Genomic DNA, 71,789 nt, shown 5'->3' with positions numbered 1-71,789 from the left:
CAAAGACCACCCGGAAACTAATCCCATCACCATAAAACCCGAGACTGCGAGCCACGCGGCAGAGCAGTTCTCCTGGGTTCCCTTACCCTACTGCTTTCCACCCAGGTGCCCTTTCCCAATAAAATCTCTTGCTTTGTCAGCACATGTGTCTCCTCCGACAATTCATTTCCAATTGTTAGACAAGAGCCCAGTTTCGGGCCCTGGAAGGGCTCCCTCTTCCTGCAACACTAACATTAAAAGAAAAGAGAAATAGAAAGAGCAGAGAATACATCACCAAATTGGGTTTTGACCAACATCCAGACTCAAATAGCACTGGGAAGTCCTGTGTCACAGCACATCTGAAGTCCCATTTGGGAAAGAGTCCCAGGCAGCATGTCCGCTCTGCGGGTGAGACTTCCAAGATTGCAGTTCAGGGTTCCTGCTTCTAATCCCAGGACAGAGGCAAACTGATGGCATCATCAATCTGTCACCAAAATGCATGCCTGGTTTCATGTTAATGCTGTTTGTTTTGTTGTGTAAAACTTGGAATGTAGTTAAGCCTGGGGCTTGGTTGGCCAAGGCCCCGCCAGGGTCTCAACAATCTCAAGATTCCTCACCCATCTTAAGTCTGGTGCTGCAAGTCTTGCACTCACAGCAGGCAGTCACTCCCAGTCAGGGCAGTGTCCAGGCAGGTTAGAAGCAAGGTCAGAGGCCTGCCCTGCTTTGTCTCTGAAGCCTAAACAAGACTATTCATTTAATTTCCCTACACTCAGCTGAAGCTAGCCTCATCTCTCCCTCCATCAGCATTTTCATGAGGATCAGAGGTGACATAACTGAAGCTGCAAATCCTGCACGTTGCATGTAATAGGTGCCGTGATGGTTGTTCCCCACCTTCTGCCTTCTGGTATCCCTCATCTAGAGAACTTGATTGTGTTGTCAGGACTTCTCTACAGCATTACTCAATAAACTGGAATCCGCAGCCCTGCTGATTGGGACACTGGTTTGCTGGGAATGGAACGGTAGTGTTGACATTTGCAGAAAGCTTTCTTGCTAAACTTTAAACACTGCTGGTCTAATTCAGCTAGCCTTGCCTGCTAGTGATATTCCTATAGCTATGATGGACACGCTGAGTTCTATCAGACACCCGGGGAGAGGGCAGGATAATTGGCTCCTTTTAGAGTTCCAGTAAAGTTAGATAGACACCAAGTCCATTTTACCAGGAGGGGAATTAACATATATTGAGTGTTATCTGTCTGGCACATAGGAGGAATTCGATAAATATCGACAAGCTGAATAATGTGAAGGAATAAATTAATTAATTGCACAGGCCAGGATGAAGTATGCATTTTTACTTCATACTGTTTGTCTTGCCAGGTATGAATGGCAAACTTCAAATGTTGATGTATTTATTTGGGTGCAGTGGTATGTCAGGCCGTTTGCTAGGTTCTAGGGACATAACTATATATAAAACCAAGCCTCTCTGCTTTCTGAGATATCTCAATGCAGAGAGGGTGACAAAGAAGAAATGGGAGTATTACCTGTATTACTCAGTCTCCTGAGGCTGCCATAACAAAATACTATAGACTGGACAACTTAAACAGCAGACATTTATTTCCCCACAGCTATGGAAGCTGGAAAGGGTGAATTTAACTCAGATGACCATTATATTTACTACTGTGGGCAGGAATCCCTTAGAAGAAATGGAGTAGCCATCATGGTCAACAAGAGAGTCTGAAATGCAGTACTTGGATGCAATCTCAAAAACAACAGAATGATCTCTGTTCGTTTCCAAGGCAAACCATTCAATATCACAATAATCCAAGTCTATGCCCCAACCAGTAATGCTGAAGAAGCTGAAATTGAACAGTTCTATGAAGACCTACAACACCTTTTAGAACTAACACCCAAAAAAGATGTCCTTTTCATTATAGGGAACTGCAATGCAAAAGTAGGAAGTCAAGAAACACCTGGAGTAACAGGCAAATTTGGCCTTGGAGTACAGAATGAAGCAGGGCAAAGGCTAATAGAGTTTTACCAAGAGAACGCACTGGTCATAGCAAACACCCTCTTCCAACAACACAAGAGACAACTCTACACATGGACATCACCAAATGGTCAACACCAAAATCAGATTGATTATATTCTTTGCAGCCAAAGATGGAGAAGCTCTATACAGTCAGCAAAAACAAGACCGGGAGCTGACTGTGCCTCAGATCATGAACTCCTTATTGCCAAATTCAGACTGAAATTGAAGAAAGTAAGGAAAACCACTAGACCATTCAGGTATGACTTAAATCAAATCCTTTATGATTATACAGTGGAAATGAGAAATAGACTTAAGGGACTAGATCTGATAGATAGAGTGCCTGATGAACTATGGACAGAGGTTCCTGACATTGTACAGGAGACAGGGATCAAGACCATCCCCATGGAAAAGAAATGCAAAAAAAGCAAAATGGCTCTCTGAGGAGGCCTTACAAATAGCTGTGAAAAGAAGAGAAGCAAAAAGCAAAGGAGAAAAGGAAAGATATTCCCATTTGAATGCAGAGTTCCAAAGAATAGCAAGGAGAGATAAGAAAGCCTTCCTCGGAGATCAATGCAAAGAAATAGAGGAAAACGACAGAATGGGAAAGACTAGAGATCTCTTCAACAAAATTAGAGATACCAAGGGAACATTTCATGTAAAGATGGGCTCGATAAAGGACAGAAATGGTATGGACCTAACAGAAGCAGAAGATATTAAGAAGTTGCAAGAATACACAGAAAAACTGTACAAAAAAGAGCTTCATGAGCCAGATAATCATGATGGTGTGATCACTCTCCTAGAGCCAGACATCCTGGAATGTGAAGTCAAGTGGGCCTTAAAAAGCATCACTATGAACAAAGTTAGTGGAGGTGATGGAATTCAGTTGAGCTATTTCAAATCCTGAAAGATGATGCTTTGAAAGTGCTGCCCCAAATATGCCAGCAAATTTGGAAAATTCAGCTTTGGAATCAGGACTGGAAACAGTCAGTTTTCATTCCAATCTCAAAGAAAGGCAATGCCAAAGAATGTTCAAACTACCGCACAATTGCACTCATCTCACATGCTAGTAAAGTAATGCTCAAGATTCTCCAAGCCAGGCTTCAGCAATACGTGAACCGTGAACTTCCTGATGTTCAAGGTGGTTTTAGAAAAGGCAGAGGATACCAGAGATCAAATTGCCACCATCCGCTGGATCATGGAAAAAGCAAGAAATTTCCAGAAAAAACATCTATTTCTGCTTTATTGACTATGCCAAAGCCTTTGACTGTGTGGATCACAAGAAACTGTGGAAAATTCTGAAAGAGATGGGAATACCAGACCACATGACCTGCCTCTTGAGAAATCTGTATGCAGGTTAGGAAGCAACAGTTAGAACTGGACATGGAACAACAGACTGGTTCCAAATTGGAAAAGGAGTACGTCAAGGCTGTATATTGTCACCCTGCTTATTTAACTGATATGCAGAGTACATCATGAGAAACGCTGGACTGGAAGAAGCACAAGCTGGAACCAAGATTGCTGGGAGAAATATCAATAACTCAGATATGCAGATGACACCACCCTTATGGCAGAAAGTGAAGAGGAACTCAAAAGCCTCTTGATGAAAGTGAAAGTGGAGAGTGAAAAAGTTGGCTTAAAGCTCAACATTCAGAAAATGAAGATCATGGCATCCAGTCCCATCACTTCATGGCAAATAGATGGGGAAACAGTGGAAACAGTGTCAGACTTTATTTTTTTGGGCTCCAAAATCACTGCAGATGGTGACTCCACCCATGAAATTAAAAGACGCTTACCCCTTGGAAGGAAAGTTATGACCAACCTAGATAGCATATTAAAAAGCAGAGATGTTACTTTGCCAACAAATGTCCGTCTAGTCAAGGCTATGGGTTTTCCAGTGGTCATGTATGGGTGTGAGAGTTGGACTGTGAAGAAAGCTGAGTGCCGAAGAATTGATGCTTTTGAACTGTGGTGTTGGAGAAGACTCTTGAGAGTCCCTTGGACTGCAAGGAGATCCAACCAGTCCATCCTAAAGGAGATCAGTCCTGGGTGTTCATTGGAAGGACTGATGCTGAGGCTGAAACTCCAATACTTTGGCCACCTTATGTGAAGAGTTGACTCATTGGAAAAGACCCTGATCCTGGGAGACATTGAGGGCAGGAGGAGAAGGGGGCGACAGAGGATGAGATAGCTGGATGGCATCACCGACTCGATCCACATGAGTTTGGGTGAACTCCGGGAGTTGGTGATGGACAGGGAGGCCTGGTGTGCTGCAATTCATGGGGTTGCAAAGAGTCGGACACGACTGAGAGACTAAACGGAACTGATGGAAGCTGGAAGTCCAAGATCAAAGTTAAGCCATTTTGGTTTCTAGTGAATACTCTCTTCCTATCCTGCAGATGGCTGCCTTGTTACTATGTCCTAATATGGCCTTTACTCAGCATGTGCAAGAGAGAGATTTTTCTGATTTCTCATCATCAGTCCTTCTCAAACTCTTACAAAATTTTGAGAAGGGAATACTTCCACAGTCATTCTATGAGGCCAAGATTACCTTGAAACCAAAGCCAGATAAGGACCCCACAAGAAATGAAAACTATAGATCAATATCCTTGATGAATACAGGAACAGAAAGTTTCAACATAGTGTCAGCAAACTGAATTAAAAAACACTTAAGGATTATACACCACAACCAAGTGAGATTTATGCCTGTATGCAAGGATGGTTCAACATACGCAAATCGATAAATGCAACACATAGTAATGAAACAAAATATTTTATCACATGATCATCTCAACAGATGCAGAAAAACCATTTGACAAAATACAACATCCTTTCATGATAAAAACCCTTAGCAGATTGGGTACTGAGGGAATATAACTAAACATAATAAAGGTCATATATAGCAAATGCATAGCTAGCATTATACTCAATGGAGAAAGATTGAAAAAGTTTTCCTTCTAAGATCAGGAATAAGACAAAGATGTCCATTTTCACCATTCTTACTCAATATAGTATTGGAAGCCCTGCTAGAGTAATTAAGACAAAGAAATGACAGGCATCTAAATTGGGAAGATTAAGTAACACTTACCCTTTCAGTAAGTATTACTTGTACAGAAAGGCAGGTGATATGATCTTGTATATAGATAATCCCAAAGACTCTAGCAAAACAACTGTTAAAACTAATCGATGATGTCAGTAAAGTTGCACCATACAACATCAATAAGCAGGAATCAATAAGCAGAAGTCAGTTTTATGTCTATTCACTAAGGATAAAGTATATGAAAGGAAATAAAAATATCTCTTTCACAATAGCATCAAAACAATAAAATACTTAGGAAAAAATTTAACCAAAGAAGTGAAAGATCTGCACAACAAAAACTGTAAGACTACTGAAAAGAAATAAAAGACACAACAAATAGAAAAATATCTGTACTCATGGATCAGAAGAATTAATATTACTAAAATGGCTACAGATTCAATGCAGTCTCCATCAAAATATCAATAGTATTCTCCACAGAAATAGAAAAAAATCCTAACATTTATAGTGAAGCACAAATGACCCCAAATAGCCAAACTAATCCTGAGAAAAAAGAACAAAGCTGGCAGTATCACACACTTCCAGGCTTCCCTCAGCTGGTAAAGAATCTGCCTGCAATGTGGGAGACCTGGGCTCAATCCCTGGGTTGGGAAGATTCCCTGGAGAAGGGAACAGCTACCCACTCCAGTATTCTGGCCTGGAGAATTCCATGGACCGTATAGCCCATGGGGTCGCAAAGAGTCAGACACGACTGAGCAACTGTCACTCACTCACACACTTCCTGATTTCCAACTATACTACAAAGCTACAGTAATAAAAACAGTACAGTACTGGCATAAAAACAGACACATATACTAAGAACAGAGCTCAAAACTAACCCCAGCTTACATGGTCAGCTAGTATTTGACAAGGGAGCCAAAGGCCTCCAATGTAGATAAGACAGTTTCTTCAATAAATGGTATTGAGAAAAACTGGATAAACACATACAGGGCAATGAAATTGGACTGTTATCTTACACCACTCACAAAAAGTGAAGTGAAGTTGCTCAGTCATGTCCACCTCTTTGCGACCCCATGGACTGTAGCTTACAAGGCTCCTCTGTCCATGGAATTTTCCAGGCAAGAGTATTGGAGTGGGTTGCCATTTCCTTCTCCAGGGGATCTTCCCGACCCAGGGATCAAACCCAGGTCTCCTGCACTTCAGGCAGATGCTTTACCATCTGAGCCACCAGGGAAGCCCCTCCACTCACAAAAAAAAACTCAAAATGGATTAAAGACCTAAATGTAAGATATGACACTATAAAACTCTTAGGGGAAAACACAGACAGAGCACTCTGACATAAATAGCAGCAACATTTTTACTGTCCTCAGTTCAGTTCAGTTTAGACGCTCAGTCGTGTCCAACTCTTTGCAACCCCATGAATGGCAGCACGCCAAGCCTCCCTGTCCATCACCAACTCCTGGAATTCACTCAAGCTCATCTCCATCGAGTCGGTAATGCCATCCAGCCATCTCATCCTCTGTCGTCCCCTTCTCCTCCTGCCCCCAATCCCTCCCAGCATCACAGTCTTTCCCAATGAGTCAACACTTCTCATGAGGTGGCCAAAGTACTGGAGCTTCAGCTTTAGCATCATTCCTTCCAAAGAAATCCCAGGGCTGATCTCCTTCAGAATGGACTGGTTGGATCTCCTTGCAGTCCAAGGGACTCTCAAGGGTCTTCTCCAACACCACAGTTCAAAAGCATCAATTCTTTGGCGCTCAGCCTTCTTCACAGTCCAACTTTCACATCCATACATGACTACTGGAAAAACCATAGCCTTGACTAGATGGACCTTTGTTGGCAAAGTAATATCTCTGCTTTTGAATATGCTATCTAGGTTGGTCATCCTTCCAAGGGGTAAGCGTCTTTTAATTTCATGGGTGGAGTCACCATCTGCAGTGATTTTGGAGCCCAAAAAAATAGTCAGGCATTGTTTCCACTGTTTCCCCATCTATTTGCCATGAAGTGATGGGACCAGATGCCATGATCTTCGTTTTCTGAATGTTGAGCTTTAAGCCAACTCTTTCACTCTCCTCTTTCACTTTCATCAAGAAGCTTTTTACTCTCCTAGAGTAATGGAAATAACAACAAAAAAACAATTGGGACCTAATTAAACTGAAAAGCTTTTGCACATCAAAGGAAATCTAGAACAAAACAAAAAGACAACCCACAGAATGGGAGAAAATACTTGCAAATGATTTGACCAACAAGGAATTAATCTCCAAAATTTACTAACAGCTCATGCAGTTCAATATCAAAAAAAAACAAACAACCTAATCAAAAATGGGGAGAATATCTAAATAGACATATGTCCAAAGAAATATACAGATGGCCAAGAAGCACATGAAAAGATGTTCAACATCACTAATTATTAGAGAAATGGAAATCAAAACTACAAAGGGATATCACCTCACATCTGTCAGAATGGCCATTGTCAAATAGTCTACAAACAGTAAATGCCGGCGAGGGCGTGGAGAAAAGAGAACCTTCCTACACTGTTGGTGGAATGTAAATTGGTACAGCCACTATGGAAAACAGTACAGAGGTTCCTTAATAAACTAAAAGTAGAGCTACCATAGGATGCAACAATCCCACTCCTGGGCATATATCCAGAAAAAAACATGATTCAAAGGATACAGGCACCCCAAAGTTCATTGCAGCACTGTTCACAATATCCAAGACATGGAAACAACCTAAATGTCCATTAACAGATGAATGGATAAAGAAGATGTGGCACAATATAAAATGGACTATTATCAGCCATTACAAAGATGAGCCTGGAAATTAGCATACTAAGTGAAGTAAGTTAGAGAAAGACATATATCGTATAATATCACTTATATGGGAAATCAGTTCAGTTCAGTTCAGTTGCTCAGTCGTGTCCGACTCTTTGCGACCCCATGAATTGCAGCACACCAGGCCTCCCTGTCCATCACCAACTCCCGGAGTTCTATACGGGGAATCAAAAAATTGAGAGAGTAAATTGTTAGGTAGATTGATAAGAAGTCCGGGGTCCCCTAGGAGGAAAAAGAGGTCTGGGGCTTTCAAGGAGGAGATAAGCATCTGGAGTTTTCAAGGAGGAGAAAAAGGATAAACTTTTTTTGTTTTACATTCCTCTGTCTTAGTCACATAAAATGTTTTTTTCTTTGAGTCCAGAGCTGATGTTTACACAACAAAACATCTCAGCTTAAACTCTGTACTAAGGATTATATAAAAACAATGTATCCTGCTTGAGGACATGTTTCTCCTTCTTGAGAACCTTCTCAGTTCAGTTCAGTAGCTCAGTCTGACTCTTTGTGACTCCATGAATCGCAGCATGCCAAGCCTCCCTGTCCATCACCAACTCCCGGAGTTCACCCAAACTCATGTGCATCAAGTCAGTGATGCCATCCAGCCATCTCATCCTCTGTCGTCCCCTTCTCCTCCTGCCCCCAATCCCTCCCAGCATCAGAGTCTTTTCCAATGAGTCAACTCTTCACATGAGGTGGCCAAAGTACTGGAGTTTCAGCCTCAGCATCAGTCCTTCCAATGAACACCCAGGACTAATCTCCTTTAAAATGGACTGGTTGGATCTCCTTGCAGTCCAAGGGACTCTCAAGAGTCTTCTCCAACACCACAGTTCAAAAACATCAATTCTTAGGCGCTCAGCTTTCTTCACAGTCCAACTCTCACATCCATACATGACCACTGGAAAACCCATAGCCTTGACTAGACGGACCTTTGTTGGCAAAGTAATGTCTCTGCTTTTTAATATGCTATCTAGGTTGGTCATAACTTTCCTTCCAAGGGGTAAGCGTCTTTTAATTTCATGGCTGCAGTCACCATCTGCAGTGATTTTGGAGCCCAGAAAAATAAAGTCTGACACTGTTTCCACTGTTTCCCCATCTATTTCCCATGAAGTGATGGGACCAGATGCCATGATCTTAGTTTTCTGAATGTTGAATTTTAAGCCAACTTTTTCACTCTCTTCTTTCACCTTCATCAAGAGGCTTTTTAGTTCTTCTTCACTTTCTGCCATAAGGGTGATGTCATCTGCATATCTGAAGTTATTGATATTTCTCCCGGCAATCTTGATTCCAGTTTGTGCTTCCTCCAGCCCAGCGTTTCTCATAATGTACTCTGCGTATAAGTTAAATAAGCAGGGTGACGATATACAGCCATGACGTACTCCTTTCCGTATTTGGAACCAGTCTGTTGTTCCAAATAGGGTCTGGTAAGATCTTTCTATTGTTGATCCTAATCTTGTTAATTTAAGATGCATATTGTGGGAGTCGGTCTGGTAAAAGTATATGAGGCCTTGCTAAGAAGAGCGAGGGGTGCACTCTGTGCCGCCTTCTGATGTCTGTCAGAAGCATTCTCTGTCCTTTTTCACTGTAATAAAACTTCTGCCATACCGGAGCCCTGAGTGGTCAAGCCTGGTCTCTGATCCTCAAGCTAAATTTTCTTCTTTGGACATCAGGAATCTGACCCCATTCACTGTAAGCTATCAAAATTATACAAGTGAATCTAATTTATAAAACAGACTCAGAGACTTAGAAAGCAAACCTATGGTTACCAAAGGTTAACCAAAGGGGAAAGATAAATTGGGAGACTGGGATTGACATACACATACCACAATATTAAAAATAGATAACCAAAACAAGCACTAAAACAAAATAGATAACCTCCAAGGACCTACCCTATAGCACAGGAACTCTGCTCAGTATTCTGTAAAAACCTAAATGGGAAAAAATTTGAAAAAGAATAGATACATGTATAAGTATTACTGAATCACTTTGCAAACACCTGAAACTAATGTGATATTATTCATCAACTATACTCTACCCCGGAGAAGGCAATGGCACCCCACTCCAGTACTCTTGCCTGGAAAATCCCGTGGATGGAGGACCCTGGTAGGCTTCAGTCCATGGGGTCGCTAGAGTCGGACACGACTGAGCGACTTCACTTTTACTTTTCACTTTCATGCATTGGAGAAGGAAATGGCAACCCACTCCAGTGTTCTTTCGTGGAGAATCCCAGGGATGGGAAGCCTGGTTGGCTGCCGTCTATGGGGTCACACAGAGTCAGACACGACTGAAGTGACGCAGCTGCAGCAGCAGCAGCAGCATACTCTACCCAAGCACCCCTGAAGAAGGACAGCCCCCTTCCCAGGCTGATTTAAGGGGATTGATCGAATCAAAGGCAGTCATATGATTTAATTAAGGTTTGTCAGGAGACTAAGAACACCTGTGGCCACAGATTTTGCACGAATTCACAGTCGAGCACTCAACAGTGCAGTGATGAACAGGCCCACGCCACCCGGCAGACCACAGCCGTTTCTGAGCTCAAGACTCTTAAAATGTCAGAGCAACTTTCCCCAGGAAAGAGGACAGACAAGTTGTGAAAAAGATCTTTCTTTTCAAAAAAGCCTGGGCAAAAAGTGGCTGCAGGCTGCAGGAAGTGCCCCATCTGCAACCAAGAGTCCAGAGACAACAGCTGCAGTGACGAAGAGAACACTGTGGTTCGCCTGGAAAAGAAGCAAGCTCCCCACAGTCCCATGATACAGAAGGCCCGTGGCAGTGGTAGACAGAGGTGGCATACGGTGACCAGAGTAGCGAGGAGGAGGAGAACAAGCCCAAGTGTCTGGGCATGGTCTACAAGTCCACTCGCCCAGCGAAACCCATAGGGCCAGAGGATATGGGGGCCACTGCTGTCCATGCTAGACACAGAGAAGGAGCATGATGCACAAACCATCTTTGAGCACAGCCAGAAGATCCAGGAGGAGCTGAGGGGCAAGGAAGATGATCTTCTGGGTGGTTTAATCTAATAATCATTAGATCTAATAAGATCTAATAGTTAATAATTGCCAGAAATACATGAAGCCCAAGGATACATCTATGGGCACTGCTTCCTCCTGAATGGTGAGGAAGGGCCCCATCCGAGCTCCCCAGCATCTCCATGTGCTGGGATTACCAGCTCGACATTTGTTAAGGACTACGAGGAGATTGGTTTTTGCAGCTTCGCAGACTGCTGTAAATTCCCCCATGACCGTTCAGATCATAAGCATGGGTGGCAGATTGAACACGAACTTGATGAGCATCTCTGTGGTGTCTAAGAGGGCAAAAACTACGAAGTGGGAAGCGACCAGGAGGAAATACCATTCAAGTGTTTCCTCTGTCACCAGACCTTCCAAAACCCAGTTATCACCAATTGCAGGCATTATTCTGTGAGCTCTGCATGCTGCAGCTTTCTCACACCACCCCTCGCTGCTATATCTGTGACCAGCAGACCAGTGGCGTCCAGAGAAAGAATGGATTATTAAACTGGAGAAACATTGAGCTGCAGAAGGGGATGGTGCTTCTGATTTCCCAGAAGACCCTGATGAGAGTCCAATTCCCATTACTTAAAATTTCCCATTAGTCTCAAATCTCAAATGTTTTGTTATTTAGGAAATCTTAAGAAAAAGAAGAAGACCCATTGACTTAATGGGGTACAGGAGAATTAAGAAAGCAGAATGACTTAATGGGTGTCTGGAGAGTTAAGAAGGCAGACGGATTTAATGGAGGTCAGGAAACCTAAGGGGTTTGATTGGTAAAATGGATGCCAGGAGATTTAAGAAGGATGATTGATTTAGTGGGGGTCAGGATATTTAATGGAGCTGATTTAATCAATGGGAGTCACATGTTTTAGGGGCTGGTGTAATATGTAGGTGTCACATGACACAAGCATGTTGATCAAATCAGTGAGGGTTACCTGTTTATGGGGACTGATTTAACAATAGGAGCCGTGTGACCTAGCAGCTGATTGAATCAGCCCAAGGGGACAGCACCTACATAAAAACTGTGTATATGTGTCCACAAAGGCACTTTGTGTAACAATAAATATACACAGCTGTGTACGTACTGTGTGTCCAGAAAGGCACTTTGGGTACACAATGCCTATGCACAAGTGTACCAGAAGAGGTGCACGTGGGGAGCCCAAACCCACCCCCACAGGCGACAGCACCCTCCCTAACCTCTCATCATTATTTCTGGTATTTCTGGTTTTTGCTACTACAAACAAGGAAGCAATATTATTGCTGCCTAACACATCACCCCAAAATTTTGCAACTAAAAAAAAAATTTTGTGACTTAAAAATAAATATTTAACACGGCTCACAGTTTTTGCAGACAGGAATTTGGGAGCTGCGTGGCTGGATGGCTTCTGGCTTCGTGTTTTTCATTGGGTTGCAGTCAGAATGTTGGCTGGGGCTACAATCACTGAGGTTTGACTGTGCTGGAGGGTTCACTGCCTCCAGGGCTGGCAAGTGGGCGATGTCTGATGGTGCGATGCCATGCTAAGGTGCTTAGCATATTGCGTCTGACTCTCTATGACACTATGGACTGCAGCCTGCCAGGCTCCTCTGCCCATGGGATTCTTCAGACAAGAATACTGGAGGGGGTTGCTGGCTGGCTGATGGTGGAGAGCCCTAATTCCTAGCTCCCTAAGTGGCCCTCTCCATGAGGTTGATTGAGGGTCCTCACAACATGGGGGCAGGTTTCCCCCAGAGTGAGTTATTCAAGAGAGAACAGAAGCAGCAATGCATTTTAAGACCTAGCCTCATAAGTCACACATTGTCATCTCTGCCTCATTCTGTTCATTAGAAGTCAGTCACTGAGTCCAGCCATTTGAAGGGAGGAGCGTCAAAGAGTTTGCAAACTTGTTTGAAAGCCATCAGTACTACCCTTTTATATAATCTTTATGTACTTGTGTGAACACATCCTTGTAATAGATTTTCTGAACTAGAATTGCTGGATCAAGTGACATGTTCACTTTTAATTTTGATAATTCCTCTACGTGTCTAAAGCTGCCCAACAAATCTTTGCTCTGTTATTTGTTTTAGCAATGAATCTCCCGGGTGCTATCTAGGCACAGCTTGAGAAGGTATTTCCCACGCTCCCTTGCTACAGACAAGGGAGACAGGTAACTAACTTCTGGCCGGTGGGACGTATTGTGTGAGATTTCTGAGTCATGCTTTTAAAAGAAGCCGTTGGCCTATTTCCTCTTTCCCTGTAGAGGATGCTGCTTGGAGAGCAGATATGGTGGTGGTGGGAACCAGCTTGCACCAGGTGATGAAGACGGTACCTTTGGGGATGATGGAATTATGTATAGAAAGAATCTGGACCTCTAGATAATCTCAAGGAGCCAAGCTACCCTTCTTCTCAGGGCATCTTGCCAGCTTAGACTTTTGTATGAAAGAAAAATAAAATTTCTATTTTAAGCCACTGTTGTTTACTGGTGATTTGCCTTCTGAAGAGGCTTTACCCACAGCATATGCATATCCATTCCCCCATCCTTGCCCACACACAATATTCTCAATCTTTAAAAATTTACCACTCTGATGGACTCCCCCTTCACTTACAACTTCATCATCCCCCTCCTTTGCAGCTGAACCAAATGCTAGGAATAAAGGGAGGGACGCTGACCAGAAAGCCTACCACAGTCAGGTTAATAGAAAACACAAAGGCAAAATGTTGCTGTCGAGCAAAGGAAACTATAAGCAAGGTGAGAATACAACCCTCAGAATGGGAGAAAATAATAGCAAATGAAACAACTGACAAAGGATTGATTTCCAAAATATACAAGCAGCTCATACAACTCAATACCAGAAAAACAAACAACCCAATCAAAAAGTGGGAAAAAGACCTAAAGAGACATTTCTCCAAAGAAGACATACAGATGGCTAACAAACACATGAAAAGATGCTCAACATCGCTCATTATTAGAGAAATGCAAATCAAAACTACAATGAGATATCACCTCACATCAGTCAGAATGGCCATCATCAAAAAGTCTACAAACAATAAATGCTGGAGAGGGTGTGGAGAAAAGGACATGCTCTTGCATTCTTGGTAGGAATGTAAATTGATACAGCCACTTTGGAAGACGGTATGGAAATTCCTTAAAAAACTAGGAATAAAACCACCATACGACCCAGCAATCCCACTCCTAGGCATACACCCTGAGGAAACCAAAATTGAAAAAAAAACACATGTATCCCGTCATTCATTGCAGCACTATTTACAATAGCTAGAACAAGGAAGCAACCTAGGTGCTCATCAACAGATGAATGGATAAAGAAGCTGTGGTACATATACACACTGGAGTATTACTCAGCCATAAAAAGGAACACCTTTGAGTCAGTTCTAATGAGGTGGATGAACCTAGAAACTATTATACAGAGTAAAGTAAGTCAGAAAGAGAAAGATAAATATCATAATGCATATATACAGAATCTATAAAAATGATACTGAAGAATTTACTTACAAGGCAGCAACAGAGAAACAGACATAGAGAATAGACCTATGGACATGGGGAGAGGGGAGGAGAGGGTGAGATGTATGGAATGAGTAACAAGGAAACTTATATTACCATATGTAAAACGGATAACCAACGGGAATTTGCTGTATGGCTCAGGAAACTCAAACAGGGGCTCTGTATCAACCTGGAGGGGTGGGATGGGGAGGGAAATGGGTGGGAGGCTCCAGAGGGAGGGGATATATGTATATCTATGGCTGATTCATGTTGAGGTTTGACAGAAAACAACAAAATTCTGTAAAGCAATTATCCTTCAATTAAAAAAAAAAAAAAATGTTGCTGTCAAGAAAGGTCCTCTTACAACTCTAAAGTACATGTCCATCACCGAAAGAGCCTCTGCAGAGATGCTGTGCCTGCCCTCAAAGGCATGACAGCTGAACTGGGGACAGCAAATATCTGAAAAGAGACAACCAGCAGGGCAAAGTGGAAGGGTCTGGCTGTCCAGTTATGGGGGCTACCCAGGGACCTGGAGCAAAGACGGAGGACATTAGCCTCCCCAAGGCATGGTTCACGAGTTTCTCGTGCTACTCTGGCCAGAAGTGGGGCGGAGGGAGTGGCTTACCTGGGAGAAAGCTACAGCAAATGGCGAACGGCACGGGTGCCGGTGTTAGAGAGCCCACGCCGCATTCCACCTCCACCACACTTCACTGTGTGGACAGAGGACGCACCGAGCGCCTCCTGGAGCCGGACACTGCGGGCAGTGCTGGGAGTCCCGTGGGAAACTGCAGTACCCGGAGCTTCCCTTCAGGGCGCTAAGACGGACAAGTCAAGGCTGGGCCACCGTGTCTTCACCTGCAGAGAGGGGCATCTGCTGGGAAGACGGAATGGAATAACACGTGCATGGGATGGTGCCCACGGCCCTAGGTAGCGAAAGCTCAGTGCAGGCAGCTGCAATGATTAAGAAAAGCCATGAAATATCATGATATCACTTATATGTGGAATCTAAAAAAAGGATACAAGTGAACTCATTTACAAAACAGAAATAGATTCACAAACAAAAAACGAATTTATGCTTACCAAAGGGGAAAGCAGGGGGAGGGATAAATTAGGAGTTTGGGATTAATATATACACACTTTTATATATAAAATAGTTAACCAACAAGGACCTATTACATAGTGCAGAGAACTATACTCAATGTTTTGTAATAACCTATAGGGAAAATAATATGTGTGTGTGTATCTCAATCACCTTGTGTACACCTGAAGATAACACAACGTTGTAAAACAACTAGAACCCCCAAATTTCTTCTATGTGCCCTTTTGTTTCCTCACTGGTGACTCCTTCAAACATTGGGTTAATGCCCATCCCTGCCTAGGGGGAAAAAAACGCAGATTCCTGCTTTTGTAAAAGAGCGTTCTCCTTGAGAAACAGCTGATGTAGTTTTACGCCCTGATTCTGTTTCGTTAACACTTTAGTGGGGGACATACTGTGTTTGATTCAACCAGAGGAATGAAAGTCTAATTGCGAAATTTTAGGCATCAGTCAAGCTAACTGCGGACACCTGGCCCAGTTGGAGGTGCTTCACTGATGCTGTTGAAACCATAACTTTTAGGAACTGGCCCCAGCCTCTTCTCCTCCCCTCCCCTCCTCTCTCTTCTGTTCTCCTTCTCTCCTCCGTCTCCTGTCTTTTTCTTGCCTAAACAGCCATCCAAATCCCTGATGACTCAGTGTGATCGAGTTTTCACAGGCAGGTGCGCATCTTGTTTAGTCACATCACAAATAAATCACTTGGCCACACATAGTCAGTGCACCAATCTGTTACTTTTCTCTGCTCTTCAGGAACAGACTTCTGAAAAAGCACAAGATGGTTGGGTGAAATGCAAGCAAGGAAAAGAGCAAGGTGGAGTGGGCAGAGCCCTTCTGAGCTGGCCATCTAACTTCACGTCTAATCAGAGAGTGAATCAGTTACATCTGCAATTATGTCAACAGCTCAGCATCGTGACTGCTGCCTGGAACCCACGATGGCGAGCTGTGGAAGAAATAGGTTTGGAGTGGAGAGGTGGTGCTTGTGTTTACTGAAAACCTATCGTGTGCTAGGTCCTGTGTTTACTGGATACCTACTATGTGCCAGGCCCTATGCTTGCTTTTGCATCTGTTCTCTTCCAAGGCAGGGATCAGGATCCTGACTGGGGGGCCCTGGTCAGTTTCACCTTTCAGGGTCTTGTTCCTGCAGACTAGAAACATTACACCATTCTCTAATGATTCTGTTTGATATGATGGAAGGGTCTTGGGGTTGGAGAGACCTAGCTCCACCACTGTGGGCAGGTGACCTAACACCTCTGAATCTCAGTTTGTCTCTAAATGGGTATGAAGATTGGATCAGATGAAATAACATATTTAAGACATCTCATAAATGGCAGCTAAAAATGATGGTGTTTAATCTCTCCTTCATAACATACAACTTCACCCTCTTAGAGATTTTTATAATGTTTACAGGTTAGGGTGGCAATGCTCCCAGAGCTCCGTGTGCGTACATGTGTTTCTTATAGTTGATTAAAAAAAAAAAAAGCAGTCTGAAGGGGAGACAGCTGAGTCTTTTATAGAAATCTTGGTGCTTTAGAAAATCAGACAAACCTCAATGAAATGCCATTGGGCACTCTGTCAGTGAACCAGGCCTCCCCGTGGCCACACCCTGCATGGTGTCCCTCCACATTGGATCTGGGCTGTGATTTGTTTTGAATAATAAGGCGGAAGTGACACTGGCCTAAGCCTCAGGAATTTCTAGAAGTGTCTGCCTTTGTGTTTCAGGGAGGCCATGAGCCAATATCTAAGAAATTTGGTCTCTGTGATGTAGAGATGTTAGCACAGGTTCACATGCTCCATGGCCAAACAAATGGAAACATTGGAGTTTGGAGCAGACAAATGTTTATTTCAGGGCCATGCTATGAAATGGGTGGTTCATGCTGTGGGTGGCTCACACCCAAAAAACCCCAAGCCCCCTGAAGGGGCTCCTTGAGGGGTTCCAGCAAAGTATTTTTAAAGGGCCAAGTGAGGGAGGGGGGTCACAAGGTGTGCGATCAGTTCATGCACAATTCTCTGATTGGCTGATGGTGCGGTAACAGGGCTGTGTCTCGGGGGTTAGCATTATCAGGCCTTAGGTTCTAGGAGGCCTGGGGCCATGTGCTCATGGTCATCAATTAGTTAACATCTTCCATTTGGGGGGCAGGTTCACACTTGTAAAACAACTCAGGAAATGTGCATCAAATACCGATATCTAGGTATTTCAGAGAGGAGCTAAAGCAGAGGATATGGAGAAAGGCCTGTATGCTTGCTTACAGAGACAGTATAGAGAGAGTTCATGGAAAAAGAGAGGCCCTGAGAATCTATGGGAGGAGAGAGTCTCAACCTAGGCCAGCCCTCCAGCCACCCCTCTGTCAACTTAAAAAATATGCACGACTAAAGTCGAGAGTTATGTTTTACCGGAGGAAGTTTTTAGGATGTCAAGCAGCGAGGCAGCATCTCAGTTAACCCCGAGAGAACTTCTCCGAGGAGGTGAGGGGGGAGCCAGGATATATAGGAGTTTGGCAACAAAGAGCAGGTAGTCAGACCGTCAAAAGATTATCGTTAATTAAAGAAAACCAGATATCTCAAGGAATTTAATGCTTTTCTATATATGGGAAGATGCTAGAGTCTGGGCTCACTGAAATCATTCCTTTGATACACACCTCAGCTATCTGGGGTCAGTATCCTGTGTTTTCATGGGGCTTCCAAGGTGGCACTAGTTAAGGAACCTGCCGGCCAGTGCAGGAGATGTAAGGGACATGGGTTTGATCCCTAGGTCGGGAAGATCCCCTGGAGGAGGGCATGGCAACCCACTCTGGTATTCTTGCCTAGAGAATCGCATGGACAGAGGAGCCTGGTGGGCTAGAGTCCATGGGGTCACAAAGAGTTGGAACAAGCTGAGTGACTAGCATACACATACTCCACAGACTGTGGGCCATCTCAGAAGTCAACAGGCCCTGAAATATGGGGTTGTTAGTTTTTATGGACTGAGTAATTTCTTAGGCTAATGACTGAGAGGATTATTCCAACTATTTCAGGGAAGAAGCAGGGATTTCTAGGAATTGGACCACTGCCCACTCTCTGACCTTTTATGGTCAATGTCAGAACTGTCACAGCACTGGAGGGTTCGTCACTTAGATGCTAATGTATTACAACGAGTGTATAATGAGGCTCAAGGTCTACTGAAAGTCATATTCCGCCATCTTGAACCTAGCTAGTCCTAACCAGTTTTTGGCGTGTTCTATGGCGATGTCATTCTTTTAAAGGTTGTGCCCTGCCCTCTTCCTTCCTGTTTCAGCTGGATGTAAAAATAATGGGGCTATTACAAGGTCAGGTTTTAGGTCTGCAGTGGGGACCTCAGAAAAGCTGGTCGTTTCATGATCTTTACTTTCTCAATCCCATTTGGTAGAAATAATACAACTCACTTCCCTGCTGACTTACAAGCCCTCGTGACTGTGGAGCCTTCTGGGGAGGTTCCCTTCAGCACCCACTGGAGGGGGTGCCAGAATATGTGTAGGACCTGTTTGCAAAGGGACTTTTTAGGTCCCCGCCAAAGATAGCTTGGGGGGTGGGGGTGGGGAATTGAGGTTGTCAGGCCCTTTGTGTACCGAGGAGAACGGTTTAAAAGACTAGAAGTGTAGCTTCAGCAGAGGTAACTGGCTGGTAATTAGCAGGTTAATGACTCACGTTAGGGATAATGCAAGGCTGGAGCCAGGGGGCAGGAAATGACTTGAAAGTCTCCCTCTCTCTGCTCCCCACTCCCTAGTGTTTGCTAAGTCACTTCAGTCGTGTCCGACTGTGCGACGCCATAAACGGCAGCCCACCAGGCTCCCCCGTCCCTGGGATTCTCCAGGCAAGAACACTGGAGTGGGTTGCCATTTCCTTCTCCAATGCATGCAAGTGAAAAGTGAAAGTGAAGTTGCTCGGTCGTGTCCAACTCTTAGCGACCCCATGGACTGCAGCCTACCAGGCTCCTCCGCCCATGGGATTTTCCAGGCAAGAGTACTGACTGGAGTGGGGTGCCACTGCCTTCTGCTTTAACGTCTCCTACCTAGGAAGGGCTGGATCCTATTTGTCTCCTTAGCTCTGGGAGTCAGGGCCAGGCCAGAAGCTGCCGGGTGGTGCCAAAAAAATACTGACTTGTAAAAAATAATGAGCAACTTTGCCCTTCTCTTGAGGATCAAGAAGGGGTGTAAGTGCAAATTGAAGGGGATAGAAGGGCAAGTGATCCCACTCCATGCAGAGGAAGGCTGAGGGCCAGGGGCATCTTTTTTCAAACTTTTAGGATGCTACCTGAGCTTGTGGGTCCACCCAGCCTACTCCACTTAGAATCTTAGCATACACAGATTTTTACAGATACTGAATCAGTTAGGAATATGTTTAGTTGTAAGTAACACAACTCCCCTGATAGCTCAGTTGGTAAAGAATCTGCCTGCAATGCAGGAGACCCTGGTTTGATTCCTGGGTTGGGAAGATCTGCTGGAGAAGGGATAGGCTACCCACTCCAGTATTCTTGGGCTTCCATTGTGGCTCAGCTGGTAAAGAATCCACCTGCAATACGGGAGACCTGGGTTCCATCCTTGGGTTGGGAAGATCCCCTGGAGAAGGAAAACAGCTACTCACTCCAGAATTCCATGGACTGTATAGTCTATGGGGTCTCAAAGAGTCGGACACGACTGAGCAACTTTTACTTTCAACACAGCTCCTAAAGGTGGTCTAAACAATAAAGACATTCCCTCAATCCACAGAGAACTACTGAGAGGTGACTTCGTGTCTGGCACTGTTCTGGGAGTGGGGGACAGAGCAGAGCAAAGAAACTTCCTGTCCTAGAACAAGAAGGCAAGCCCTGGTGCAGGCAGAGGCTTCCCACAGCCTGGAGTGCCCGGGCCTTCCTACCTTTGTCCTCCACTCACCTTTGGCTTCTGCCTCCTGGTCCTAGGATCACCTGGGATGTCCGGGAATCTCAAGACAGGAAGCACGGGAGAGAGGTGGCACCAGCCTCTCCTGCTCCTTTTATCAGGAAAAAGAAAACTTTCCCAGAATCTCCAGCGGATTCTTGCCATCACTGGAGAGAAGAGGCACGTGGCTGCATCAGCGTTCTCAGGACTAATTAATCTGGTCATTAGTTATCACCTGGGGTTGCCCAGCACAAAGTCAGGGGTCAGTTTGCAGAGGAGAAGAGGGAAGGATTTTGGGGTCAGGTTATCTTGCTCCTTACTGTTCACAGGGTGAGGCCCTGACAAAGAGACAACTATCCTATTGCAAATCTTAAGTAAATAGTAAAGCAATTAAAAATAACACTGGAGGGAATTCCCTGGTGGTCCAGTGGTTAAGACTGCCTTCCAGTGCAGGGGGTGTGGGTTCCATCCCTGGTCGGAGAACTAAGGTCCCACATGCTGTGGGGTGCAGCCAAAAAAAAATTTTTTTTTTAATGTTAAAAAAAAAAATGACATTTTTTCTTTAGTACAACCCAAGATGGGGCAAAAAATCTTATGGACTGCTCTTACTAAGCTCTTTTCCAAGGGCTCTGTAGGAAATGTGAGGGTGGTGGAGAAAGGATCCAGTCTCAGGGCGCTCTCAGGCTAGCTGGAAATAACACACACACACACACACACACACACACAGCTGAAACCACCTGGGACCATAAGAGAGTGAAAAGGCTTTGGTAGGATCTGAACGCACGGTATCGAATAGAGGCACAAGTAAAGGCCGTCATGGTCCAAGGCTCGCTCACTGCCTGCCCTGCCCGCACCCCCTGGGGAACACGTCACAGCTCCTAACAGCCAGGCCCCTCCCCAACCCCAGCCATGGCTGATGGGATCAGACCTGGACCCTGAGCCCAAGGCAGCCATCCATACCCAGCAGGAAGGACGTGAGCTGGGCCACTCAGGTGCTCTGTCTTGAGAATCTGAAGAGACATAGAGACTACTGCTCAGGGTGAGAGGTCCTGATACCTCGTGGTAAGAGAGATGTGTCAAGAGACCACACAGATCCTCAAGAAGGAAAGGACAAGGATTTCCCTGGTAGTCCAGCGGTTAGGACTCTCTGCTTCCACTGCAGGTTTGATCCCTAGTCAGGGAACTAAGATTTTGCATGCCTTGCTGCACAACCAAAAAAAACCCCACCTTTTTTAAAGAAGAAGGAAAGGGCAGCCTCACTCCTAACTTGACCCATCCTGAACTGGGGCTGGGGTTGCCATTCCATCCTGACCACCAATGTTCCTTTTATGAGGGCCAGTTTGAACAGGTTTTGTGCCTCAGCTTGAATGGTATGGCGTGGGAAGACTTCAAGCTCACCCCTCAGCCCTGTATCCACCTCTCTCCCATTCCGCAGTCCATCCCCCGCCTCTGCCTTAGGCCAAGTCCTCTTCCACCAGCTGCTCCCTGTCATTTCATTCACTGGTCTTTCTAACTTGACCCTGCCAGGCTCTTGCTTTACATCTTTGAGTAGCTCCTCATAGCTCAGCCTCTAGTCCTATCTGACTCCCTCACTACCTATGCTCCTGACCTGCCATCCAGTCACCCTAAGATTAAACAGTCACACCTCTATGCCTTTGCACATGCCCGGACTTCCGTGTACAAATACACCCTCCACCCGTTTCCCATGCCTCCTGCAAGATCAAGGTGGGGACATCGGTCTCCAGTCCTAACTTTGATTCCCCTCTGCTTTGGCCACCGCAGCAGCTCATGAGGCCCTGTGCTGGCATTTACTTCACTGCATTGGCACCATGCTTGTTTGTCCTTGTCACCTGGCGCTGTGCCTGTGGAGTGAATGAACGAATACGCCTCAGCTGACTTGATCGGGTTCTGTTGGGAGAGTGGAGTGTGAGGAGGGGACTTTTCTTTCTGGGAGATTAGCCTCAGTCCAGCCTAGACTGGGGCGTCAGGTGCTTTCTGAGGCCCTCCTGCCTCATGCCCTGAAAGCCCACCTGTCTGCTTGCTCCTCTGGTGACATGGGGACAGCCTCATTGAAACTGGCCTTCTTGTCCTCAACATTGGACGGAAATCCCCCAGGAGCACGTCTCTGTTTGCCTCTTCTAGAGAAGAGGCACACAGACAGAACTAAAGAGCCAAGTGCAGCGAAGCACTCAGATTTGATAAACAGGCAGGAGATTTCAGGAGCAATCAGGGGAGAAAAGAAGATACATTATCCCCGGAATTCACAATGCAGAGCTGACGAGCTGGAGGGGCTGTGATTCCATCTTCCCATCTTCCCAGGCCTCCTGCAGCCCAGGAAGATTTGCTGCTTTGGGAAATGATGCAGTGATGTCCACATGGCCGTTCAAGGCTTCCCTGGTGACATGGAGGGTGGCGGGCAGTGTTTGTGGACTCCTGGGAGCCTGGTAGTCCTCCCTAGGAAAGAAGGTTGTTTATTAGGCTCCCAAATGTATCTAATGATAATGGACCTGAACACAAAGGGCTGCAGACCCCTCCTGATGGCAGAGGGCCAACTTGGAAGAGGGTCCTCACCAGAACCAGACCATGCTGGGACCCTGATCTCCGACTCCAGCCTCCTGAACTGTGAGAAATAAATTCTGTAGTTTATAAGACCTCCAGGTTATGGTATTGTGCTATAGCAGTCCAAACAGACTAAGAAATAACCAGCATTTATTAAACTTACTACCTGCCAAGCACTGTCTTAAGCACCTTATACACATTAATTTATTTAATCATTTTACCATTTCCCTATCTGACAGGTACCATTATTATTGTTGTCTCCATTTTACAGATGAGGAAACTGAGATCAGATCTTGAAATCTTTTGTCTACTTTGTTCAACTCCAGCGCCTAGAACCTAGGAATGCAACAAACTCATCCAGTAAGCAGCAGCAAAATGTCCTCTAACGCAGAGCCTGGGGCCAACAATGACCCAGATGATGGCACAGTGGGACCATGGGGATGCACGGAGGCTTAGATGCCATCCAGAAGTTCTGCCTCTCCCTCCTGTCCTCTTTCCTTCCGTACATATTTTTCAGGGGTTTCCTATTTGTAGAACGCGTTCACAGAGAGGAATCAGATTTCCCTTCTGCCCCAAGTGGGTTATAATTACAACATAATAAGTAGTGATAACCTATGCAGAAAAATTACGGTAAAGTAATTTTTTAAAAACCCAAAGAGAAGCAAACAACGTGCTGGAACAAATTTGCCATCCTTCATCCGTTCACTCATCCAAGGAGCGTGCATCGAGCTAAGCCTTGGGATGCAGGAATGAGTGTGAACTAGGCCCCCTTCTGGTGGGACAGGCTGCCTCCCTCAGAGTAGCAAAGGCTTGGGGAGAGCAGCTGAGCAGAAGAGGCTCCAGACTTGAGGCCTGCTTCCCGCATCCCTCTTCCCGCTGCTCCAAAGGGTACTTTCCCCAGAGCTGGCCCAGTCCAGTCCAGAGGGCAGGCTCCAGGGCTCCGGCCTGTTGAGGAAAGCAGGTCAGTAAGCCTTGCCCCAGGCCTTGGGGCTGCCGGTCCCCTTTCAGTGTCCCTCCAGCCTCCCTCCCTCCTTCTGCGGTGCCTGGCAGCGAGCCCCAGCTTCCCCAGGCTGGCTGCTCACTCACGAACGGGGCCCAGAGCCGTTCACAGACCGCGCGGCCACCTCCCCCAGCCCCAGCCCCAGAGCTCTGCGCCGTGATGGATGGCGCTGCTCTGCTCCTGGTCCCAGAGAGCTCCTTTGAATAATAACTTGGCAAAATTACTCTTTTTTTTTTTTTTTTGCTTTCTCTATTTCTGATTCATTGGCTCTTTCTAAGTCATTCATCTCTTTTGAGTTAGAGGAAGAAAGAAGAATGAGGAAGAGGAGGAGGAAGTATCACAGGGTTACAAGGGACCCTGAGTCCCACCTCCTTGTTCTACAGGGGGAGCTGGAGGCGGAGCGTGGATTCCTATAGGAATCCTGATCTCCACTCATAGAAGAGAAGCAACTGTGGGAGGGATGGGAGATGGGGGAGGCAGGGATCTTTCTAGGGACCCTTCAGTTGCACCTTGAAGGCAGCTGCCTACTGTATCCACATGCAAGGCTGGTCCTGTCTGCCGGTAGAGATGTTGGAGTTTCTTTATCCTTGAAGGGGCAGAGCAGAGCAGGGAAAGGGAGTAGAGACAGACGGGGCTTCAAGGGAGTTGTGGCAGCTCACCAACACCAACACATGATCACCTACTATGTGCTAGGCATGGAGGAGACAAAGATGCATAGACACTGTTCCTACCCTCAAGGGTTCACAGACAGGTACAGGTAAAGCTGATGCCTGTGGCAGGTGCTGTAGGGGAAGTCGGTCCGATGAGATCACACAGAGGAGGTTGTTCTACGCCGGGAGGGACCAGCACAGATGAGCTGATAAAATGTTCTGAGATCTCAATCTGAAGGTGGGGAAGCATGCTCCAAATGTCAGGCACCGCAGAAGCAAAGGCGTGAAGGTGTGAAATGGCACAGTGTTCCGGGCAACGCTGAGTTCTACAGCATTTTTAGAGTATGAAGGTGAAATGGATGTTGGCCAGACACAGGAGAAGGGCCAATGATGATACTGCCTGCAGAACTGAATCAAGTGCTCGCACAGGAAGGCCTGTGTGCCAGTCTTGGGAGTCTGATGACTGTGACAGGACAGTTATCCAGCAGGAAGGGGTCTAATCAGATCTGCAACAGTGTGGAGGACGGATCAGACGGGAGAGGCTGGAGAAAGGAGGACCAACCAGGAGACAGATGTGATAGTCCAGGCAACAGTCGATGGAAGGACTGAACCAAGGCAGGACCAGCACAGAAGGGAATGGATGTGAGAAACACGTTGGCAGGCTTGGTGGCTGGCTGAGGGATGAAGATGAGGAGACAGAGGAGTCAAGGGTACCTTGCTGATGCCACCAGCTGAAACAGGGATCACAGCGCAGAAGCCCTCACAAACCACTGCCAAGCACCTGCTAGATGGCAGTGCTATTCCAGACATACAGACAGAGATGGATAATTCATTTCCTGTGGATGTACTTCTCTATTCTTTAAAGACAAGCTTAATCTGTATACACATATGTCCAAACAAGTTTGGGAGAACCTTAGAAATTTTTTCTTTTACCAAAAAAAAATAATACACCCATTCCCTCCCTCACTTCCTCCTGCAGCAACCCCCCCCCCCTCCCCAACACACTGAAACCCACTCCCTGATTTATTTTGTTTTCTCCAGGAGGCAACAGTCATGCAACTGGGGTGATGCCTGGTGGTGTAGGATTAGGGCAGCTAATTTGGGGCCACTGTCACAGAACTAATGTTGGGAGGTGGGAAGCTTCCTTGAGAGTGGTCTTTCTCCAGCCATCTCTGCCTTTCTGCTGGAGTCTTCTTCCCCCCTGGGATGGATTTCCCTGTAAAATAAATGTCCTGTCTGAATTAATCTTATTTTTAAAAGGAGAGAGTCATCGTGTTGTAAAGACAGATCATAAAAAGATGCATCAATCTGTCAGGAAGGCTGGTTAATGTGAGTATTTGTTTAGCAGAGTCAGTGCCCCAGAGGCAGTCTTTCTGGACCAGCCCTGGGCCTGGAAGGGCCTTTAATTTGAATACTTAGAGCACATTTGGCTGGCAGCTTTGCATTCTGAATCTGGGCACTGGCGCAGCCTTGCTCTGTAGAAGAGGTGGAAGGGGCCCATTCCCAGGGCCAGCAGTGCCCCAAACACTCCCATTGAAGAACTAATCAATAGGAGGGGTCTTTAGAAGACACCTCAGATGCTCTCTCCATTCTGCGTTATTCTTTTCGGGCTTCTTTTATTCCTATCAGGCTTCCCTGCTGCCTCAGCTGGTAAAGAATCTGCCTGCAATGCAGGAGACCTGGGTTTGATCCCTGGGTTGGGAAGATCCCCTGGAGAAGGGAAAAGCTACCACTCCAGTATTCTGGCCTGGAGAATGCCATGGATTATTATATAGTCCATGGGGTTGCAAAGAGTCAGACACAATTAAGTGACTTTCACTTCAGACACTCTCTCCATTCTGCTTTATTCTTTTAAAAAGGACGCAGATAAAAACCGAGTAATATATGAAGTGCGTGGTATAAAAATTCTATGCCGTGCAACATTCCATGGGTGATACAGAAATACAGGAAATAGAACAGAGAGGACGGCTCAAAGTGCTCCTTGACCTCCTTGCAGTTGACCACTGGGCGCTGTTAGGGTGCACCCTTCTTACCCTCTTCCAGCACGTTTCCATTTACCTGCATGATACACAGACACTGCTTGTTTTTTGTTAGATGGAAGGGAAATACATCAAAACATGGCATTTGAATTTTTAATTAACCTTCTATTTTGGATTTTTTTTAATACAGCTATAAAACTAATACATGTTTGTCATAAAAATGTCAAAATTGATAGAGGGGTAGAAAATAAAATGGTTAAAAAAAACCACAAAAACCAACACCGTCCTTCCCACTCACTCAGAGCAGATAAAACACATCTCTGTGTAACTTTTTGTAAAGACCATGCATGTACAAGCGTTTAAATGCGCACATCGTTCATCTGTTCATTGAGGGAGGGAGGGCTCCGAGAGGTCGCAGGGCAGATTAAGGTCACAGAGCAAATGCAGAGGCCGCCTCCTGGATTTCAGAGGGCAAAAGCCTTTCCACACCGCAGGGCTCCCAGGAGTTTGCACGCAGCCGGTCTCAACTGGAGTGTCTAATCTCTCCAAGCTTCAGTACTTTAGCCACCTGATGCAAAGAGCTGACTCAATGGAAAAGACTCTGATGCTGGGAAAGATTGAAAGCAGAAGGAGAAGGGGAGGACAGAGGACAAGACGATTGGATGGCATCACCGACTCAGTGGATATGAATTTGAGCCAGCTCGGGGAGATGCTGAAGGTCAGGGAAGCCTGATGTGCGGCAGTCCGTGGGGTCGCAGAGTTGGACACGATTGAGCGACTTAACAACCACCACCTCCACCTTGTCTGCAAGGCGGCGACACTCCTGAGCACCGCCGGCTCTCAGTGTATTAACAGACGGCACGTGCTGGGGCTGTCAGAGGGTTTGTGGCTCTGATGCTGCTGTCCCCTCCAGAGCTGGCGTCACAGCAGAGCAGCGTCGTGGAGCCTGACAAAGCGATTCGTTCAGTGGGCCTGTGTTCTCGCTTTTGTTCCCCAGATTACCGTGACAGTTACAAGCGGAGGACGCTTCCCGAGGAGGATTCTGTTTAAGAAGCTCCTCCCCTGGGGGGGAGCTATAACCGCGGGAGGCCCTTCCCGTCTACAGGAGGCCCTGGGGCCACAGGCCTGACCGCTGGAAGCTCCCATCTTGATGGAGTGGGCGGTACACACCCTAATAACCCGCCCTGATCTTGCGCTCACCTGCAGTCCCTTTCTGTTCACCTAGAGGACTGCCAACACCTGGGTGAAAGGAGAAAAGTCAGCCACTCGCGGGATGTGCTTGTTTCTGGTTAATGGCAGGTTAGCCCCCATCTGAGCAACTAGGAAACATCCAGATGGACAGCCCGGCTAATCTGTATGCCCACATATTGGATCCTGTCACCCATGATGATGTGAGGTGGCAGAGCCTGGGCCAATGAACTCCCCCCACCCTCCAGCCCACCGCCCCAGACCTGCTCTGACCTTGCAGCTAGAAAAGAGGGAAGCCCAGAACTTGTACACTGGGTGCAGGGTTGGGAGGGGCGGTGGTGGGGGTGTGTGTGTGTGTGTGTGTGTAGCAAAGGGTGGGGAGGTGGAGGGCTGTGTGTGTGGGTGTGGGTGTGTGTGTGTGTGTGTAGCAGAGGGTGGGGAGGTGGAGGGCTGTGTGTGCATTTGTGTATTGGGGGAAGAGGCTGGTAGCTAGAGAAACTGATTTTTTTTCTTTGCCGTGCCTCACGACATGAGGAAGTTCCCGACCAGGGATGGAACCCGTGCACCCTGTGAAGGTGCTTAAGACTCTGAAGCAGAGTCTTAACCACTGGACCACCACTAAGTCCCAAGAAACTCTAATCTTGAAAATGAAGTTTCTTGACTTCATGGTTCTGCCTGAGTCTCGGCGTGGAGCTGTTGCCTCCAGCAGAGAGCTTTGGGGTGGGGCTTTCTTCCCTGGCTCTTTCAGATTCACTACCATTCAGAAACCAGTCTCCCTCCCAGCAAAACAAACCCTCTTGAGATCGCTGGTTCCGCAGTGCCCTCCAGTGGGTAACTAGAATATGTCTGGAGAGAAAGCCTTGGACACACACGGTCACAAGTCACTCCCGTGGATCCTTCAAGGATTTTAGAATCTAGGTGCAAGATTCTCCATATGCTCCAAATGCCCTTTGGAAGATAAAATTCTATATGAAGAGTTGGCTGTTTGTATACAGTGGCAGATCAGTGGAAATCTGTAATGAGAGAGCAAGGGACTGCGGACTGGGGGACCAGTGTTTCAGGGTAGTATGAATAGTTGTATTGGGCAAGCTGTGAGATAATGGTGACTGTATGTGAGTGTGAGTGTGTGTGTGTGTGTGTGTGTGTGAAGTCCTATTAGCACACACTAGAATGCTCTGCCAACTCTTGCCACATGACTGCTATATTCTCTTTACCAGCCCCCCATCAGGACACCCTCCTAGCTGACATCTACACTTCACTGAGCGACAGTTGCTTTTTTCCCCAAGCTTTCCCAAGTCTGACGACAAGGCGAAAACACAGACTCAACAGGAGGAAATGGGCTCCAAGAGCGTGACCCCAGGCTGTTAAGTTAACTGTTCTTGGTCTAAGTTCCTCCGTGGGAGTTAGATGTCTATCCCAGGCTTGTTGGAAATTAAACACAATCGTGCACAGAGGCTCCAACACAGGCCTCTCAGATATGCTGACGCCCACCCCCAGGAGAGGCCCTGTGAACCCAGTGCCCCTCCTTCCTGCCCTCCGTGCGGCTCGTGTGGCTGCCTCCTCTGCCTCCGGGCTGGCAGCTGGGCCCCACTCCCCCTCTTGCACTCTTCCTCCTGCTCCTCCTGCATCTGGAATGCGACGTCCTGTGTCCCATCTTTTCTCTGTCCCAGTCCTCATGCTGTGGTCTGCCCTCTGCCCCAAGCTACACTTCAACATCCTTATCCACCAATCCTGTGTTCTTGCTGCTTTTTTTTTTTTTAATATTTGGTTGTGCTGGGTTTTAGTGGTGGCATGTGGGATCTTTAGTAGTGGCATGTGGGATATCTTAGTTGCAGAATGGGAACTTTTCATGTGGCATGCGGGATTTCGTTCCCTGGCCAGGGATCAAACCTGGACCCCCGGCACTGGGAGTACAGAGTCTTAGCCACTGGGCCACCAGGGAAGTCCCCTTTTGCTGCTGCTATTTGAAAAGAACTTCTCTCACCGATGTCATTTCAGTGTCACCCACAAGATGACTCCAAGTGTCCTCGGAACTCCCCTCACCTGCTGTGTCCCAGGTTCCTCTCTGATGCCCAGCCCTTTATAAGAGGTGTCACCATCATGGTTGTCACCTTTACCCGTTCTGTGCCCAGCACTTCTAACCCACAGAAAAGAAAGGTATATCCTACAATCCCATTGGAAAGTGCCTGATTCCAACCCCCTGAAAGCCGCTTTGGGGAGGAGAGTTTAGACTGTCACAAAAGAGATGGGACCCAGCAAGACCAGCTGCAAGGTGGAGGACAGGCAGCAGCTGTGAAGTCCCCAGAGGCTCGCAGTGTGGGGCAGAGAGAAAACACACAGCTCAGATCTGAGGGGTGAGGCCAGCCCTTCTGCCCCTGCCTACCACCCAGGACATCTCCCCAGAGTCTCCCAGGGAGCTTCTGTATTTGCTGTCCTTGCCATTGACTCCTGTCTGGACAGTGACAGATGCAAAAAGAGGCTCCAACACAGACATAAAGGGAGCTATGAAGTAGAGAATGGGCTTCCCTGATAGCTCAGTTGGTAAAGAATCTGCCTGCAATGCAGGAGACTCTGGTTCGATTTCTGGGTGGGGAAGATCCCCTTGAGAAGGAACAGGCTGCCCACTCCAGTATTCTTGGGCTTCCCTTGTGGCTCAGCTGGTAAAGAATCCGCCTGCAATGTGGTAGACCCGGGTTCCATCCCTGGGTTGGGAAGATCCCTTGGAGAAGGGAAAGGCTACCCACTCCAGTATTCTGGCCTGGAGAATTCCATGGACTGCATAGTCTATGGGGTCACAAAGAGTTGGACACGACTGAGCGACTTTCACTTTCATGAAGTAGAGAGAAGATGCAGAGACTCAGATGCTGGAGCAATAAAGAGCCACCCAGGGACAGAGGATGAACATCCTGAGCACTACTGGTGACGTCTCATTTCACCCCCAGCAACTGTGATCAGGGAGGCGGGGCATCAGGCCCATCCTTCAGATGAAGAAACAAGCTTGAGGAGGTTTCCAGGGCCACACCACTGGGGCACAGTGGAACTGAGCTACAAGTCACAACCTGCCAGATTCCCAGGCACAGACTTCTCTGTGACCCCCATGGAGAGACACACACGGAGACTCTGTCTCCATCCCACTCCTCTAATGACTCAGTGTGTGGAGAGAAGGGAAAAGCATCATGCCGAGCAAGGAAGGGACACACACAGGGGAGAGACACAAGGAGACAGGCAGAGAGAAGAAAAGGGACACAGATATAAAGAGAGATGGGAAGACAAGGGAAAATTAGCTGTTCATCTCTCCCTATGGACATGGATTCTGGATAAAACACACATTCCAGGTCTCAACCCCAGATCTGCAGAATCAGAATTTCTGGGCATGGGTCCCAGGAATCTACCTTTAAAGAAAGTTCCTCTGAGTAGCAAGGTGTGCTTTGAAATACATCAGCAAAACAGGATAGCCTGATGGATGAAAAGAGGGAGGGGGAGATGGAAAATATGCAGTAAGCCAAACACAGCAAAATGTTAACTGAGGAATCTAGAAAGTGGGTAACACTGTTCCCTGGACAAGTCTTTAAATTTTCTGTATGCTTGAAAATTTTCATAATAACATGCTGTGTGTGTGTAAGTTCCATAATGACCCTGATGATCAGGTGGATCTGGGACCACTGTAGGAGGAGGGAAGGTGTCCTCAGAGGACTTCTGGAGGAGGGGTTGCCCTGGGAAGGCCCCCTGTGCCCCTCAACCATGTCACCTCCACCCCTCTACCCCCCGGCCAAGTCTGCCCAGCCTCACAGCAATTCCCAAACTCACAGTAGCACCCCACAAGGCCCCGCCCTCTCCCTGGGTTCTCAAGGAAGTCCATCTGCCTCCTAGGGCCTCCTGTTCTGCACGTGAAGCTGGATTCGCTGGATCCTCTGAGGCTGGTCCCTGCAAGGCTCTAGCAGCAGTCTGATCAGGCTGGCGGGCAATGGGTTTGGGCAGAGCTGGGAGAGGCAGGGCTAGAAGTTCTCTTGGAAAAACTTGAAGCTGAACTGCTCACAGTGGCCCTTGAGGATCTTGGCCAGAGCCGGGGAGCCACAGAAGAAGACCTGCACCTTGCCTTTCTTCTCAGCGGCCACCTTCTGGAACACCTAGAGTCCACAGAATTGGGGAAGAGCACAGGGAGAAGAGGGGGACTTCGGACCCGCCCAGTGGCTCACCTAGTGGGGCTGAGGGCATAACGGGCCAGGGTGGCTGTCCTCCCCATGAGGAGCTCCAGGGCACAGCTGCTTGGCTTCGGCCATTAGTTTAGAGGCTATATGCTCAATGTATAACCTGACCCAGACCCCAGGGAGAGCTGGACCAGAAGCAGATAAGACCCAGGCCCTCCACTCAAGGAGCTGCATTCATGGGGGAAACGTACTAACCAGCTGCAGTGCTGGGGAGTGATGACAGAGCCCAGCAGGCACACTGAGCTCCAACGTCCCAACTTCACACCAGCTCACAGGCCTGCATCAACATGCCTCTGTCCTGAAGTCCCCCAGGGAGGACCATTTTCCACCCCAAGTTCTGCTTAAGAATTGCCTTGCCTAAAGTTTTCTTGGTGTTCAAGGCCTGCTGGCATCCCCTTCCTCACCAGCTCTTACCATCTAAACATGGATCACCTACAGCAGTTTGAAAAGCAATACCTTCTGGTCATTTCAGGCAAACACTACACCCCAAATGGTAAGTGCTCAGGTAGGAAAAATAATAATAATAAAACCAATCTGAGGAATAAAATAGAAAGACTGGGATAAGGCCTGATATGTCCCCAGAACTCTGTCCACTGGGGCCTTTGGAGTCTAGTCTGCAGGGTGTTTGCAGGCTGGGAGGGGCCTTGGAGGTCCTATGGACTAACTTCCTCTGTGATCAGATGGGGAAACAGAGGCTAGTGGTGGAACAAAGTGAGGCAGTGATGGAGCCAGAACGTAGGTACCCGGCCTCCCATTCCAGCCCTGAGACCCTAGCTGGACTCTGGCTGCTTGGCCCAAATCTCCCTAGCCAGTGCCTTAGGCTCTCAGCCCCACTAGTCCCCGCAGGCTTCAGGACTCCAGGTGGTCTTTACCTTGTTCCAATCAGGCCGCCCAGGCTGGGTGCGTGTCTGGAGGCCCGTGATGGAATCCTTCTTCTCCTTCTTGGCCAGGAGGTCGAGGGCCATCTGCAGACCAATGGCCTTTATGTCGTTCTTGCTCAGCGCAGAGGTCATGTACATGTGCAGCTCCAGAAAACGGCCTACGTGGTGGGAGGAGAGGGCAGGGCTGAGGGGCCAGCACCTGTGATGGGGACAGGGCAGGACGCCAGCCACTCTGCCCAGGGCTTGGAGGGGGACTCATACAAACACCATCAGCTAACATGTTTACCCATTATCTCCATCTGACCAACACCATAGAAGGGAAAGCCACCTTGGGCTGCTTGAGCTGGGCAGGCCCTATGCACGGCATACACGAGTTACCTTATAGCCACTGTCCAATGTAAGCCTTACAGCCACCCCAGGAGTTAGACCTCATATTTGAGTGTGTGCACGCGTACTAAGTCACTTTAGTCATGTCCAACTCTTTGCAACCCTATGGACTGTAGCCTGTCAGGCTCCTCTGTCCATGGGATTCTCCAGGCAAGAATACTGGAGTGGGTTGCCATTCCCTTCTCCAGGGGATCTTCCCAACAGGGATTGAACCTGCATCTCCTGCATTGCAGGCAGATTCTTTACCATCTGAACCACCAGGGAGTAGATCAGAGGGCAAATGCTATTGATATACAGGGAAGGCCGGAGCAGACAGAGCTGCTTCCTGGGCTGGTGGGGATTGGGTGAGGTCTTGGCAGATGGGTGAGACTCAGAGGGGAGGTGAAAGGAAGGTACACTCAGAACGGAGCAGCAGGAGCCAAGGGCAGGAGACTGGTGTTTGTGGGTCACGATGTGACTGCCAGGCTGGAACAGAGCATCCTTGAGTGGGGGTGACAGGGGATAAGACTGAATACACACTGAGGCCAGAATGTGAAGGATCTGGAATGCCCTGCTAGGGAAGGAGGGCAGGGACAGGGTACTGGAGCAGGGCATGATTAGATGAAAAGAGCATTGTGGGGAGGGGATTCAGAGGACTGAAGGGACAGGGCAGAGCCTGGCATCAGGGACACCCATTAGGCGTGAGAGTCCACAGCTCTATGTCTGCAATGGGACAGCTTTGTGAGATGTTGATCCCGCCAGCTTTAGGGATTGGTGCATCCAGGGGGCATCTCCTTACTCAAGCAGTTTGCTCTGTGATCCCAGATGTGGCAAACAAATGTAATCACTTTCCCTGTGTGCCAGGATGGGGAGAAGACTGCTGAGCGCCGCCCCACACCCCTGCCTTTCCCTCAAGGATTCAGGCCATCCCAGCTTGTTCTCTAGTGTTTTATTAGCCCACTTCTCCTTTGGCTTGAAATCTCAGCCACTGTTAAAATGCAAATGGCCCTATAAACACATGGACACCAAGGGAGGAAGGAGGATGGGATGAACTGGGAGATTGGGATTGACATATATATGTGTACTTGTGATAAGCTGCTTCAGTCGTATCTGACTCAGCGCAACCCCCATGGACTGTAGCCCACGAGGTTCCTCTGTCCATGGGATTCTTCAGGTGAGAATACTGGAGTGGGTTACCATTCCCTTCTCCAGGGAATCTTCCCGACCCAGAGATCGAACTGTGTCTCTTATGTCTCCTGCATTGGCAGGTAGGTTCTTTACCACTAGGGCCTCCTGGGAAGCTCTCTGACATATATCCACTACCACATATAAAATAGATAACTGATGAGAACCTACTGTGCAGCTCAGGGAGCTCTACTCAGTGCTCTGTGGTGACCTAAATGGGAAAGAAATCCAAAAATGATGGGAAATATGTATACATGTAGCTGACTTACTTTGCTGTACAGTAGAAACTAACAATATTGTAAAGCAACTATACTCCAATAAAAAAAATTTTTTTAACGCAAATGACCCTAAGAGGGACACCACATTTTATTTCACACATCACTGAGCTTGAGCAGTGCTGGCGGCACAGGAGGGAAAGAGATGCACCATAAGGGATGCCCACCCGAAAGAACCCTGGCCCTTCTTCTCTCTCCTGCAGTCACTACCTGCCTCATGGGGGTGAAAAAGGAGATGAGGAGACACCAGGGTGGGAGGGAGGCGGAGGTGCTGTGGAGGTCTTCACTCTCTCCAAGACACTTGTGTTCAAGACAGTCCTCCCATTTCTGGGATGCTTCCTTAAGGAAATCATCCAAAGAAAGGGGAAAAAAAATCTATGAGCACATGCATATTAATTGCAGCTTTACTTGTGATAATAAAGAATTATGAATAAGCAAAATGTCCCGTAGTAGGGGCGTGGTTGAAAATTTATGGCAAATCATTAACTGTACTATTCATTAGATAAGTCATTAAATACTACTAGTACTGATACTATTACTACTATTAAATTTATGGGACAATTACTACTACTATTATTACTTCTAAAATTAAATTTATTGAGCAGTTACTACTACTGCTACTACTACTCTTAGTACTATTTCTGCTACCGCTAACTTTACTGAGCAGGTATTAAGTTCCAGATCCTGTTCTAGGTGCTATACAGATGCTCTCTCATCCAATCCTCATGACAATCCTATGAGGTAGGTACTTAGTATCCATATTTTTCAGATCAGGAAGTGGAGGCAAAACAGGGTGCTCAAGGTTCTAGAGTGATTTTGGGTTAGAGTAGAAGATTCAAGTCAAACAAAATGACTGGAGCTTAAGCTATAGACATTAAAAATTATGAGCTACAGATTCTTTAACTCAAGCCTTGGTATATATTAAAGTTGAAATCAGAGGCCATGTGTTTCAGCTGCAATTAATGAGAAACCTTGGAAGAAATTCGAGGTAGCAAAGCTGTTGACTCAAGTGACTTTGCGAATGCAAAGCAGTGGGTTCACTGTTACCCTTTGCTTACATAGATTAGGAAGAAGCAAATAGTAAATATTTGTATACCAGCAACCAGAAAATTTATATTAAATCTAAACTTCCCCTGAGGCTATCATCATAAAAGCAAGTTTCTTATGAATTAAAATACTTAGGCATTTGGAACAAAGTCAGTGCTATATAAATATTTGCTTTAATTATTATTTACAAGAAAGGGCAAGAAGCTTTACTGCAACATCTAGGGTTTAATTGTCATCTTCCAAAGACTGTTGACTTGTGCTTTAAGGCTTTGGATGTTTGTTATAGTAAACTACATGTGTTGCAATGTTTTTATAGAATACTCTGATTACTTGAGTTTATAAACTATGTTTATCATAGGAATTTGAATTTACTCATGGCAACCCTGTGATAATTAAACAGCCAAATAATATCTAGTTCCAGTGAACTCAACAGTATAAAAAAAAAAAACCTCACCAATTCTCTTGAGGTTAGAAACATATCTAAAAATGTGCCTTCTTCTATAAGATTTTCCACAAGTAAAGCATAACAAAACAAAATAATGACTAACAGATTAAGTACAGTACAAAACCTCAGTATTCCACAAAAACGTCCCAAGAGGACTATTATGTATCCCAGAGAAACATGTTATCATACAGTGCTCAGTGAAAATGTACACTTGCTGGGTGGGGAGGGGAGACTGCGGGGGCTGGAGGAGGACTGTAAACATTCCAATTTAACAAACATATAAAAGAAAGGACCATCCACAGAAGAATTTGTACATGCCAAGCTATATAATCTTTATCCTAGACCACTTTCTGAATTTTTGATTGCCACGTCATCAGGAAAAATATTGAGCACGCACCACAAATAAATATATATGTTCATCTCTACTTACAGATTACATCTATTAAAAATCAATATTGGAGGGAGTTCCCTGGTGGTCCAGTGGTTAAAAACCTGCCTTCTAGTACAGAGGATGTGGTTTTGATCCCTGGTCAGGGAACTAAGATCCTACATTCTGTGGGGCGACTAAGCCCGCACTCGTGTTTACTGAGCCCGTGCACTCTAGAGCCCGGGCTCTACAACAAGCAAAGCCTGCCTACCATAACTAGAGAAAAGACCCCACACACATCTAAGACCCAGTGCAGTCAAATACTAATAAAATAAAATATTTTTTTAAAAACCATATTTGAGTAAAAAGAATCATAACACTCTCTCTTCTTGAACAACCAGAAATATGAGCAAGATATATAAAACAATGGTTTCCAGACACTGATCAACAAGTTGTGCAGAACTGTCTTTGCTGAGAGAGGAAATAATGAAGTATGCCTTACGACCGACTGGTGTCAGCCTCACTGAGTTGAGGAGACAGATATTGGAGTTCAGAGAGGCCAAGACAGCTAGAACCCGCCAGGCACAAAACTAGAATAAAGGCGCACGCAGACAAACAGAGAGAGAGAAGGAAGAAGAGAAAGAGGAAGGGAGGACAGGGACCTCACTGTTCTAGAGAGCTGCATCAAGTTCCCCTCAGTCTTCGGCAGAGTGTTAGTCTATATACACGTGAAAGAAAACTACCAGGAAACAGGAGGCGCCACAGTGCCTGGAGCTCAAACAGAGCTGGGAATAATCTGCATTCCACCATCAGGGATGCAGAGAGCTTGTAATATCCAAGGCAGTAGAATGAGTCCTCAGAGGTGTAGCATCTTAGCTCTGGGGCTGAATTAGACCCACAGTAAAGGCTGCTCTGGAGTCACCCTGCTGCTGCTGCTGCTGCTAAGTTGCTTCAGTCGTGTCTGACTCTCTGCAATCCCATAGACGGCAGCCCATCAGGCTCCGCCGTCCCTGGGATTCTCTAGGCAAGAACACTGGAGTGGGTTGCCATTTCCTTCTCCAATGCATGAAAGTAAAAAGTGAAAGTGAAGTCGCTCAGTTATGTCTGACTCTTTGCAACCCCATGGACTGCAGCCTTCCAGGCTCCTCCATCCATGGGATTTTCCAGGCAAGAGTACTGGAGTGGGGTGCCATCACCTTCTCCGGGATTCACCCTAACAGAAGTTAAAAGCAAGGCTTGAAAGGATCCAAATCATCCTAAATAATGTGACTGTGCACCAGAACAAAGTACAGTACTATTTAAAGAAATACACAAAATCCAGAACAGGACAACGTGTGATTCACAATGCATGACATCCAGTAACAAATTATCAAGCATGCAAAAAAAACAGAATGCAATTCATAACCAGGAGAAAATTAGTGATTAGAAACAGATCCAGAAATGTCAGAGATGATGATGGACTCAAAGATATTACAACATATATTATAAACAGGCTTGAGAATATCAAGACAAACAAAGAGCCATGGTGAGGAGAGAAGTAGAAGACATAAAAGATACCCAAATACAAGTTTTGTGGAAGAAAAACACAACAACAGAAATGAAAAACACAATGGATAGGATTAATAGCTATTCTAGGTCTTTGGGTTTTTACATATTAATTTTAGAATCAGCTTCTCGATACCTACTTTTTAAAACCTGCTGGGACTTTAACTAGAATTGGAAAGATCTCAGGTGGCTCAGTGGTAAAGAATCTGCCTGCCAATGCAGGAGATGCCAGAGACATCCAGTTCAATCTCTGGGTCAGGAAGATCCCCTGGAGCAGGAAATGGCAACCCACTCAAGTATCCTTGCCTGGAAAATCCCATGGACAGAGGAGCCTGGAGGGCTACAGTCCATGGGGTCATAAAGCGTGAGATAGGACTGAGCACTGCACTGTACTGTACTATACTGCAGAGGAAAAGATGTACTTGAAACCATAGCAATAAAAACTATCTAAAATGTGGCATAGGTTGAGGGGAAAAAACCAACAACCAGATTCCCAATAGCCTGTGAGATATCAGTATACACCTGTGTAATTGAAGTGACAGGAAGGGGCAGGGGAGACAGAAAAAAATATGCAAAGAAAGAATGGCTGAAATTTATCCACATTTGATGAAAACTCTAAGTCCATATGGCCGAGAAGTTCAATAAACTCCAAGTACAAGAGATACATATAAAAAAAATTTCTCCAAAATGTTTTATAGTTTTTAGTGTTCAGATCTTGCTCATATTTTGCTAAGTTTATCCTTAAGCATTTCATGCTTTTAATATTTTAAAGATTTTCAAATACTAATTTATTTGTTGTTGGAAAAGATCCTGATGCTGGGAAAGATTGAAGGAAGGAGAAGGGGATGACAGAGGATGAGATGGTTGGATGGTATCATGGACTCAATGGACATGAGTTTGAGCAAACTCCAGGAGATGGTGAAGGACCGGGAAGCGTGGCATGCAGCAGTCCATGGGGTCACAGAGCTGAACACGACTGAGCGACTGAACAACAACGACAAATAAAAATAGAATTGACTTTCGCATGTTGACCTTATATCCTGGACCTTGTTGAATTCATTATAACACTAATTTAAATAAGAGCTAAAACTATAAAAACTCCTGGGAGAAAACGTAAAAGAAAATACTTGTGACCTCACGTAAGGCAAAGATTTTAGATAAGACATAAAAAGCATGAATTCTATGAGAAAAAAATCTGATAAATTGGACATCATTAAAATTTCAAAATTTTGTTCTTCAAAAGACAGTTTAAGAAAATGAAAAGACAAACCACAGACTGGGACAATATATTTATAAAATGTACACCTGGTTATGGACCTGTTTCCAGAATATATGAATAACTCCCAGAGCTTAATAAAAAGAAGAAAAACATTGGATTTAAAAAGCAAACAAAATATTTGAACAGACACTTTATAAAGAAGGCATACACAGCAAGACCATGAAGATATCTTCCACATTATTAGTAATTAAGGAAATGCAAATTAAGAGTATATTGAAACTAAAATAAAAAATAAATAAAAAAAATTTTTTTTAAGTATTTTGAACCTACAGGGGTGGGATGGGCAGGGAAGGGAGACCCAAGAAGGAGGGGATATATGTATATTTATGGCTCATTCACGTTGTGGTACAGCAGAAACCAACACAACATTGGAAAGCAATTAACCCTCCAATTTAAAAAAATTAAAAACAAAACAGACAAAAATGAGCATATTGAGATACCCCTATACACCTACTAGATGAGCTAAAATTAAAAAGACTGCCAACAACAAATGAGGCTGTGGTTGATGAGGTTGTAGAGCAACTGGAACTCCATTACTGATGGAAATACAAAATGGTACAGCCACTTGGGAAAAACAATTTGATAGTTTCTTATAAAGTAAAACTGAGCACATTCCGTACTACCCAGCAATCCCAATTCTAAGTATCGACCCAAGAGAAATGGAAATCATATGTCCACACAAAGACTTTCATAGTCAAAAATGGCTAAAAAGTGGAAATAACTCTAATATCCACCAACAACTGAATGGAAAAACAGATTGTGGTATGTCCAGAAAATGGAACACTTCTTAGCAACAAAAAAGGTATTAACTACTTACTGAAAGATGCAACAGCATGGATAAATCTCAAAGGTTTTATGTTAAGTGAAAAAAGTTAAAAAAGAATACATATATATTAAATGATTCCAGTTATGAAATTCTAGAAAAGGCAGAACTATAGTGACTGAAAGCAGATCACTGGTTGCCAAGGGCTGTTAAGTGGAGAGAGGGTGTTGATGCAAAGTGAGACAAGGGAGCTTTGGGGGGTAAAAGAAATGGTCCATGTTTTGATGGTGCTCTCTAGGCCCCCTCATGTGACCACCGTGCTTCTAAGGTTATACAACTGGACACATTTGTCAAAGTGCCATTATATTTATTGGACATGTGAATTGATGAATCTTACTGTACATAAATTATCCCTCAAAACATTTCTTAAAGAAGTGTGAATAGGAATCATCTGAGAAGCGTGTTAAAATGTAACTTCTCTAGCCCTACTTCCAGAGAATCTGATTTGGAAGGTCTGGAATGAGGCCTGAGAATCTAACTTTTTAATAAGGGCTCATTTTGAACAAAAAGAAATGTCATTTAAAAAAAAAAAGAAATGGGTGGAAAGTGAAAGTCGCTCAGTTGTGTCCGACTCTTTGCAACCCTATGGACCATACAGTCCATGGAATTCTGCAGGCCAGAATACTGGAATGGGTAGCCTTTCCCTTCTCCAGGGGATCTTCCCAACCCGTGGAATGAACCCAGGTCTCCTGCATTGCAGGTGGATTCTTTATGAGTTGAGCTACCAGGGAAACAGGCTATACATTTTTATAAAATATGAATAAGAAAAAAATATCAGAAGGAAATCCTTCAAAATGCCTGGGTAGCTAGATGGGATTATGAATGGGTTTTTTTTTCCCCCTTCTCTTAAGTTTCACAAATTATTATGTTTTATCGCGGGAAAAAAGCAGCTCCCTCTCCCCTACATTTCTGATAGAAAGAGAATGAACACTTTCTTACAGAGACCCTCCACCACCCCCCCGCCACCCCACCCCATCATCCTCCAGCCCCGCCCCTCTCCTACCCTCCTGCGTCTCCTCGGCCTGGTCCATCTCCAGTTTGGTCAGCAGGCTCACAAACCACTCGAAAGACTGCTGGTCTCGGTTAATCCAGATGAAGTCCACCTAGGGAGAAGGGCCCAGATCGGGGGTGGGGGGTTTACCTCATTCAGTCTTATCTGTGCTCCTCCTGTGACCACCCTGCTGTTAGCACAGCACACACTATCACTCCCGTTTAACTGGGGTAGTGGGAGGGGAGTGGGATGGGGGTGCAAACTGAGGCTCACAGAGGTAAAGAATGAGGCTACTGAGCAGCATGGGACCAGAACTTGGGTTCTAGACTGCCAGGTCAGGATTTTCTCTAATGGTCTATTGCTCACAGCAAGCAGTGTTCTGAGCTCTTATTAAGCCAGAAAAACTTTTTTTTTTTTTTTAAAGAAACTCTTTTAAGTGGCTTACACAGAATAATGAATTTTCTTTTTTTTTAATTTATTTATTTTAGTTGGAGGCTAATTACTTTACAATATTGTAGTGGTTTTTGCCATACATTGATATGAATCAGCCATGGGTTTACATGTGTTCCTCATCCTGAACCCCCCTCCCACCTCCCTCCCCATCCCATTGCTCTGGGTCATCCCAGTGCACCAGCCCTGAGCATCCTGTCTCATGCATCAAACCTGGACTGGCGATCTGTGCAACATTTTCATTTTTAAAACCACCATCAGGTCACGGCTAGTGAGCATCATGGCTGTGACTGCATCCCGGCTGCCTGACTTTCAGGCTCTGTGTTCTTTAATGAGGTGCCTGCCTTCAGGGCCCAGAATGCCTCTCCAGAGGGAGAGACAAGCTGGGGGGAGGAACTGGCTCTGGTGTCTGGGAGACGCTCTGGAGTCCTGCCTGTGGGAGGCAGTGCTCACTCACCTTGTGGAGTTTCATGTCCTCGTCCTGACCACTCTCCATCCAGGAGTGCTGGCAATTGGGGCAAATGTGCTTTCTCTTCTGGTGTCTGAGGGCAGGTAAGAGGAGGGGATTTTGAGTTTGGGGTGAGTATGAGATTTCTCAGGACCCCAGAGAACAGTGCAGGGGACAGGGACGAAGGGTGGGGCGGCAGGGGGAGGGATGAGCCCATGAGGAGGGGGAGGGATGAGACCCCAGAAAAGAGAAGGAGGAGGAACAGAAGAGGAAAGAGGTGAAAGGGGAGATGGAGACAGGTGAAAGAAGGGAGCAGGGAGGAGTGGGCATCTCTCAGGATTCTGCCCCAGGATACAGGTAGGACCACAGCCTGCCCACCCACCTGTATAAGATGCTCTGCAGGATGGAGGCAAAGGGCGTGATGCCAATGCCTGCACCAATGAGCACAGCATGCTCGGAGGCAAAGATCCTGCGAGTGGGGGTCCCATAAGGGCCATCGATGTAGCACTGCATACAGGAGGGGTTAGAGGAAAGAGAGAGATGGGTGGGTGGGTGAGAAGTGGACCCCAACACGTCAGACCCCCTGTATATGTAGGCAGTTGTCTCCTGGGCTGGAACCCGGGAGTAAGTGGCTCCTGCTCAGAGCACTGTTCACACACTGCGCTCTGAGCTTGAGTCTGGGAGCACCCTAGAACTCCCACATGCAGATCTGGTGAGAGCAGGGTCCAACCAGCACAGCCGTGTGCCCTGTGAGCGTGGGCAGGGGTCTGATTCCCATTATCTGGGGACCTGGGAGTCAGGCTATGGGGACTGAAGAGCCTAGGAACTGAGCGCCCCAGCAAGCCCTCCCCGTGGGCAGAGGCTTTGCTTCCTCCGCTTGGGGCAGTGGTTTTGGACACAGCCACCCCTGGAACCTCTCACCTTGATGTTACAGAACTGGTGGTTCTCAGAGGACATCTCAGAGACCTGCAGAGCACAGAGCAGAGAAAGTGGGTCTTTGGGAGTGGGTGGGCCAGTCATTTCTCAGAGGTTTACAGTCTTGCAGTCTGAACAACCTTACAAAAAGGGGATTGCCTTTTCTACCCAAACCATTCCAAGGAGCATGGGGCACTTTTGAGGGAAAACATCAGTGATGTGCTGGTAAACTGACTCTTCAGAAGAAGAAAGAACCACCAGAAACAAAGTCCCGATTGTTAGTGTCGAGATTTCTGATGTAAACACTGCCGTCATGGCTCCCACCAATGACTGGTTCTAATAACTGGCTCCCCCTCACCCACCTCATGCTCTAGAGCCCTTGAGCCCCAATTACTGAGCTGGCATGCTGGAACTACTGAGCCCGTAAGCCTAGAGCCCGTGCTCCACAAACAACAGATGCCACTGCAACGAGAAGTCCTGGCGGCGCAAGTAGAGAAAGCCCAAGCAAAGCGATGAAGACCCAACAATAAAAAATAAATAATAACAGCAATAAAAAAAAAAAACAGGCTCTCAAAATTCCTGATAATTTAACAATCGCTCTTGTGGTCCAATACAGGTCAGCTTCAGGTGTGACAGGAGAACACTCAGCCCAGCCTGCCTCGTGGGCTCAGCTACAACCGCTTGCTTTCATGTTTCTCGACACAACCCTGGCCTTGAACACGCTTTCCCTGTGCCTAGCGCACACCACACTGTCCTTTCCCCCAGCTGGCACATTCCTGCGCATCCCTCAGTGTGCACCTTGCTTAGAGGGGCCACCTTCCTAGAGCCTTTGCCCAGCGGCTCTGGGCAGAAAAACCAGGTGCTGGCCTGGCTCACAGCTCACCCCTGCCCCGGGGACCCTGCTCTGGGCTCACTGATGGGGAGCCACCTGAGGGCAGGGAGCAGCCTCCTCTGTCTACTCTGCCTGACTCCTCCAGCCCTGAGCACAGGCAGACCAGAGTCCTTGAGGTTCATGTGCTTCCTTCCTGCAGATGAAGGAAACAGACCCGCAAAAGGGCTTCAGAGGCCTGTGATAGCTTCTCTCTGGTTAGGAGTGACCTTCACAACCATCCAGGCAAATCCCTCCTTTCACAGAAGAGAAGCTGAATCTGGGAGTGTGACAATGACTCGCTCAAGTCCCCACAGAGCTGGGCTGGAGCCTGGGTCTGTCTGCCCGTCCTGCGCTCACCACGTCACACCACGTCGCTCCTTTGTCCGGGGGCAACTGAATTTTGTGTCCTCCACAGTGCTGGCCTTGAGCTACTTGTGATGGTTATTTTAGGAGGCGCACTGTGAGAGGGCTACTCCTCTAACAGTTTAAAAAAAATCCTTCTTATTGCAAGGAGAAAGCCTTACATCATGGTTATTATATCCCCTTAACTTCTAACACTTACTATTCCCTCTTCTTTTTTTTTCCTTTAAACAAAGTGAGAAAGAAAGAAATGGAGAGCATGACAGAGACAGAGAAGGAACAAGCCGAAGAGAGCAGCTTCAGGCTCAAAGCCTCATTTAACAGGCAGAAACATCTGGCAAGAATTTAATACCATTGTTTTTGCTTTTAGACTTATCTTTTTTATGGCACATGATACTTATTTGCCATTAAACATGCTAATCTAAAGAGTCCTTTTAAAATACAGTTAAGCTGAAAGTAATGTTGGGATGTAAGGAGAAATATTCAGCGAGAAATACTGCCTATGGGAAGTAAGTATGGTAAAAGTGACACAGGTACCCGCCATACAGGTGAGAGGCTGCAGAAACGCCACGTGGCGTGGGGCCCTTCCTGACTGCGGCCCTCTATTCCAAGTTCCAAGGACCCACCCACCATTCCTGGGAGAAAAATCTTTGGCTCTGCAACCTCCAGCCCCAGCTTCTTCAGCCTTACCAGGGCCGGGTCCTCGGCTGCAGCTTCCCTCTGTGCCCGAGTCCGATCCTTTGTCCCCGTGTTCACCAGGCCTTCGTGTCCCTGCCACGGAGCTCCCTCCGGCCTGTAGGATATCAGCTCCACAATCACCTCCTTGTTGGAGGCTACTGCACCCTGTGCTGAGGCTCCGAAATCGATGGGCTGGGGCTGCAAGCCCTGCTTGGTTTCAAAAAACGAATATTGCGTTATTATTTAAATCACGTGTGTGTTAGTCGCTCGGTCGTGTCCGACTCTTTGCGACCCCACGGACTGTAGCCCACCGGGCTTCTCTGTCCATGGATTTCCCCAGGCAAGAATACTGGAGTGGATTGCCATTCCCTTCTCCAGAGGAACTTCCCAACTCAGGAATCAAACCCTGGTCTCCTGCATGGTAGGCAGATTCTTTACCATTTGAGCTACAAGGAAGTCTATTTAAATCATAAATCAATACAATTTTTTTTTAATTCAGAAACTACAGAATTTTAAAGGATAAAGTAACAAAGCACCCTGAATCAGAAAACAACTTCTCTAACCATTTTCTCTGTCCTTCCAGACTTACACACACACTTTCACATAAACAGAACATACTGCTTTGTAACTCGGCTTTTCCACTTACTACATCTTGGCTAGCTTTATGTGCTAATGCATATACATTTACATAATCTTTTTTAGGCAGCTTACTCTTCCATTAGAAGGGTGATTGGTAATTTTTTAAACTGCTTCCCTATTGTTGGGCATTTTGATTATACTCATTTTCTCATCACTGCTAACAACCATGGTGTATAAAACAGCTCCTTCCCTTTACTCTGACTTATTTTCTTCACGGCCCTTATCACCACGTGACACATTATGTGTCTATTGTGTATGTACTGTCCACCATCCACTCCGTACTGGAAGCAGTGACAATGGGTATTTTGCTTATTGATGAATCTCCAGCATTTAGAATAGTACTTGGAAAACAGTAGACCCTGTGCTCAATAAGTGAAAGTGAAAGTTGCTTAGTCGTGTGTGACTCTTTGCAACCCCATGGAGTCCACGGAATTCTCCAGGCCAGAATACTGGAGTGGGTAGCCTTTCCCTTCTCCAGGAGAACATCCCAATCCAGGGATCAAACTGAGGTCTCCTGCATTGTAGGTGGATTCTTCACCAGTTGAGCTACCAGGAAAGCCCTAAATATTTGCTAAGTGAATTGAAGGAATGAAGTGGTTAAGGAGCTTGCATACATGGCCAAATAGCTTTTTAGGATTAAACTCCTAAAAATGGTATTGCTAAGCCATTGGGTAGGAAGGCTTCCCTGGTAGCTCAGATGGTGAAGAATCTGCCTGCAATGCGGGAGACCCAGGTTCCATCCCCGGGTGGGGAAGATCCCCTGGCGAAGTGAATGTCTACCCACTCTAGTATTCTTGCCTGGAGAATTCCAAGGACAGAGGAGCCTGGTGGGCTACAGTCCATGGGGTCACAAAGAGTCAGACCCGATTGAGCGACCAACACTTTCACTTTTAAGCCACTGTGGATAGATACTTAAAATGCAGACACATACAGCCAGACTGTCCACCAGAGAGTCTGTGCCAATTTACTCTTTGGCAGTGGTGCCTAAGACCCCAAGGAAACACAGCTTTTAGTATATCTACCCACCAATTCTCAGTGTGCCAGGACTCACCTGATTTTGAAAATCAGCTTCCTCCTTCAGGAGATTTCCCCTGATTAACAGGAAAGAACACCCTGTCTGTTTCTACCTACTTCTCCATTTCCCAAAGTTCTGCTCTTGGCACTGTTCTAGAAGGGCCCTCTGGTCTAGCCAGGCAGGATTCCACGTGGTTTTCTTCTCTGGACTTTATATTCCACAAGGGCAAGGCAGGGCTGGGTCAGGCCTGGGGGAATCTCTCCCTTTGACCTTCAGCAGGGTTTCCACATATTAACCTGATTCCAGGCCTGGTGGCACAGCTTACTAGCGTTTAGGCACCCTTAGCCTTCTACATCGATTCCTGCTTCTTCAAGTGCTGCTCTGATCTCTCTGCATTCCTCCCAAACCTCCCAGAGCCTGTATTCAATGGCAGCTTGTCAATTGTATGGGTTTCATCAGGGCTCAAAACATAGTTAAACTCATGGTGGTGATGATGATGGTGGTGGTGGTAGTGCTGATGGGGATAATGAATGGTCCACCTGGACCATGCTGCCCAGTTCATGCAATACTTTACATGCATACATTCCACGGGTCCTTAAAACAATCATGTTAGAAAGGAGAGCAAATGACAGGAACCACCTCTATTTCATAGGTGAACAACTTGAGGCTAGTAAGGCTAAAAGGTGTGCCCAAGTCCATACAGTTAGAAAGTATTAGAGCAGAGAAGTAGAGATGGATTTTTCTCATCTCAATTTCCCCCTCTTTGCCTTGTCCCCTGCCTTCTAATGGAGCACACTGGACCAGGAAGGATCAGGTGTGGTCTGGCTTCAAGGAGGCTCTTGGACCACACATTCTGAATTGACCTACCTTCTGTGCAGTTCCAGCCAGTGTTCACAAGTGCTCAGGAGTTGCCAGCTAAGAAGGCAACCGGTCCCCATGGGTTTGTCACGTGGTGGACCCTTTCTCCCCTTCAGTCACTTACCTGGGGCTTCCTCTGACTCCTCTTCATCTCCAACCTCCTCGAGAGCCTCTTGGAACCACAGAACACTGGCTCTGATTTCTTGAAGGACTCAAACAACCTGTTGGTCCACTGGCCCTGGGACCGGATGTGTAGCCAGATGGTGTCTGAGCAAGAGACAGGGCAGGAGGAAAGGGGTCAGTGCTGGTCTCTGGCAGGGACAGGCCTGTCTCACTGGAGGGACTGGGCATCAACCCCTTACACTCTCCTCTGAACGCCCTTCCTAAGGTCCAAACTAGCAGCCACAGCCATGAGACTGGGAGAGCTGGCCTCTCTGGTGCAGACCTTGCAGTCTTTCTCAGTTAAGTCAACCTAAGGGCTCAGTTTCCTCTGCCAAGGCAGGGGTCAGAGTGGCCCTGAGCACACTAGGGGCTCCAGAAGTGGGGGCCTTGCCTCCTCCATCAAGCCAGGGTCTTACCAAGGTTGGGGACCATCTCTCTCCCACATTCTACGAGATGCCTGTCAATGGTTCTGCACACATTAGGTGCTCAGTCAATAGTGGGGCCAATAGCTTTCACTGCCCTCAGTGTCTGGGATACAGGGGGTGTTTGCTTAGGTTCCCTATTAAGTGGATGACTGGTAGAAGGGTGTTGAGGGGTACCAGAAAGAACACACATTAAAGCAAGGAGGCCCCTTAAGAGACTTCCTGGTCTGGAGTTCTCATCCTTTTTCTTTTATTTAAAATCATGAACTCTTTTGGCAGTCCTGTGAAGGCAAGGATAAACTCCTTCTTGGAATAAGGTTTTTAAATACTTTGAATAATATATATAGAAATTATGAATGAAACCATTTATAATGAGAGTTACCAAAACAAATTTTTTAAAAATTTTGATTTTAAAATACATGTGCTTTTTTGTTAACACATGAAATAACGAGATGCAGCAGGAATTGCATGGTCACTGGAGATGTGAATTAGCAATGAGCATGAATGACATGTCAAAGTATGGACAACAACCATAACACGATATGAAGAATCCATGGTTTTCATTTCAAAAAAGTCACAGGGGTTGGTAATGCTACTGTGATTTGTAACCTGCATTTAGAAGAAAATGCTAAAGCTCAGTCAGAGGTTGGTAAAAACAAAGGTGTCCCATTTTTTTTTTTTTTTTGCCCATCTGCATTCCTGAATGAGGTGAGGCATGCTCTCATAGGGCTTCCCTTGTGGCTCAGCTGGTAAAGAATCCGCCTGCAATGCTGGAGACCTGGGTTCTATCCCTGGATTGGGAAGATCTCCTGGAGAAGGGAAAGGCTACCCACTCCAGTATTCTGGCCTGGAGAATTTCATGGACTGTATAGTCCATGGGGTCTCAGAGAGTCAGACATGACTGAGGGGCTTTCACTTTCACGCTCTCACAGCTTTGTGAGGAGGGGACTGAAAAAGTCAGGTCCTGGGACCACTGCTCCCAGGAGCCTCCCTGGCGCTTCCTCCCTCTTCAAGGTGCAAAGCAGCAGAAGGGCTGTGCTGTGCCCTGTCTGCACAGATGCACCCTGAACTGCCTCACACAGTGACTCATATGGGGGAGGCCTCTTAAATGTCAGTTGAATTCAGTCAGACAGAGTTGCCAGCTTAAGTCCCACTCCTGATCTTGGAAACCAGCTCTACAAAATCAGAGGATTTACCAGCCCCCATGCGGACTCATTTACTGCAGGGGACTCAGGACTAAGAGATTCCAAGCAGAGACCCTAAAGAAACCCTTCAAGAATTGGTCAAATAGGGACTTCCCAAGAGAGGTCCAGTGGCTAAGACTCCCAACGCAGGGGGCCAAGATTTGACCCCTGGTCAGGGAACTAGATCCCACATGCCACAGCTAAGACCCAGAGCAGCCACATAAATAAATAAATACTTTAAAAAACTGGTCAAATAAATTACACATCTATATTATAATCCTATTACTATTAATACACTGGAATAGCATGCAGCCATGAAAAGGAAAAGTTCTTCTTTTAAAAGAACTGACATGCAAAGATCTTCCTGACATATTATTCATGGAGAAAAAGTGGACAGCAAAACAGTGTAATCCCTTACATGTAAAACCATAATCCCTTACATGTAGAATTGTCTCTATATCTGATTATTCATGGAGATACATCAAGATCTGGAAAGCTATTCACCAAATGATTGACAATAGTTTTTTCCTTGGGTAGAATTATTTGAGGGATTTTAATTTTCTTTGGCACATATTTCTATACTGTCTGAATTTTCCGGGAGCATATCTGTTCTTTATGAAACAGCAAAAAAAAAAAAGGAAATAACAATAGGAAGAAAATAATCCACCCCCTCTAACTCTCACCCCCAACCCATTGTACATCCAGGCCACCACTCATGTGATTCCAGGGCAGGTGTTGTACAGCTTCTTGTGGGGAACCCTGCCCTTGGGTCTGTGCCCTGAGCTGTGGGAACCGGGCCAGGGGTGGGGCCTGGGCTGGGGTGGGAGGCATCCTGAATGGAGCTACAGCTTTTCATGGAGGAGGGTCAGAGAACCCCGGCAACCAGAAACCTTTACCTCTCATGAAGCCAAGCAACGGTCTGGCTTCAATAGGCCATAGAAGACCTCCTCCATCAGAAGCACTTCTTGAGGGACTTCCCCGGTGGTCCAGTGCATTCCGTGCTCCCAATGCAGGGGCCCGGGTTCAGTCCCTGGTCAGGGAGCTAGATCGCATGTGCCACAACTAAGACTTCCCATCCCACAACTATGACCCCATACAACCAAACAGACAAATAAAAATAAATATTAAAAAAAAAAAAAAGCAGCACTTGAGATGGGAAGGCCAATCCCTGGCCTGGCCTGGCCTGGAGGTCAGAGGTCCAGGTTGTGACCCCACCAACAGCCCAGGACCAGAAGGCGGGCACGCAGGTACATGCATGGGCAGGGGGCAGAGGACAGCTGGGTGAAGAGAGGGTCGGCTGAGTAGTTCTGTGGGTGCTGGGCACCCAGAGGATGGAAGTGGTCAGGGGTGGGGGAGAAGCATGGGACGGATTCTGTTGCCTTGGGGCTCCCCAGGTCTCATGCCCACATGAAGTGGGGAAGCCTGGATGCCTGTCACAGCCCTCTGGAAATGCCCTGGTGCCCCTTCATCTGAGCCACTACTCCTTTGCTTAAGACCCTTGCAGGCTCCCAACTGCCTGTACCATTCCACTTTTCACTCTGCATTCAAAGACCTTCCTGACCCCACACTAGCTCTTATCAATTTTGCCAGCCACTGTGGTCCTTTCTCTGACCTTGTCTTCCTTCCCCTCACCTCTGCTTCCTTCCTCCCTACTCTACCTGACCCTCAACCCAAACTACATCAGACCCTTCCATGTTTGCGGGTTTCATGCTTCCCCTTCTGCCTCCACCCCGATGCCCTTCCCTACCTAGTAAACTCCTACAAACCCTTCAAGGTTCAGCTGCAGTGCCACCCTGCCCACGTCCCCCACCAGATCAGGCCCTCCCCGGTGACCCTCACAGAAGCCAGTAGAGCCCCGATCACCCCACTTAGTCAGCATCTGCACATCTGCCCCCGTGTACCAGAGGGAGATCCAGGAGGCCGAATTTGTGTCTCGGGTCTTGTTTGCCTCTCTGTTCCTGGTTCACAGCCTTGCTTGGCACATGGCAAGGATGCAGTAATACCCCCTGAGGGACTGGTGGAGTTGGTGCAGACCTACCTTTCTGCTCAGGAGCACTGCTGATGGTGAAGGGGTGCCACTCGTAGCGTGCAATGCTGGGGATGTTCAGATACAAGTAGTCACCAGGTCTGTAGTGGAAAAGAGGGGGCCTCTTGATGAGGAGATGAGTGACCTGGGGAGAGAAAGAGACCAGAGTCATCCGTGCAGACCCAGAGCTGCCAGGGGCCCCAGGACCATAGTCTGGGCCATCTTCTTCCACCATCACCCAGGCCAGCCTGACCTTTTGTGTCCCTGAGCAGCGGCTCACCCTACATACAGCACATGGGTGGTAGGTGGCAATAGGAGAAGGGGAGGCAGGCTGTGTCTGAAGCGGGGCTCATGGTGTGATCCCACTTCTTCTGGTGTAAATAAATACTGCTTCCGTGTGGCCCTCCTCCTCTGTGAAGCCCCCTGACTGCTCCAGCCCCTTTTCTGGAACTGCTGTGGCATTTGGCTGGCATTCCAACCAGGAGCAGGCATTTCCTCCAGGATACAACAGTCTCCTGGAGAGTAACTTCGGTTTACTGAGCACTTACAGGTGCCAGAGCTGTGTGGAGCTCTTTAAGTGCTGCCTCTAGTCCTTACGACAACTCCCTGAGACGAACGTCCATCTTTCTCCACTCTACGGAGGAGAGGCTGAGTTAGAGAGGTTAAATGACTTGCTCAAGAGCACCAGCTAAGAAACCATGGGATCTGAATCTAACCACTCTGTCTGATGCCAGGGCCTAGACACAAACCTCAGTTTCTTATCCAGCTTCCGTGTCCTCACTTTCAAGTTGTCCAGAGTCAAGCCCTCCAGAACTGCCTGCCCTTTCTCCAAAAATGGCCCCAATTACTCAGACACCTGCAAGACAGCCTAGACTCCTCCCCCGACACCCCCACCCCAAATGCAGCCAGCTACCTCTCGAGTCTTTCTGTGATATGCCCCCTCCCCACCCCGGTCAGGGTCAAGGCTCTCATGAGCTCTCATCTGCATATGTGCAACAGCCTCCCCAGTGGTCCTCTCTAAGCCATCTTCCACAGACCAACTGAAGAAATCCAGCTGGAGTATACACCAGCTCAATACCACCATCCTTTCCCCACCCTGCTCAGGGGTTCCTGCGGTCTGCAGAGCGAGGCCACTCACCATTAGGCCCTGCCCACCCCTCCAGCTTCTCCCTGCACCTTGGCTCCAAATTACTTGTAGTCCCTTCAGTACAGTATGCCCTTGCATTACTCTCTGCCTTTGCCACGCTGTTCCTTCTCCCAGCAATACCCTTCCCGGTCTTGTCTATCCAACAAACTTCTATTCATCTCTCAAAACCCCGGTATGACGGCTCCCCTCTCATTCTGAAGCTTCTCTGATCTCTCAAAGAGTTTAACGCCCCCTGAGATTTTCTTCTCTTGCCAACACAGCCCTGCACTGATGAAAGGGCTGACTCTCCTACTATCCTGTGTGTCTATGGAGAGTAGAAGAGTACCTCCGCTTTCTCTGCACCTCTGTCACCAAGCGCGGGGCCTGCCCCTTGCAGACATGTAATCTATACTTACTGAAGGCGTTCTACGCACACCTGGCCTTTAGTAGTGCCCTGCCTACCCAACATTCCCCTTCCAGAAGTGTCACTCTTGCAGGGCAGGACCAAGTCTTGCACTTGCTTGTCTCCTCCACTGTGCTCCCTATTCCTGGGGGTGGAGGTCTAACAGAGCACCCAGCTGCTGCACCCCACCACCTGGGACACCTCTTGGCTCCTTGGGCCCCCTTTGCACCTTGGAAGGGAGGAGATTGACTTCCACGATGTGCAGGGCCGCCATGCGGGATGCTGCCAGGCTGATAGTTTTCTCCAGGAAGAACAACGTGCCAGGGACCAGCAGCCACTTCCAGAAGTTGGGCCCGTGCAGGATGAGCAGGAGCCACATGGGGAGGTAGGACAGGTGGGTCCAGTAGAACACCTGTGGGGGAGGGGGAGTAAAGGGGTCACGGCATGGGGGTGGGACAGAGCCAAGGTTCACGGTCACCCTCAAAGCCAGGACTGTGCCCAGAGCCTTGGCCGTACACACCCTCTCCTGGGAACAGGCTTGGGTAGGAGACTGGGGGTGGGAAGCTTTGTTGCCTCTTTGTTCTGAGGGCCTGGCTCAGAGAGTCTGTAAGTGAAGATTCTGGGCGCCAGTGACAAACACCTGGAACATCTGCCTGGGTGTGTTCTGGGCAGGGTGGACTGCCCCCTCTGATGGGCTCATCAGCACCAGTGTCCCGACCCACTGACCCTTTCTCGGGGGGAAGGAAGGAAAGAGAGCAATGATGTTCTGGCAGTAGAGAAGAAAGAGCAAAGCCCTAAGTTTTAATACCTGCTCTGCTACTAGCTGTGTGGCCTCGGCCTGGTAAGTTACTTCTGTGAGTCAGATTCCTCGTGGGTCAAGTGAGGATGCCAATTATGACTTCAATGGATCATTGCTGGCTCAGAGTAGCTGATTGTGTGTATACATATATATATGTCTATTTCTGCTATGACCAAATCAGTCCAGGGGACACAATCTCCAAACTAGATCCTTTGGGACCTTTTATATCTCCAGGAGGCTAGCGAGAGGGAAGCAAGGCTAGGCCTAACACCTGTGGAGCACCCACATGCCAGGTGTGTATAGTTATTGACTTCACCTGTATTATCTCATTTAATTTCTAAAATAACTCCAAAGGTAGAGAATCACAGCTCCGCTTTACAGATGAGGGCAGTGGAATGACCAATAAGGAGTGGGGTGGGGATTAGAACTCTCAACAGCTTGTTTCTTTCCCTCTCTGTGCCATCTTGAGCCTATAATCCAATTTAGAGCAAGAGGATAAGCCAGCAAAAAAAGGTAGAATCTTCTAGAGCAGAACATTTTCACTTGCCAGACATACATCACAGTTCAGTGGCAGAACCCAAGTCACATGTCCATAGTATGCAAACCACCTGGAACTTCCTGGGCTCTGGAGTAAGTTGGAGGGGGCACAGCATGAAATGAAAGTGGGTGACTCACTTTGCTGAAAAATACAAACCAACTATACTCCAATAAAAATTATTTTTTTTTTAAAAAAAAAAGGAAGAAATGAAGGTGGGAGCCCAAGATAGGCCAGGCAAAGGGGAAAGGCTGGGGCACCTCAAAGTGGCCACTCCTGCGGACACAGGAGCTGGAGCAGGCGAACATGAGAAGCAGCAGCAGGAGCAGAGCCACGCCAGTCGGGGAGGCCGAGCCGTGGACCCAGCCGATGCCAGGCCTCGTGGTGAGCAGGAGTTCCCAAAACTGGAAGGGGCTGGTCTCAGACTGAGCCTGGAGCGCTGGAGACGAGCACAAGACAAGCTCGGCCCACTGCACCTTCCTGTTGGGGTTCCCACCTCCCCATCCAGCTTATCCAGGACACCCTTCTCTGCCCATTGGGACACATGGGGGGCATAAATTAGTGGTTTGTGGAAAGCCCAGATCCCTACCCCACCCCATCCCCAGGCTACTCACCGAAGTTCACCACGTGGGCCACGGTGTGCACGAGGGAGAGCCCAACCACCACGTAGCCCATAAGCTGGTGGAACTGGATGTTGTGGTCCAGCGGCAGGACCTGGGCCAGCCACGTGGCCCGCAGCCACGTGAGGCAGCGCCTGAGCATCAGCACCTGGCCGAGCAAAGAGGCAGAGAGCCCATCTGGCTCGCTCTCTAACCTGAGGCCTTCCCCTTGGCAGCAGGTGTCTCCCTGCCTCCCCCTGAGATGGCTGTGCTTACTGATGGGCGGGGCTGGCAGGTGGGCGGGGCTAGGGGACATTACCACCTCCCCCGCCCTCAAGTCTTCGATTGTTGCCCTAGATTCATAGCTGGGGTCCCAAAGTAGGACCTCTAGAACTGGGCAGGGAAGAAGAAAATCTTATAAGAATGTTCATATTCCTTTTATCTCAACACGTGGGAAGCACATAAGCTTTTACTAATATTTAGGCTCTGTGTAGACATGGAGTCCTCATTTAGTCGTAGGTCAGACAGGCACCATGTCCCACGTAGTTTTTGAGATGTCCTGAGGGGAGACGGCACTTTTTAAGGGGCTTATGGCGAGGACCCTCTCCCTTACTTATTTGCTTTAATTTATGCCTGTCCTATTGTGTGAATTTGCGGGTTACATTAACTGCTTTTAACTTAAGTAAGCTAACTACCCCTCAGAAAGGACAAGTAGCTTAAAAAGATTCCCTACAGAGAAAATGCAGATTGAAAATAGTGTTAATAAGGCAAGAGTAAGTGACCACAAAAATGAGTCATGTATCTCCCACTCCTGGTGTGAATTCTTTGTAGCTAGTTATGAGGTTAAAAATAAAACCCACTCTAGTAAGCAGATGATAGTGTCAAAAGGAGTATTTGAACTAGAGATGTACATCTCTGATCATTAATGATGAACCTTGCCTTATAGTTATATTGTGCCTAAACCTATTGGCTAACAATAACAGGGCATGCCTACCATTATAAGGGAGCATATATTGGGTAATTGGGAGAGGTTTTTGTTTTTTGTTTATTTTTGTTGGGTTTTATTTCATTCCAGTTTTAGAAGTGTGTTATCAAATACACTTCGAGACCTCAGGCTCTGGTCCAGAGGATCACGTTCTGGCATTCAAGGCCTCTTGAAGTATTCTCTTTCTGGCTGGAGCCCTGCACAGGAGCTAGCCTGACCTCCTCTGGGTCCACCATAGGGTTATCGTGAGGGTCAACAACCCTATGGAGAGTGCTTAGCACTGTGACTGGTACATAGCAAGCACACAAAACGCCAGCTGTGTTATTTACCTGCTGTGTGACAACAGACAACTCACTGCCCCTCCCTGAGCCTTAGTCCCCACCACTGAGTGTTGGCCCAGTGGATTTCTAAGGTGCCATCCTGCGCTGCCAATGCAGGTGTCCATGCGTGGGCCATTTAGTCTGAGAGGAGCCTACATCAGTCCCCCTGCCTGCTTCCCTGCGTTGTGCCCACAGAGCCCTACCGCGATGAAGCTGCAGTCAAAGTTGAGGCACTGGCCGCAGCCCTTGGCCACCATGACGCTGGCTCCGAAGGCCCGATAGGCACTAGCTGCCAGGGCAAACAGCAGCACGTGGAGGCCCACGAAGACGGCCAGGCAGAGCGCATGGCTGCGGTGGTTGTGCCAGTAGGCAGAGGTCAGCAGGCGAGGTTGGCGCCGGTGTCGCTGGGGAGCTGGAGGCGTTAGCCAGTGAGCAGCACTGTAAGAGAGGACTCCACTCAGAGGGACGCGGTGCGGCGGGGACCACCGGAGTGGGAGCCTGGAGACGCACTCCCTCTGCAGCCACTAACTCTCGGGAGCCTCGGGGCAAACAGGCCGGCTTCCTTTTACATCAGGAAAGGGAGGTCAAGTGGCTTGCTTACAGTCACACAGCGAGGTAGAACTGGGATCAATCTCCTGTCTGTCTGATTCCACATCCACGGCTTTTTTTTTTTTACTACCTCGAGTGGGGAGACAATCATAATGGATGGAAGAATCTGAGAAATTTTTGACGTTAATACACAAAAAGAATGAAGTACAAAGTGGCACTATTCAGAACTTGGAGTCAGACGAACTTAGGCCTGTTGTTCCACCCTTTTTATGTTACTTTCTCCACAGTGCCTATCAATTTGTACTTGTCTAGTTTATATACTTGTTTATTGGTATAAATTACCTGTCTCAGCCCGGAATGCAGCCCCAGCAGAGCTCTGCCATTACTGAGAACAAGGCTTGGTACAGAGTAGCTGCTCAAACAAGTTGAATAAATAACTGTCTTTGCTAATTATTTGTGCGCTCCTAGGTGTGTTACTTCAGGTGAAATAACTTTAATGTCTTTTTGTTACTTCATTCTCTGTGTAACTGCAATTTCCTTTTCCATGCTATGCAATGATACACTTGTAAAAATACCCAGCACATAGTTGGTGCTTAATATTGAGTTGATTCTTAAGGAACCCTGTAGAAAATGCACTCATGACAACAGCTGCCCTGCAGAGGGCAGGACAGACCTTTGGCCCCAAGAGAAAGCAGGCAGAGGAGCTAAGCTGGACCAGGGAGGGAACCCGAGAGGTGGGGCTGGGCAGGGCCGACCAGGGCCGGGCCGGGCCAGGCCGAGGGATCGTCCTTGTGCTCGGGCCACACTTCGCAGCTGGGGTCTAATCCCGGCACGGGCTGTGTCCCTGCACCAGACAGGGCGGTACCTGATGGTCAGGTTCTCCAGGACCCCGGGGAAGCGCTGCAACTCATCTCGGAGCTCCTCGAAAGTGATGGTGCTGCTGCAGTCCTTATCGGCGGACTCGAAGAGCGCCAGCGTCAGCTGGTCTAGCTTCTCCTTGGGCAGCGAGATGGCGCTCTCGTACAGGCACGACTGCAGCACGGTGCGCAGCTCGTCGGCGTCAATGGAGCCGCTGCCTGTTTCAGGCGAAGATGAAGCCTACTGGGGACCCGCACCCAGCCCCTCCCGCCTCACTCTGTACTTGGAAACCGCGCCCTGCCTTGCACAACCATTGTATCATGGGGTTAACTTCCGGTTCGTTCAGGTTTCTGCCAACCTGATGTCTTTAGGAGTAAAGACCAGGCAATCAAAGGACATATGCCACCTCCAGCTCACAAACCTTCCATGGCTCCCTACTGCTAGGCTCAACAGAGGCAACACCTTCCCAAGCACGGAGAGTCTTTGGCCCCAGTGCATGCCTTCCTCTAGAATCCGCAGCCTCCTCTCTAAGTACCACTCAACTTCCAAGACCATCTGCCCAGAAGATACGCTTGCTTACTTAATCTATAAGGAGCTATGTGGCCAGAGCCCCAGTTATTCAGAGGCGAATTATATATGAGGTGGTGGTGAAGAGGTTTCCCGTTGTTCCCCAACTTGTAGCAGATTCTGCTCATCCATCCATGTTGTCCTGAGAGGCCACAGCTGGTCCCTCAAGTCCAGGGTTGTGACCTTATGTGAACATGAGTGGCTAGAGTGGTATGGAAAGGAAGCCAAAAGTACAGTTGACCCTCAGCACAGACGGGTTCCTTATCTGCAAATTTTATCACACTTGGTTGAATCTGTGGATGCATGAACCCACAGCTTATCAAGGGTCGACTGTATGTCTACATTTTATATAAAGGACCTGAGCATCCATGGGTTTGGGTATCCACAGGGATCCTGGAATTTACTTGCGAAACAACTGTATCAACTGAGATGGGATCTGAGGCTTTTTTTTTTTTTTTCTGTATATATTTTCATTCTTCATAAGTAGTAGGACACTTGATTAGAAATTTCTTGACTTGTTTTGGATGTAGACACACATGAGGTAGCAATATGCTTCTGCCCCTTACTGTGTGATGGTGGGCTATAAGTCCTTTAGAGTCTTGTAACTTTGCTTATCTCTAAAATGGGGCTAATTATTCCTCCCTTTCAGTATTGGTTCAAGGATAATAGATAATTATAAAGCAGAAAGGACTGATGCTGAAACTGAAGCTCCGGTATTTTGGTCATCTGATGCGAACAGCTGACTCATTGGTAAAGTCCCTGATGCTGGGAAAGACTGAGGAGAAGAGGGGGTCAGAGCATGAGGTGGCTGGATGGCATCTCCAATGCAATGGACATGAACTTAGCAAACTTCAGGAGATGGCGAGGGACAGGGAGGCCTGGCATGTTGCAGTCCATGGGGTCACAAAGAGACACAACTGGGTGACCGAACAACAACAACAACAATGCAGTATTTGGAAGAAAGCAGCTACACATAAATGAAAGTCTTATTGGTGCTGTGATCAATACTTGGGCTGAAGTCAAAGCCTGTAATCACAGTATGATGCAGAGTCTAGCACACCACTCTGCAGTCACACCTCCTGTCCTTCAGCTTAGGCAAGAGCCCAGGGCAAGAGCCATCATGGACCATACTTTAAAGAAAACCTTAGTAAAGCTCTGCCAAGAAACTCATGAACCCTGGACCAACTTGTTTCCTATCGCACTCCTCAGGGTCCATGTAGCCCCCAGGAGTAGTCTGAGATTCAGCCCGTTTGAAATGACCTATGGAGGCCTTTGCTTACTACTGACGAATTCTAAGGGATGAGGGTGTGAACCAGGGTGTGTCCAGATATTATTAATCTCGGACACGTTCAGAAGGCGATCCATGACTATGCCCAAAAGGCACTGCAAGCTCCCACTAAAAATGCAAAGGAAGGCACCGTTCCTTCACAAATAAATCCAGGGACCAGGTTCTTAAAACCTGGAAAGAGGGAGCCCCCAACCCCAAGACCAACTATTGCACAGGATGGGTTGAAGCCTTCCCTATCTGATCCAAAAAGGCTATGGATGTCTGTATGTCTCTTTTAAAAGAAACAATTCCTTGATTTGGACTTCCAAAGTCCTTCCAAAGTGATAACAGGCCCTTTTTCATAGCCAAAACCATACAGGACCTAGAGAAACCCCATAGGTCAGAGGACCATGCCCAGGAGCACAACAGCAGCTGCGTTGAGCTTTCCCAGATGCAAATCCAGCCCTGTGACTCAGTGCTCGTCAATGGCTCCCCGCTTACTCATTGTACTGAGACTCCAAACCATGACCTCTGCGGCCTGCCCAGTCTGGCTTCACCAACCACCCCAGTCTCACTGGGTGCCTTTTTCCCACTCAGACCCACTTCCTTTGATGATTCTAGGCTTTCAGAGACTCTTTAAGCCACAAAGTTGCCAATGATGTAAGAACCAGGATAATTATTGCAGTGTCATTTATGATGCCAAAATAAGGAGGGAGAACAATGGAAGTCTCCATTTTGGAAATGGTGTTTGAGTAAATAAGCAACAACTGACCCCTGTAAAGGTGTGTCCTGAGCTAGGCACTGTTTTTAGTTTACATAACTAATTTAATCCTATCAACCTCACAAGTATGTACTATTATGATGATCATTATTTTCATGTGATACATGGGGAAATTAAAGCATGGAAAAGTTAAGTAATTTTGGTCATCTGATGCGAACAGCCAACTCATTGGTAAAGTCCCTGATGCTGGGAAAGATTGAGGAAAGTTGTTGTTCAGGGTCAACAACTGGTAGAGCTGAGATTTGAACCTGGGTAACTTTGTCTCAGAGTCAGAGATCTTAACTACTAGGCTGTGCTTCATGCAATCATAGGGTCAAAGTCACACAGTGGCATATAACACAGTCACTACAAATGATGCTATAACTCCATTCAGTTTCTCTTCATACCTGTTAGATAGCTGTTATCAGAAAAAAAAAACAACAACAACAGAAAAGTATAAGTATCGGAGAAACTGGAACCTTTGTGCATTGCTGGTGTGAATGGAAAATGGTGCAACCACTGTGGAAAAGAATATGGGAGTTCCTCAAAAAAAAAAATTTGTCCTGTGATCCAGTGATTCCACTTTTGGGTACATGCCCAAAAGAACCGAAAGCAGGGTCTTGAAGAGATATTTGTACTCCCATATTTATAGCAGCATTATTCACAATAGCCAAAAGGTAGAAGCAACCCAAGTGTCCATTGACAAATGAATGGATAAACAAAATGTAGTATATACATACAACAGATCATATTCAGTCTTAAAAAAATAATGAAAGCCTGTCACATGGTGCAACATGGGTGAACCTTGAGAACATTATGCTAAGTTAAATAAGCCAGTTACAAAAGGACAGCTATTATACAATTTCACTTATATAAGGCTGCTGCTGCTGCTGCTAAGTCACGTCAGTCGTGTCAACTCTGTGGGACCCCATAGACGGCAGCCCACCAGGCTCCTCTGTCCCTGGGATTCTCCAGGCAAGAACACTGGAGTGGGTTGCCATTTCCTTCTCCAATGCATGAAAGTGAAAAGTGAAAGTGAAGTCACTAAGTCGTGTCCAACTCTTAGCCACCTCATGGACTGTAGCCTACCAGGCTCCTCCATCCATGGGATTTTCCAGGCAAGAGTACTGGAGTGGGGTGCCATTGCCTTCTCCAATAAGGTAGCTAGAATAGTCAAATTCTTGGAAAAGGGGGGAGTAAGGAGTTATTGTTTAGTTGGTACAGTGTTGGTCTGGAAAAATGAACAAGTAAGTTCTGCAGACAGATGGTGGTGATGGTTACACAACAATGTGGATTTACTTAATGCTTCTGAACTATACACTTAAAAATGATTAAAGTGATAAATTGAATATTATGACTATTTACTATAATAAAAATGATATTGTAAAGCAATACAGTCTTATATGAACAATTGTTTATATTGTTGAGTGAAAAAAGGCAGTGTATATAGTATATAATCCCATTTTGTTTTTAAAAAATGTGTGATGAATGTGTATATGCAATCAGTTATAAGGCAGTATAGAAAAATGCAATGGGTGATTTTTGCTTTCTTTTTTAAACCATTCTATATTGCCTAAAATGTTCATAGTGGGCTATTACTATTATTAAAAAGCAACAAACCAATTTCTTTTTTCAAACATGGAAAATAACAAAGGAAAGTTCTGGCTTCTCGTGAGTTGAATCAAGGGCATTTGTCTGCCTGTCGGTGTCCCACCCTCTCCCCCAACAAAAGGGAGATGAGGACCAGAGACGGGGCAGGGAACCCACAGAGAGAGAGAGAAAGGAAGCTGTCAGCCTCACCTGGAGACACTGGCCCAGTGCTGGGCAGTCACTGAGACGGGCCGTTCCCTTTGTCCCTCCCTCTGAGTCCTCCTCCCATCCCACAAAGGATGCTTACCGTCGACGTCATACACCTGGAAGAGGAATTTGAGTTTGTCCATGGGGCTGCCGTGGATAAGCAGGGTCAGTGCCTTCTGCAGCTCCTGAAGTGTGATGGTGCCACTTCCATCCGAGTCAAACAGGACAAAGAATCTCTCAGCAAAGAAAGACTGTGGCCAGAGGAGGACGGGAGATGGGTACAAATTGGCCATGGAGCCTGGGCTTGGAATTCATTCACTCTGTGTGTGTGTGTGTGTGTGTGTGTGTGCGTGTGTGCGTGTGTGTACGCATGCCATGGGGTGGTGGGATTCAGGGAGGACTCAAGTGACTGAAAATAGCCTGTGGTCTGCCCAATGAAGCCACACTAGGGGACAGCGTCCATGGCCCATCCTGTCAGCTGAGAACAACTCTGGGCTCTGGTAGAACTGTTCAGATCCCTGGAGTGAGGATAGGCTTGTGTCTGGGCCCTGGGCTCCCTTCTGGCTCTCGGGCCTGGTAATTTGCATAGGCTCTCTGTCTCCATAACCCACCACTCTCATCAGCCTTGCAGTCCAGACCTCTGGTGGCCCCTTACTCAACATGGGTAAGAGGTCAAATTGAGTGTCCCCCTGCAGGCTCCTCCCAGGTCCTGTCTTTTTCCCCTTAAGGTGACCCCGAGGGACAGTGAAGCCAGGAAGGATTTATAAAGAAGGTGCCACTTGAATACCTGTCTTTGCCTTGTTGTTTGGGCTGCCTATAGCCTACAATTAAATGTTCTTAATATAGAGTTGTTCTTAACAGCACTTGTTCTCAGTTGCTGGTGCACTCACTCCATTCATCATTCAACCATCCATTCATTCAAGAATCGTATCTGCAGAAGCCCCTGCTTGCCAGGCAGGCCTTGTGTTAGGCACTGAAAACACAGAAATTAAGAAGACAGGCTGGGTCAGTGTCATAGATATCCGCCGAGATCCGCTCCTTGAGGCAGGGAGAGGAGCCTGAGGGCTTTAGTGTCTGATCTAAGTTCACAAGCATGAGGTTCATTGCGGGCAGTCAACCCCGCCTTGGCTTCACTCTTTTTCACCTGGGTCCCTTTAGTAATGCCTTTATCACTCTCCCGATATCATTCTACCATCCTGAATGGCCTTCATCTTAAGATATCTTACAGCTCCTATTAGGCAGAAGGCCTTTTTTCCCTTCCCCATATTGACTATGAAAGGATACAGTGTTTAGAGTTCAAAGCAGTGCCCCTGGTACCAGCAAGTGAGGGGCCCTCCCATCCAAACAGGAGCATTCAAATGCTCCTTGTCTCACTCCCATCAAGGATACAGGCCAGCCCAGAGGACACCTGTGGAGAGGCTGGCGTTTGCAGGCTCACGCCACCCTCCTCTCTGCTAATGTCTCCACTTTTTGTCAGGCATGCAGGCTGTTATGGGGATGGGCAGAGGATCCATGACACCGAGAGAGAGGACTGGGGATGGTGTGGCAGTGCAAACAGGACTTTAATGGATACAAACCGTGGAAAAATTTGTTTTATTGGCAGGAAACTTAAGTCTTGGCATCACCTCTGCCCGTGAGGCTGGTAGTAAATGTAAGGTCAATAATATTTCTTAAGATTTGACAAGCTACTTCATGTGTTGTTTGGAAGATCCCAGGAGGCCATGGCTACCACCATTGATGGAAGGGCCCCACAAAGACAGAAATATCCTCTGGCCCTGCTAAGGAGTAGAGCCTCAATCCCAGAGGAATCTGAGAAGCAACTTTCCCTTCCTTGTGAGGTACTGTGTCCTGCAAACCAGATTGCTCCTCCTCTATAAAATATGAGCACAGGGTCCCCACTTCTGGAGCAGACACTTGCCTCTTTCACCTTCAGGGCTTTTTTGAAGTCTTGCAGGTTGATTTCCCCATCTTCTCCTGCAATGGTCTTAAACTGGTGCGTCACCCACTGAAGCCACTTGGCATCCTCCTCGGCATTCATGGTGCTGGGAGACAAAGGAGACAGGTGTGGGTGTTTGGGGTGTCCAAGGGCTCAGGAGGCCTCACGGTGGCCCCAGGACCTCTGTCTTCCTCCAGCTGGGGTCTTGGGCTTCCCATGTGGTTGAACTAGCTTCAGGGTGGGAGCTGCTTCTTGATGTCTTTAAGTCTCTTCTTCCATCTAGGGCATTGGCTGACCCAGGCTTAAGTCTCTTTAGGTTCTGGGATGACAGGGCCCCAGTGAACTGGGCCGCAGACTATGGGCTTAAGTTCAGAGAATGGCTCGCTCCATGGGTGTTATTAACATGGTGACCGTGACATCCCACCTCACATTTACCTGGTTCTTTACTGTGTTCTGAATCCTTCCCACTCACTCTTTGCTTTGGTCCTTGTTACCGAATGTAAAATACTCGACTGCTCTGAGCTTCCTTCCTCCCTAAGACATTTTACAGGGCGGAAACAGGCTTAGAGCACTTCAGTTATTTAGCAGAATTTATTCAGCAGGTCAACTCCAAGGCCAGTGCTTTTCCCATCAAACCCAAGAACCTCCACCCTCTGCCTGAACATTTCAAGTATAAGCCATGCGAGGGCTGAGACCAAGAGCTTGACTCTCCGGGTCCAGGATGTATCAGCAATGTCACAAGGGCACCAGCCATCTTAAACCCTCACAGATGGGCTAACTATACTGTGATGAGAACAGAAATTAACACTTTCTGTGGCATCAGAACCCAGCAATCCAAACTTGAGTCAGTGAGTGAGAATTTATGTCATCTTATTCTCTAAACTTCCTTTGTGAGAATGGCTTTTGTCTATATCCCATGGTTTAATATAACTTTAAATCAATCTTCGTTATCTGCAGATTCCATATATGGAAATAAGCCTATTTGGGAAAATTTATTTGTAACCCCAAATCGATCCTTGCAGCATTTCCGAGGTCACCGTGGACATGGGTGAACTGGGAATGCGTTTGAGTCGCTTGATGTGCGTGTTTCCTGTTGAGGTCAACACAAGCGACGGTCTGCCTGCTTGTCTCAGCGCTCAGACTACAAACAAACGGCTTTCCCACAATCTATTTAGTGCTGTGTGTTTCACAGTTTTGCATTCTTCATTGGTGACTTCGCTCTTTAAAGTGGCCCGCAGGAGTAATATGAAGCACTGCCTAGCGTCCCTCAGCACGAAAGGCTGTGGTCTGCCTTATGCAGACGTTACATTGTTAGATACGCTTTGTTCAGACACGAGTTCTGGTGCTGTTGACCATAAGGTCGATGTTAACAAATCAACAATTTCTGCTTTTAAAGGAATCTTTAACCAGAAACACACATAAAACAAAACTATGTATTGATCATTATATGAAAACTTTGTGCTCATCAGCTGGGAGGAATCAAATCCTGTATTTATTTCCCCTAGGAGTAAAGGTACAGAATTTCCTCATTCAGGAAATGTGACTTTACAGAAAACAACTACCACAAAAAATGAGAATTAATCATATATATAAATAAGGTTAAAAATAAATGAGTTAAAGTGAAATGAGTCAGAGAAAGACAAATGTTTTATGATACCACTTATATGTGGAATGTAAAAACGAAAACATACTATGAACATAATGGAAAAGAAACAGATCCACAGATATAGAGAACAGACTAGTGTTTACCCATAGGGAGAGGACGGGTGGACAGGAAAGACAGAGGTAAGGGGTTAAGAGGTACAAACTACTATGTTTAAAATAAGCTACAAGGATATAGTGTACAACACAGGGAATGTAGCCAATATTGTTAACTATAAATGGAGTATAACCTTTACAAAAATGAAATAAATGGGCTAACTTTCACTTAAGACACTAGAAAAAGAATAAATCACACACATACATGAATAGAAGGATAGACTCAAGTATAAAATCTGAAATTAAAAAACTAGAAAACAGAAAAAAAACAAAAGATAAACTGATTTTGGTTACAGAAATGGTTTTACAGATGCATGCATATGTCAGTTCAGTGCAGTTCAGTTCAGTCGCTCAGTCGTGTCCGACTCTTTGCGACCCCATGAACTGCAGCACACCAGGCCGCCCTGTCCATCACCATCTCACGGAGTTCACTCAAACTCATGTCCATCGAGTTGGTGATGCCATCCAGCCATCTCATCCTCTGTCGTCGCCTTCTCCTCCTGCCCCCAATCCCTCCCAGCATCAGAGTCTTTTCCAATGAGTCAACTCTTTGCATGAGGTGGCCAAAGTACTGGAGTTTCAGCTTTAGCATCAGTCCTTCCAAAGAACACCCAGGATTGATCTCCTTTAAATGGACCGGTTGGATCTCCTTGCAGTCCAAGGGACTCTCAAGAGTCTTCTCCAACACCACAGTTCAAAAGCATCAATTCTTCAGCGCTCAGCTTTCTTCACAGTCCAACTCTCACATCTATACATGACCACTGGAAAAACCATAGCCTTGACTAGATGGACCTTTGTTGGCAAAGTAATGTCTCTGCTTTTGAATATGCTATCTAGGTTGGTCATAACTTTCCTTCCAAGGAGTAAGCGTCTTTCAATTTCATGGCTGCAGTCACCATCTGCAGTGATTTTGGAGCCCAAAAAAATAAAGTCTGACACTGTTCCCACTGTTTCCCCATCTATTTCCCATGAAGTGATGGGACCAGATGCCATGATCTTCGTTTTCTGAATGTTGAGCTTTAAGCCAACTTTTTCACTCTCCTCTTTCACTTTCATCAAGAGGCTTTTGAGTTTTCTTCACTTTCTGCCATAAGGGTGATGTGATCTGCATATCTGAGGTTATTGAGATTTCTCCCGGCAATCTTGATTCCAGCTTGTGCTTCTTCCAGTCCAGCGTTTCTCATGATGTACTCTGCATATAAGTTAAATAAGCAGAGTGACAATATACAGCCTTGACGTACTCCTTTTCCTATTTGGAACCAGTCTGTTGTTCCATGTCCAGTTCTAACTGTTGCTTCCTGATCTGCATATAGGTTTCTCAAGAGGCAGGTCAGGTGGTCTGGTATTCCCATCTCTTTCAGAATTTTCCACAGTTTATTGTGATCCACACAGTCAAAGGCTTTGGCATAGTCAATAAAACAGAAATAGATGTTTTTCTGGAACTCTTGCTTTTTCCATGATCCAGCGGATGTTGGCAATTTGATCTCTGGTTCCTCTGCCTTTTCTAAAACCAGCTTGAACATCTGGAAGTTCACGGTTCATGTATTGCTGAAGCCTGGCATGGAGAATTTTACTAGCGTGTGAGATGAGTGCAATTGTGGGGTAGTTTGAGTATTCTTTGGCATTGCCTTTCTTTGGGATTGGAATGAAAACTGACCTTTTCCAGTCCTGTGGCCACTGCTGAGTTTTCCAAATTTGCTGGCATATTGAGTGCAGCACTTTCACAGCATCATCTTTCAAGATTTGAAATAGCTCAACTTGAATTCCCTCACCTCCACTAGCTTTGTTTGTAGTGATGCTTTCTAAGGCCCACTTGACTTCACATCCAGGATGTCTGGCTCTAGGTCAGTGATCACACCATCATGATTATCTGGGTCGTGAAGATCTTTTTTGTACAGTTCTTCTGTGTATTCTTGCCACCTCTTCTTAATATCTTCTGCTTCTGTTACGTGCATACCATTTCTGTCCTTTATCGAGCCCATCTTTGCATGAAATATTCCCTTGGTATCTCTAATTTTCTTGAAGAGATCTCTAGTGTTTCCCATTCTGTTGTTTTCCTCTATTTCTTCGCATTAATCGCTGAAGAAGGCTTTCTTATCTCTTCTTGCTATTCTTTGGAACTCTGCATTCAGATGCTTATATCTTTCCTTTCCTCTTTTGCTTTTTGCTTCTCTTCTTTTCACAGCTATTTGTAAGGCCTTCCCAGACAGCCATTTTGCTTTTTTGCATTTCTTTTCCATGGGGATGGTCTTGATCCCGGTCTCCTGTACGATGTCACGAACCTCCATCCATAGTTCATCAGGCACTCTATCTATCAGATCTAGGCCCTTAAATCTATTTCTCACTTCCACTATATAATCATAAGGGATTATATGCATTATAATATTATGCATATGTCAATACTCATCAAATTGTTCATTTTAATAAAAGTACATCAATTATCCCTCTGCTGCTGCTGCTTAGTCACTTCAGTTGTGTCTGACTCTGTGCAACCCCATAGATGGCAGCCCACCAGGCTCCCCCGTCCCTGGGATTCTCCAGGCAAGAACACTGGAGTGGGTTGCCATTTCCTTCTCCAATGCATGAAAGTGAAAAGTGAATTATCCCTCAGTATAGTGAAAAAAGGGCTTCTTCCCTGGTGGCTCAGATGGTAAAGAATCCACCTGCAATGCAGGTGAACCAGGTTTGTTCCCTGAGTTAGCAAGATCCTCTAAAGAAGGGAATGGCTACCCACCCCAGTATTCTTGCCTCAAGAATCCCATGAACAGAGGAGCCTAGAAGGCTACTGGAGTCACAAACAGTCCATGGAGTCACAAACAGTCGGACATGACTGAGTGAATAAGCATGCATGCACATAGTGAAAAAAACAAGTTGGTTCTATGAAAATACTAAGTAAGAAAGCATGATTAGAGAAAGTGAAAAAATAAAATATTAATATTGAGAAAGGCAATAGAATCCAGAAAACAGCAACAGAAATACGAGTATTGTGTGCAACTGATTGGTGAACATAGAGAAATGAATTGATTTCAAGAAGTAACACTCTGAACAGACAAATAATCATTTAAAGAGTTAGTAAGAGGGTTAAATGTCAACATTTAAAGTAATGTCAGGCCCAGCTTGTTTTCACAGTTGAGCTTTCTCTAATCTTCAGAAAAAAAGTTCAATGTCAAACCATCTCAGATTGTAGAAAATGACGGTAAGATTATTTTACCATCATTTTCTAGTTTATTTTACAAAGCTAGCATTACCCAATCCCACTGAAGACAGCATGCGAAAAGAGAAAATTCTAAACAAGTTTCACTTACAGAGATACAAAACTCTAAAATATAACCTAGTTAAATCCTAAAGTTTACTTAAAAAATTAGGGACTTCTCTGGTGGTCCAGTGATTAAGGCTCCAAGCTTCCACTACAGGGGTGAGAGTTCGATCCCTGATCAAGGAACTAAGATCTCACATGCCACATGGCAATGCCAGAAAGTAAAAATCAATGATCATCATTATCAGGAAGGACTTACTTTAGTAATATAAGTGTGGTTCACTTCTAAGAAGTCTATCAATAGCCCTCTGCAGCCCAACAGGGCAGTCTCCTAAGAGCATGGTTCTCAGACCCTGGTTAGTGCTTGTCAGAAAAAGGGGAAGCTGGTGAAATGCCCATTCTGACTCACCAAATTCGGAGCAGGGCCCAGGAATCTGCATATGTAAGCAGCACCCTGACTGTCTGTGACCCACACAACGTGGCCCAGGCTCACACCTGGAGAAGCAAGGCCCTGAGGGTTGAACAGCCTCACCTACTACTTCTCTTGGGACCCCACAGGAAGACATTCCACAAAGCAGAGCGAATTCTAGGAAACAGGCTGCACACAACGGCTAACCTAGGGAGCATGGGGGCAGGGTATCCAATGTTAACCTCTCTCGTCTCAGAAATATTAGTGTGCCTGGCCTACAGGATGAGAAAGGAAACTCTGCAAAGGGGCTGGGGAAGAGACAACTGGTGGGACGTAAAGAGTGAGGAAGGGTGGGGAAAAGGAGGTGGTCCTCAACAAGAAACCGGGAATCTGCAGGTTTCAGAGCTCAAGGGGAAGCTGGTGCTGATGAGAGGCCAGAACTGTCCCCAGGAGACCAGGTTCTTAGGTCCACTGGCCCCAGTGTGTGATAGTGTCCTCATCTGTGTGTTCGTGTGTGCTAAGTCACTTCAGCTGTGTCCAGCCCTTGGCAAACCCATGGACTGTAGCCCGCCACGCTCCTCTGTTCATGGGGTTCTCAAGGCAAGAATATTGGAGTGGGTTGCCATTTCCTTCTCCTGGGGATCTTCCCACCCCAGGAACTGAACCCATGTCTCTTACGTCTTCTGCATTGGCAGGTGGGTTTTTTTTTTTTTTTTTTTTTTAATCACCAGTACTCTTGCCTGGAAAATCCCATGGGTGGAGGAGCCTGGTGGGCTATAGTCCATGGGGTCGCACAGAGTCGGACACAACTGAGCGACCTCACTTTCACTTTTCACTTTCATGCACTGGAGAAGGAAATGGCAACCCACTCCAGTGTTCTTGCCTGGAGAATCCCAGGGATGGGGGAGCCTGGTGGGCTGCCGTCTATGGGGTCGCACAGAGTCGGACACGGCTGAAGCGACTTAGCAGCAGCAGCAGCAGCAGCAGTGCCACCTGGGAAGCCCTCTTCGCCTGTAAATGTGACAGTCAGTCCTTCAACCAAGGGTTGCCACGCGGACCCAATGAGATTCTATTTCAAAAGTGAAACTGGTGAACACTGCACAAATGTTAGGTATGGTTATTAGTCTGGTTATTAGATTTGGCCAGTTGCTTATTTTATAGGTGAGAAAACACGCCCAGAAGAGGGCAGGTGACTTGCTCAAGATTGTACAGCTTGCTAGCAACCAGACAAAAGCATGCTCAGGTCTCCTTACTTCTGCCACAGGTAGTCTACCCTTTGCGGACCCCCAAAAGAATAAGCACTCCTGCCTTTCCCTTGTCCCTGGCATGGAAAGTGAGACAAATGAGCCACTCACCCTCTGAAGCCTTCAGAGTCTGTCCAGGCTGGGTCTCCTGGCGCGCTCATCTTCTTCGCTGTCTTTTAGACCACAGGTCCCGGAAAGGCTGCTGTCCGTATAGCAGCCTGCGTCCTGAAGCCCACAGTTTATCTCTCCCCAGCTACTCTTCCTGCCTTTTCTAAAAAGCTGCTCACACCCACAGCTGCTCACTGAGTCATGTGCAGGCTGGTGGCCAGGTTGTTTCAGAGAAATTTTATGAAGGAAGCCTGGTACAGAGTAGGGAAAGCCTTTTCCTGGGAATGATGTGGGCTATGTTCCATCCAGTCCAGTACCTTCCACCTTCCCTCCCTCAAGGAGACTGGGCAGGTAGGAGATCTAGAAATGCACCATGAAAAAAAGTGCTCCATGAGACTTCATGGCCCACAGTCCCATCAGTTACCAACAAAAATGCTGAGGACTTCACACATGGTGCCTGACTGAATATGTAACTCAGCCCTGCTTGGGGGTGTTAGCATCATCACTCTGCTGATGTGGAAAGTGAAGCTCAGAGAAGTGAAGTAACATGTCCAGGAGGCTCGGCAAGAATTCAATCTGGAGATTGCATTTAACCATGTGGGGAGTGCAACTCGGACCCAGTATCCTGTGTAAAAATAAGTTGGAACACTCATCTGTAAGGGGTTTCTGTCCAAGGGGTCTGGGGGAAATCGGTGGTCTGCAAGCTCTGTTTGTTAAAACACAAAAAGAAATTGTGCAGTCATTTAGATAAGGCCACCCTGCAATTAAAATTCCAAGTGCTTTTCACTTCTTCTCCTGTCTGGTAAGATGTCAGCTCAGGCTGATACTCCTAGACATCTGTTGCGCATTAGGACCTCCTATTGGTTATTTTAGATATTCCTGGTTCATTTCCAAAATGAGGGAAGTAATTATTGCTTTGTTTTAAAGAAGTTTCTCCAATTGTTTGGCCCCTGGCTTGGAAAATCCCATGGATGGAGCAGCCTGGTAGGCTGCAGTCCATGGGGTCGCTAAGAGTCGAACACGACTGAGCGACTTCACTTTCACTTTTCACTTTCATTCATTGGAGAAGGAAATGGCAGCCCACTCCAGTGTTCTTGCCTGGAGAATCCCAGGGATGGCGGAGCCTGGTGGGTTGCCGTCTATGGGGTTGCACAGAGTCGGACACGACTGAAGCGACTTAGCAGCAGCAGCAGGATATATAAAGGGCTCCTTGAGTGACAGTCAAGGTAGCCCCTGAACCTGAAATGCTCCCTCAAATCCCTCTGCTGTTGCTCACATGCTCCTCTGCTCACAGGCTCAGTAGTTCTCATTTGACTAAGTCCCAAGGGAAGACGAGTTCTGTGGAACTTATCTGGTGACCTTGGCAAGTGCTTCCCTTCCAA

The 71,789-nt window shown here is 46.7% G+C and overlaps 1 protein-coding gene and 1 pseudogene across 1 annotated transcript; one reads left to right on the top strand and one right to left on the bottom strand.

Moving 5' to 3' along the window:
• Positions 1-10,416: 10,416 nt before the first annotated feature.
• Positions 10,417-11,464, top strand: LOC113899329 (annotated as a pseudogene).
• An 18,994-nt stretch (positions 11,465-30,458) lies between these two features.
• NOX5 (NADPH oxidase 5) lies at positions 30,459-70,697 on the bottom strand. Its single transcript, XM_027553068.1, has 17 exons — positions 70,411-70,697; positions 63,615-63,738; positions 61,797-61,947; positions 57,313-57,523; positions 56,102-56,336; positions 54,609-54,762; positions 54,255-54,433; positions 52,890-53,072; positions 51,144-51,276; positions 47,462-47,604; positions 44,838-45,035; positions 42,923-42,967; positions 42,384-42,508; positions 42,011-42,095; positions 41,116-41,215; positions 32,772-32,938; positions 30,459-31,818 (listed from the first exon to the last, which is right to left on the bottom strand). The coding sequence occupies exons 1-17, from the start codon at positions 70,458-70,460 to the stop codon at positions 31,687-31,689; spliced, it is 2,415 nt and encodes an 804-aa protein (XP_027408869.1). The 5' UTR covers positions 70,461-70,697; the 3' UTR covers positions 30,459-31,686.
• Positions 70,698-71,789: the final 1,092 nt, after the last annotated feature.

This window comes from Bos indicus x Bos taurus, chromosome 10, assembly GCF_003369695.1.
Source record: "Bos indicus x Bos taurus breed Angus x Brahman F1 hybrid chromosome 10, Bos_hybrid_MaternalHap_v2.0, whole genome shotgun sequence".
Taxonomy (NCBI): domain Eukaryota; kingdom Metazoa; phylum Chordata; class Mammalia; order Artiodactyla; family Bovidae; genus Bos; species Bos indicus x Bos taurus.
The sequence above is the reverse complement of the archived record's forward strand: the minus strand, read 5'-3'. Positions and strand labels throughout refer to the sequence as shown.

Bases quoted from the DNA above. Each gene is read 5' to 3' on its own strand.
- NOX5 (XM_027553068.1), bottom strand. From the start codon at position 70,460: ATGAGCGCGCCAGGAGACCCAGCCTGGACAGACTCTGAAGGCTTCAGA. The intron at 54,434-54,608 runs GTGAGTAGCCTG...GCTCGTCTCCAG, and splicing joins GGCCCACGTGGTGAACTTCG to CGCTCCAGGCTCAGTCTGAG. The intron at 32,939-41,115 runs GTAGGAGAGGGG...CCCACCACGTAG, and splicing joins GGCCGAGGAGACGCAGGAGG to GCCGTTTTCTGGAGCTGCAC.